At 34.5% G+C, this 60,948-nt stretch overlaps 3 protein-coding genes and 1 pseudogene across 3 annotated transcripts in view; all 4 read left to right on the top strand.

Moving 5' to 3' along the window:
* The first annotated feature begins 4,564 nt into the window (after positions 1 to 4,564).
* LOC104898680 (uncharacterized) lies at positions 4,565 to 14,427 on the top strand. The gene is made up of 4 exons (XM_057390716.1): positions 4,565 to 4,701; positions 12,458 to 12,891; positions 13,784 to 14,124; positions 14,209 to 14,427. Exons 1-4 carry the CDS (start codon positions 4,565 to 4,567, stop codon positions 14,425 to 14,427), a joined length of 1,131 nt encoding a protein of 376 aa, XP_057246699.1.
* LOC104898681 (SPX domain-containing membrane protein At4g22990-like) lies at positions 12,443 to 22,820 on the top strand (annotated as a pseudogene).
* Positions 22,821 to 29,337: 6,517 nt separating this feature from the next.
* On the top strand, positions 29,338 to 34,053 carry LOC104898679 (proteasome subunit alpha type-1-A). Its single transcript, XM_010685784.3, has 2 exons — positions 29,338 to 29,828; positions 33,380 to 34,053. The coding sequence occupies exons 1-2, from the start codon at positions 29,478 to 29,480 to the stop codon at positions 33,851 to 33,853; spliced, it is 825 nt and encodes a 274-aa protein (XP_010684086.1). The 5' UTR covers positions 29,338 to 29,477; the 3' UTR covers positions 33,854 to 34,053.
* Positions 34,054 to 48,665: 14,612 nt separating this feature from the next.
* Positions 48,666 to 60,948, top strand: part of LOC104898746 (uncharacterized) — a 12,624-nt gene continuing 341 nt past the window's right edge. Inside the window, exons 1-6 of the mRNA XM_057390715.1 lie at positions 48,666 to 48,674; positions 52,761 to 53,272; positions 59,799 to 59,805; positions 60,248 to 60,406; positions 60,707 to 60,844; positions 60,939 to 60,948. The exon at positions 60,939 to 60,948 is cut by the window's right edge and continues 341 nt beyond it. Coding sequence (XP_057246698.1) covers positions 48,666 to 48,674; positions 52,761 to 53,272; positions 59,799 to 59,805; positions 60,248 to 60,406; positions 60,707 to 60,844; positions 60,939 to 60,948 — 835 coding nt within the window. The remainder of the gene's footprint in view (positions 48,675 to 52,760; positions 53,273 to 59,798; positions 59,806 to 60,247; positions 60,407 to 60,706; positions 60,845 to 60,938) is intronic.

Genomic DNA, 60,948 nt, shown 5'->3' with positions numbered 1-60,948 from the left:
CCATTTCCCCATTGACCAAGTATTTTTCAATGTTGACTCGTTAAAACCAAACATGTGGAGTGCACGTGAACTGCATCTTTTCTGTTTGAACCTTGTTTTTCTCCATTTTTCGACATTGACAAAGTATTTTCCGATGTTGACTTCATCAATATGTGAAGAGAAATCGAGTTGAAACATAAACGTTCTCTTTTGCCAAAATTTTAGATCTTTTGGCGCTGAGAATTCTTTTTTCTCAAGAGGCGAACATTTATAAGGTGCTCCTTGAACAATCCCAGCTACATCAACTTCTGGTGATGTTTAAAATAGAAAAGGTGGTTCATTTTGAGCGTAGAAATTTTGGTGCCTTGATGCACTTTCACCTTGTAGGTTTCTTTCATATCTTACGGTTAATTCTGCTAATTCGACAAAATCACCGAAGGCATAACCATCAAACCTTTTTCGAAACTGAATCAACATTCCTTCTTGAGCCATTTGTACAAACTCCCTTTCAGGATTACTAACATGGCACTTAATCTTAGCCATTTTGAACCTAGCTAGATAGTCTTCTATAAACTCTCCTAATTTCTGTTAGATTCTGGCTAAGTCGCTTAAGGTCACTCCAGGTTCTGTCCGTGCAAAGTGATTAGTAAATTGCACTTGCATATCCTGCCACGAGTGAATTAAATTAGGAGGTAAATTTGTATACCACCAAAAAGCAGTTTCAGTAAGGGACATAGAGAACATTCTGAGTTTTAAAAACTCATTATCAGCTGCTTCTCTACATTGACAATTAAACCAAACGATATGTTCTTCAGCTGATACTCTATCATTGCCTGAAAACAAGGTAAAGTCAGGTATTTTAAATGTCCCAGGAAATAGATTGGTTCTTTCAATGTATTCAGGATAAGGCTTTTGACCTATTTACCTATGACCTTTCCTAGAAGTTTCCCCTACTAGTCTTTGGACTATGGCCTCTACTTGTGTTGCTAGAGGATCTGGATTTCTTCCCGAATGTCCCATATTCCCATTGCCCATACTCCCCATTTGATCATACATAGGGGATGGACTAGGATTGAAAGGTTGGTTTTGATAACCGCCCATTGGGATATATCCTGGCAATGTACATATGCAAATAGGTCAAAAGCCTTATCGTGAATTATTCTGTACTTGTGTTGTTTGTGGCTGAAAGGCGTACCCATTATTATGCATACCCTGAGGATAACTTCCATTTGCATGAACAAATGGTGCCTGATTATGACCATAATTTGGAACAACCCCGTAATGCGACGCTCCAAGATTAGGTGTTTGAAAGGCCGTAAAGTTGGAAGAAGGAGGATTCCCAGCCATAGTCGTTGGCTGATGTATGGGTACAAATGCATTAGGTGAACTATTGTTATTAATAACAAAAGTACCATGTCTTTGTCCTCCATGTGATGGTCCAGGTTGGTTTTTTTTATCTCCAAACGGTTCCTCACCCATGGGAAAAGAAGGTTGATGACGTCCTGACGCCTAGTGCCAGCCTGGCTCCACGCCCGCTGCCATTTCGTCACTTCTCCTAAAATTCCCATGACAGTTTCCCCCAAGGTTCAAAGGACTTGCCCTTGTTTGGCGCCCTTAGGATGAAGTTTTTGGATCGTTTGAGACCAAAGTGTCTCTATTCTCAATGTGGGAAAAGTGTACTCTTGTTGGATAAGCCATTGGAAGATCTGGTGTTAACCCCCGATCTCCATGTGATCTATTCAGTGGGACTTCCTCTAAAGCCTTAAGTAGCCTCTCATTCAGTTGGTAGTGTTTTTCAACTAGCGGTTCTTAACGAGTCACTACTTCAGTAGCAAGAGATGTTGACATTGCCGTAAAGGTTGCACTCAGAGTATCATTTATGTCTACAAGTATACGGTCTATCTGCCTAGAGTTAATATCTCTATTCTCCTCACTTATCCTTTGAAGGATATATGTGAAGACCCTGGCTGACTCATGGGCTAAAGTCCTACAGTTGGAATCAAATTGCTGCCTTTGACTCTCTCTAGCCTCTAATAGTAATTGTTTCACTACTTCAGTGAACTTTCCATACAATTGGTACACGAATGCCCTGCCAGTACTACCTGGAGACGAACTGTCCCTTTGGGGAGTTTCTCCTTGTGAGTCTCCTGAGACATTATGAATTGGTTCATTTTCGTCCACAGGTATCCTAGACTCTAAATGTAGTGTATTAATATCTTCCATGGTTTGGGAGATTGGATTAATTCTAGGACCTTCTTTATTCCTCCGAGAACGTGTACTCGGCATTTAAGATCAAAAGACAAGTAAATAAAAACTATTATTTTTTATATATATATAAGCTACTTTTAAAATTTAACAAGGAAATTTTCACAATTGGATTATGAATCTTTTTCCTCCCACTATGGTCGCCAAAAAACCTGTTGGTGCAAATTCAGTTGGATGACTTTGCAAACAAGTCAATGCACACCCAATAGTTAGATACTGAATGTCACGGGAATCTTAGTCCCTGGGGGTTACCAGTTTAATTTGATAAAACCTTGCTAAAGAACTTTGTTATAGCTTAATATAATTAAACAATAGCGCCAAATAAATTCAAGCGACAAGTATTAAATAAGATAATAAATGCAATAATTAATCTATTAAGTAAAGCTGAATATTCCCACTTATATCACAAACTTCTAGAAAGATTCTATAACACACATAGGGATAAACCAGGCTGGACAATTAAAGGACAAACATGAAGATGAATACCTCCACGGATTTCGACTCGGATTGGAGATTGAACATACTTGGTAACTCAATACATGCTCTAATTCTAAACTAGAAGCTAACTATAACCCCGGTATGGGGTTGGCTAATCTAGGTAAAGCTACGCTGGAAGAAAGTAAATTGCACGTTTGTTGTGTATGTCTTTTATCTTCTGATGTTCCTTCTTGTATTCATACTGCGGAGGCATGTATAACTTCCTTGCTCCTTGGAGGAAAGTGATTTGAATCATTTATGATTCAAATCACAACTGCCAATTTCTGGCGCCATGATAGTCACGTTCAATTACCCACGTTCTTGCATGGCTTTGTCGTCAGACTAACTTCCATCCACATCATCATTTTTAACATTGCTCGACTTTCAGCAACTATCTCTTGATTTGTGCTAGCAGTTGGGCTTCTCTTTCTGGATCATTTATCTGTTGACTTTTTTTGACTATTTATTGCGGGCTTCTTGACATAATCGGGCCTTCATTTTACATGATCATTACACCCTGTGGACCTGATTCAATGAATCATAATAAATTTTAACTATGATGAAAAAATGGTAGTAACAAACTCGTAAATTCAACTTTTAATTTGGCATAACTATAACATAGATTTCGATAAATAAAATATGTACCCGTTAAAGATTTATACTAGAAGATAAAAATAGTGATATCAAATAATACCAAAACAATAATTAATAATACTGATTCACGTATAGTTTTCCCATAATTTTTTTGTATCTACAAACACCAATGATCTCAAAAAAAAAAAAAAAAAAAGATATAGAGGGAGTAGTGGTAGCTTAGTGGAGTACCACCTTGAATTTTAGGACATTGTCCAAGGTTCGAATGCTCATCCCAACAATATGTTGGGGGCATTCACTTATGGTGGTAATGGACCTTTAGACTTACTGTCTTTTGGACTGTTTAGCCTTGTACCAAACCTCTAAGTTGGTGTACTACCTTGCATGCTATTAGCCTAGCAGAGTGGGTCTTCAAATCAATTATCTTAAAAAAAAAATACTCAATAGCATCAAAACCATAGTCATTATATGTAGCCAAAGAACATTTAATGGTCATTACTGTTTAGATATTTTCTAAAATTACAAGGATTAATGAATATAGTATCTTTTAGGATTTCCATACTTAAATGCTTATTGACATTTTGCTTTTTGTTTATTGTATTATCCTTTTTCGGGAATTAATTTTTTTAAAGAATGACTCAGAAATTGAACTTTTAAATTAACATAACTATTACATAAATTTTGAAAAATAATATATGCAACCATTAAAGATTTATACTGAAAGATAAATTTAGAGATATTAAATAATACCAAAACATTAATTAATAACACTGATTCACGTATAGTTTTCACATAATTTTTTTATATCTACAAACACCAATGATCTCAAAAGAAAATAAAAGAGATGTAGAGGGAGTGGTGGTAGCTCAGTGGAGTACCACCTTGAATTTTAGGGCATTGCCCAAGGTTCGAATGCTCATCCCAACAATATGTTAGGGGAATCCACTTGCGGTGGCAATGGACCTTTAAACATGTTGTCTTTTGGGTTATTTAGCCTTGTACCCAATCTCTAAATTGATGTGCTCTGCAAACTAGTAACCTAGCAAAATTGGTCTTCAGACCAAATATATTCCCTAACAAGAGGAATTACTCAATAGCATTAAAAGCAAAGTCATTATATGTAGCCATAGAACATTAAATGGTCATTACGATTTAGATACTTTCATAAATTACAAGAATTTTTTCTATAAATACAATATCTTTTAGGATTTGCATACTTAAATGCTTATTGGCATTTTGCTTTGGAAAAATGGATGAGAATACCCCCAACTTTGATTCGTCCGCTTTTAATACCCCTAACTATGAGTTAATCTGGTATAATCTCAACTATTGGGGATCGGAGGTTTGCCACAAATGCACCCAGATGACTTGTAACCAGTTACCAAGGTAATTTTTTTAATTTTTTTTCTCTTTTATTTTTTATTTCCTGTTCCTCCCCCATTCCCACCCTTCCCCTGATTCCTCCTGCCAGCCCAACCCTCCTCCCCACTCCCACCACCCCCAGCACCCCCCAACTCCCCCACCCCGATTAACTATTACTGTAAAATTTATCATTTTCACTGCTACCTCTCTTCCACCCCCCCAGTTCCCTGTTTCTCTGCAACACCCATGTCCTTGTTCAACTCTATCATACCTTCGTTGTCCCACTTACTACCAAACTCTTGTAATTCTACTTTTACTTCCCGCTTCTACTTCAAATAGAACCCACTTTTTCTGTTTTTTTTATAAGATAGAACCCACTTTTTTCTTCTTGTATAATCTTCTGGTTTATGTGTTAGTTTTATTAGGGTTTTCGTCAATTCAGTGACCAATTTCATTGGTGAGTTTTTTGGGGATGCTTTCTAGCAGGAAAATGTTTAATTTGTTTCTTAGTGAGAATGTGAGAAAGATTCTTAAGCATAAGGATAGTGATGCTGGTGAAAAAAGTACAATTATTTTGGGTTCTTGTTTTCATGTTGTTGCTTCTGCCGCTGCTTGTTGAATTATTGGCATCTCATTCGATTGAGGTTCTTCTTAACATCGACTTGAATGCCGTCATCGCCATTGAAGGGGGGGAGAGAGAAATTATGAGTTTATGGTTTATAAGTTGTGAATGGTGATGAACTTCTTTTAGGAGAGAGAAAACTGAAGGTGGAAAAATGGTGATTGATGAGGAAGGAGCTCATTGCGATCAAATTCAATTGAGGTCAGAGGATAGAGAGAAGAGCGAGAGAGATGGTGGAGGGGGACTGGTGGTTGAGGAGGGGGAGGAAGGGGAGGAGTGGTAGTGGGATGGGAGTAGTAAAATGGTAAGGATGGGGTGATAAAAAATCAAAATAAAAAAAATAAGTAAAACCAATAAGAGCATGACACATGACATTTTAACCTGCTAAATCGGTTCTTTTAGGTTTGGGGTGCATTTCTGACGGACCTCCTTAATAGTATGGGGTTTTTAAAAATAACTCAAAGTTGGGGGTATTAAAAGCGGACGAGCCAAAGTTAGAGGTATTCTGATCAATTTTTCCTTTTTGCTTTTTGTTTTTTGTATTATCCTTTTTCAGGAATTTTTTTTTTAAGAATGACTCGTCAATTCAACTTTTAATTTGGCATAACTATAACGTAAATTTCGAAATTTAATATATGTAGCCATTAAAGATTTATACTAGAAGATAAAATTAGATATTTTAAATAAAACCAAAACATTAATTAATAATACTGATCCACGTATAGTTTTCACATTACTTTTTTTTATATCTACAAACACCAATGATCTCAAAAGAAAATAAAAGACATATAGAGGGAGTGGTGGTAGCTCAGTGAAGTACCACCGTGAGTTTTAGGGCATAGCCCAAGCTTCAAATGCTCATCCCAACAATAATATGTTGGCGGCATTAACTTGTGATGGCAATGGACCTTTAGACTTGTTGTCTTTTGGGTTGTTTAGCCTTGTATCCAACATCTAAGTTGGCGTAGGCTGCAAGTTAGTAGCCTAACAAGATTGGTCTTCAGACCAATTATCTTCCTAAAAAAGGCATTACTCAATAGCATGAAAACCAATGTCATTATAGGTTGCTATAAAAAATTTAATGGTTATTGCAGTTTAGATACTTTCTAAAATTACAAGGACTTTTTCTATGAATACGGTAGGCTTTCCATACTTAAAAGCATATTGGCGTTTTGCTTTTGTTTCTTGTATTAGCCTTTTTCAGGAATTAATTTTGTTTATGAATGACTCCTAAATTCAACTTTTTTTTTTGCATAACTAAAAAATAAATTTCAAAAAATAATATATGCACGCATAAAAAGATGTATACTAGAAGATAAAATTAGAAATATTAAATAATATGAATACATTAATTGATAACACTGATTAACATATATTTTTCACATTATTTTTTTTATAGCTACAAACACCAATGATCTCAAAAGAAATTAAAAGAGATATAAAGAAAGTGACAGTAGCTCAGTGGAGTATAACCTTGAATTTTAGGGTATTGCCCAAGGTTCGAATACTGATCCCAACAATATGTTGCGGGTTTTCATTTGTTGTGGCAATGAACCTCTGAACTTATTCTCTTTTGGGTTGTTTAACCTTATACCTAACCTCTAAGTTGATGTGCCTTGCAGGCTAGTAGCGTAGCAGGGTTGGTCTTCAAATCAATTATCTTCCCTAAAAAAAGATTTACTCAATAGCATCAAAATCAAAGTCATTATATGTAGCCATAGAACATTTAATGCACATTATGGTTTAGATACTTTCTAAAATTACAAGGAATTTTTCTATGAATACAGTATCGTTTAGGATTTTCATACTTAAATACTTATTGACATTTTGCTTTTTGTTTCTTGTATTAGCCTTTTTCAGGAATTAATTTGTTTAAGAATGACTCGTAAATTCAACTTTTTATTTAGCATAATTAAATAATAAATTTCAAAAAATAATATATGGACGCATTAAAGATATATAATAGAAGATAAATTAGATATATTAAATAATACAAAAACATTAATTGATAACCTTGATTAACGTATAGTTTCAACATTATTTTTTTTATAGCTACAAACACCAATGATCTCAAAAGAAATTAAAAGAGATATAGAGGGAGTGGTGGTAGCTCAGTGGAGTACTACATTGAATTTTAGGGAATTGCCCAATGCTTGAATGCTCATCCTAACAATATGTTGGGGCATTCATTTGTAGTGGCAATGGACCTTTGGACTTGTTGTCTTTTAGCTGTTTAACCTTGTACCCAACCTCTAAGTTGGTGTGCTCTGCATGCTAGTAACCTAGCAAGGTTGGTCTTCAAACCAATTATCTTTCCTAAAAAAAAAATTACTCAGTAGCATCAAAACCAAAGTCATTATATGTAGCCATAGAAAATTTAATGCTCATTATGGTTTAGGTACTTTCTAAAATTACAAGGAATTTTCATATGAATACAGTATCTTTTAGGATTTTCATACTTAAATGCTTATTGACATTTTGCTTTTTGTTTCTTGTATTATCCTTTTTCAAGAATTATTTTTTTAAAAGAATGACTCGTAAATTCAACATTTAATTTGACATAACTATAACATAAATTTCGAAAAATAATACATGCAGCCGTTAAAGATTTATACTAGAAGATAAAATTAGAGATATTCAATAATACCAAAACATTGATAATACTGATTCACGTATAATTTTCACATAAGTTTTTTTTATATCTACAAACACCAATGATGTAAAAAGAAAATAAAAAAGCACTAAAATGATGTCCCTTCTTTTGCCCCTCCTAGTATTTATAGTCCTCATCCCATAACCAGGATTTATACTTGAATGAGTCTTTTTCTTACCAGCTGAGACATACTATATGAGGTACACTTACTCTTCCTTAGAATTTCATCATTCTATTTTCATAAGTTTACACCATCTATTCACGACCAGTTATTTTTCTAGGCGATTTCCTAAGTAATTTAACAGTGTGGAGTTTGATGTATCAAATCAAACTCTTGATAGAAATGAAAAATGTGTTATAGACACTACATTATTTAGTAGATAAAGTCATACCCTGTATCACAAATTAGACTGGTAGCTAAGTGGTGAAATGAATTTCTTAAGTAATTAAATGCAAGAGAATACCTAAGTTCGAGTCTTAATCTTTGTACAGCGTGTCACAAAATAGAGTGGTATCTTAATGGTGAATTGAATTTTATAAGTAATTAAATGCAAGGTTATACCTAAGTTTGGTTATTTATCTAGACATTTTTATAATAGCTATAGCTCAACTTGGTAATTTATCAAGTCACCGCCTGCTTACCATGATGTCATTTGGTACAAAGAAGGTAACTGTTAGATATACTACCTCTGTTTTTATTTAGTTGCAACGTTTTGACTTTCACGCTTGCCAATGTACAATTTCAAATCGTTTTATCTCTAATTGTATGTAAGTAAAATTATAAAAATTTGATATTATGAAAGCTTACATCGAAACGAATCAAACAAGACCCCACAAGACTATATTTTGTTTTACCATATAAATCAATAAATGTGGTCAAATAAGAGGACATGAATAGTACAATTTGTCAAATGTTGCAACTAAAAAAGAACGGAGGTAATATATATATATATATATATATATATATATATATATATATATATATATATATATATATATATATGTGATATCTTTAGTATCTAATATATCTCTAACGGTAACACATGACGATCTACATTCTCGTATAGATTATGGGCTTGGCGAACGCTTTGCCTAGGGACCTCGGTAATACGACACCATTATAGCATCTTGGCCCGGGTGCGAATGTCAGTAATTGTATTATTGTATATTGCGTCATAATATCCTGAGTTCGTTTGGAGTTGAGCAAGCGCACCAATATTGCTGAATCAGTACTGATTGTAATGCTATTATAGTTCTGTTCAATAGCCCAAATATATTGATGTTGATCTTCTGTCTAAAAGCTACTTTAAAAAATTATCCCATTTTGTTATTATCATCATACTTAACATGGTAAAGCACCTTTATTTTAATTTGTAAAAATAAGTTGTTTAATCTCAGATTGAAACCTTTGACCTCTAGCACATACTGTTCAGAGTCAACTATTTTACATGGCAATACATATATAAACTATATAACCTTATTTTTTACGATTATTCACTCCATTTCATAAAATTCTTCCTATCCATTGTAACAACGAACTATATCAAGTCGAGGAGGAGAGAGATAATTAAAAGAGAAAATGATTTTAAAAGTAGGCTAACTTAAAGCGCAAATAAGTACATGCACCCAAGTGCATGTAGAGCATGGTGCACCCTCTTTCAAACCACGTCATTTTATCATTTTAGAGTCTATAATTTTAAAAAAATTGTTATTTGTTTTCTTAAATTTTGCAACTAAAGATTTCTTTTTCAAATTTAAATTTAAAAGTTATATGTTCTTTTACCTTAAGCGTATATGTTCATTTAGTATATGTTCATTTCATTATAACCTATGTTCTTTTATAAATATAGATTTACATGTTCTTTAATTTTAAGTCGTGTGTTCTTTTTAAAGTAGAAAAGTCGTTGAAAGTAGGCATATCTTTTGAAAATGATTTTAAATGAAAAGTAATAAGATCTTTAGGAATCAAAAGGGTTGTTATTGTTACTTTTAAAATTTGACTTGTAATTTTGTTCATATGGTTTCCTTGGTTACTTGCAGAAAAATGGCTATAAAAAGTGTACTGTACTTGGTGGCTTTTACTTAATCATGGAACGAGAAGTAACCAATGACCAGAAGTAGATGAAGAACGTGATTTGGACAAACGACATCAACTTTTGAGGAAGTTGAGTATCAAAATAATCAAGGTTAGCTAGTGTTCATGCCATGAACATTGAACAGGGCTCCAATTGCATATGTGTTGAGTTGACTTTTAGCATGTTTAAATTTTAGCATGACTGCATATGTGTTGAGTTGACTTTTAGCATGAAAAAACACATATGAACCGATTTTTCCCGGATTCGAAATATAAGTATAAGCCCAAAGCCCCATTATCCTTCCCAGCCCATATATAAACTCCCTTAAAAACCCTAAGTCTTTTTGATTTCTCTCATCTCTCTCCTCTCTCATTTCCTGGCCTCTTTCTTTGTTTCTCAGTTTTTTGATTTCTCCCTCTCATATCATTATATCTATTGTGCTGTCATCTCTGAAATTGGACTTTAATTCCCCCCGCACCTTTTCTTCGAAATGAGGCCTTAGGGCATCTGGTCTTCAACAGACTTTGTAGACCCACTCCTGTTCCACCTATCCTTTCACTCCCCAGGGATTCCGTACAGCTAGACAATCACGGTTCATCGCTCGGAGGGAGAGAATAGAAGCAAGCATTTCCCGCTGTCGTTTGGTTCGGTTCCAGATTTAGTACCAAAATCCAAACCGAATACCGAACTTTCACCCCTAACTGGCTAAAACCCTACTCGCTAAAAATGGTTTTGCAGTCCATTTGCTGCTCTTCTTTCGGATTGCCGAAGTTTCCCCATCCGCGCTCTGAAGAATTTGTAATTCTTTCGTTATTTCTTTCTTTGTCAAATTCTGTGTAACTTTGTTGAATTATGGAATTTTCCCCTTATATCCTATTTATAGTTTAATTTATGTCTCATAGGTTCGCACGAGACCATTATTGGGAATGACCGAAGGTTTCGGCTTGCGCCAAATGTAAGAATAATTTCACCACTCTTGCTTGAGCTATTACTTGCTAAATATCTACGCAATTATTTATCTAATATTATGGAACATTAGTTATTTGCATGTTTATACATGTTTTATCAAAAACATACATAGATTGTATAATATTATAGTGAGGAAGGAGGACAGGGGATGCGAAAAGTAGAAGGGAATGAGGGGTAGGCACAAAGTATAGATACAGGGCGACATTTATTGTCCGTTTGGTTTGATGGAAAATGTTTTTTCATGAAAGACTAGTTGTTGGTTCGGGATATCTCCTGAATTATTTGTCAATGTGAATGGGATTTCTTATATCAAACACTTGAGAGAAGTGGAAAGTAAAAGTTATAGGTATTGGATTGTGCTCGGATAATGATGTTCACGTTTCTTTTAGATTTTCTACATAGTAAATTATAATTAATATCAATATAACCCCTAGTTTCAAGAGAATATAGATTTATAAATATGTAATTACTTACAAAAAAAAATGACATACAATCTTGTTATTAAAATACAGGTTAATGTAATACAATCTTGTTTTCAAAATATAGTTGTTAAATGGTGTAATAGTGTTAATTATGGAGCCATGGAGGTTATAAAACTTTGAAGATCTTTTTTTTTTAATATATTGAACTGAAAGGTAGGATACTATATTATTTGCATTAGCTTAATGAGTATTAATATATACATTTGTATTTAATTATTCTAAAATAAAAATATTATCTTGTCCTTAAATAACATTTTACAACTATCAACATGAAATTGTAGAATACTCCCTCCGTTTCCTAAAGATCTTTCTTGTTACTGTTCCTATAGATACCAAGGAGAATCCATTTGTGTGGGGGTGTGGGGTGGGTAAAGTAGGAGAGAGAAAGGTGTTAAGACAAATAAACAAATAAAAAGGGGTTAAAGTAGGGAAGAGAAAGGGAGTAAAATTGAATTAATAATGTAATGGTGGACCATATGATAGGGACATGAGAGAGTAAAAAGGAAAAAACAAATTCCAAATAAGGAATAAAGTAAAAGAGGGAAGATCTTTTGGAAACGCACCTAAACGGAAAGAGTGAAGATTTTTAGGAAACATAGGGAGTAGTTGGTTAGTGCATTTTGTATCCCAAATGAGAGGTCATAGGTTGAAGTCTTAGAACACACATTGTTATTGTTAATATGTCTCATTTGATTGTGTGGGGGGAGGAAAACGGTTTACCTTCAAATTTTGGTGGAATGTCTACAAAGGGATGGAAAACTCTTTTATACCTTAGTTTCCCTTTTCAAATGCCTTATCCAATCGAACAATGGAAATGGGAAAAAATAGTTTTCCTTCAAAACAAACGGAGCCTTAGCAAATAGAGGGTGAGGAATAACAATACACTATGTTCTTCAATATGTGGATAGGGAGTTAGAGTAAACTTGGGCTGAAATTTTCTGCATTTTGTTACTTAGTTGCTTTTGTGTTCTAACTTTAGAATTGTTACTGCAGCATATACTCTACCGAGTTTAAATTGGGTAGTCAAGGTATCTTTGTTCCCAAAATCAAAGGAAGTTACCAAAGTTTATGCATCTTCTTCAGTTCCAGATGCTAAATTGGAAGTGTCTCCAAAGAATAATTCTGGTATTCCAGAGATACATTCTGATTCAAATGCGAAATTTCAACTTTCTTCAAAGGGTTTGAAATTTGCTGGTATTGAACCGTTTGGAGGTAAATCGGGCTCAGTTTCGTTTTATGGGATAACTCACCATGTGGTTGAAGAGAGCAAGGTTGTTTCATCCCCTTATAAGGACGATAGAGGTTCAATGCTCTGGGTTTTTGCTCCGCTTGTTCTGATATTATCTTTGATCATCCCTCCAATTTTCCTTTCTAATGTATTTGATAGTTTTCTCAAGAATGAGTATCTTGCAGGTAACTCTCGCTAATTATCTAAATTTTGTTATTATGTTAATATAATCTAAGTTTATGGCTTGATGATTTGCTCTCTTGGTTTTTATCTTCTTTTTCTTCTCCCTTAACTGTTTAAGTGGATGTTTGTTTTAAGTCATTTAATGGGAATGGCATGAAATCAAATAGATGGAGGGGTAACGATGATTGTTGTCTTTATTGAATGTTTGGTTTCACTATTGTTAAAAAATAAACATTTGGTCACCAATAATAACTAGGTGGAATAGTTACTGTCATGAAATGGAAACCGTTGCAGACATGTAACCAGAATGGTCTTGCATTTCTGTTTCCAACACTTTTAAAGAATGTTAATTTAAACATGCTCCAAGTGTTGAATTTTGGCATGCATTCATTTATAAGTGTGTGTGCGCTAGTGCGTGATGCACATATACATGCACACATCCAAAGCAAGATTTTGCATGACTTGACTATTGTAGAAATGTGCTAATTGCTATGGGCGTATTGTTTTAGCAATTTGATGGAGGTTTATGCATTCGGAATGCCATACTGTCATAAGCTACATTTTGTTTTAGTTGTATTGATTTGATAAGATGACTTTTATACTGTACTACAATATGCTTTGACAACTGCTTTGTGGTTATTGATGCTAATAGGTAATCTCAGTATAGATTTCATTGTAAGCTATGTACTCTTTTCTTCCCAATATTGTAAGCTTCATTTGGTTCACACCTGTCAAGATTTAGACAAAAATATTTTTGTATTGTATACTTTAGAAATTAATGGCCATGAGTTACAACTTTTGACCTCAAAAGTAGGATTGTTTTAGTCAGCAGCCCCTTCCCTAGTTCTTTACATACTTGGACCACTGATCCTGATCTTCTTTGCAACACTACAGAGATTGCTTGTAACCTTTCTTGTGAAGCTGTGCTCTACGCTGGTATTGCAGCCTTCCTTCTGATAACTGATCGCGTTCAAAGGCCATATCTTCATTTTAGTGCAAAACGTTGGGGCCTCATAACGGGTTTGAAGGGACACTTATCAAGTTCATTTTTTGCCATGGGCCTGAAGGTGATTCCTCCTTTACTGGTAACTTATGTCACGTGGCCATTGATAGGCATGAAAGCTCTTGTTGCAGTTAGTCCCTTGCTAGTTGGATACCTGGCTCAGTTTGCTCTTGAGGCTTTCATTGATAGACAAGGCTCGTCCTGTTGGCCTCTAGTTCCCATTATCTGCGAGGTATTTATGCTTTTGAGCTTTTCAATGACTCCTGATTATTTTTGTATACCAGTTTTTCAATTTGGCTATGCATTTTCTTGGCAGGTTTATAGATTCTACCAACTGACTAGAGCTGTAAGTTATTGTGAGGGTCTGATGTTTGCAATGAGAGGGGTTCAGGCTACCCCAGAAGTGATGGAGATAACTGGGGCTTTATCAGCAATTTCTGTGACCTTTTACATGGTTGCTCTGGTCTGCCTATGGTCGTTATTGACATTTTTTCTGAGACTGTTTCCTTCAAGACCTGTCTCAGAAAAGTACTGATATATATATCTTTCCTATTTTGTACTAGTTTTTAGTATAATATTATGGCTAGTTTTTCTGAATTTCTCAGAAGCAGATGTGAGATGTAGGAACTAGGAAACAAAAAGGAGAAAAGAAGTTGAAAAAACATTAGGCAAACTCACTGTAAATGAATGTGTATAGTGGTGTCAATTTGGTTAACCAGTTCAGGTTCAAACCAAACAGTTCATTTGACTCCAGTTCAGTCGATTTCAGTTCGTTTTTCCAAATTTAATTGATTGAGTTTATATTTTTTTTTGTTTCTGTTTCTGTTTCAATCCATATACTTAATTCAATTTTCAATTCACTTCATTTAAGTTTACATTTTTTCTTTGGTTTGACCCGTACAATTCAGTTAAACACAGTTGATTATTTACCCATTACTATCAGTTAAACAATTATTTTCATTTTGGATTCAGTTAATTTCGATTTTTGTAAGGAAAGTCGCATCAACTCAGGTGAAATTCAATGTCGGTTATGCCATATGCATCTTTTTGCTACGAGTCGCGCTTTGGATCAACAACTTATTTATTGAGAAGAATTTTAACTTGTTTGGACTTTTGCCATGTCGGTTAAACCGGTCGGAAATAACGATTATCATAAAGAGATGTGTCTATAATTGTTTACAAAATCGCATTTTGAAATTGCTATTTTTACTGTGAAATTATTTTACTAAAGGTTCAACATTTGGTTGATATTGAAAAATTAAATATCAAATTCTTTATTGTCGAATTTCTAATCATTGCTCATTTGTAGGTTAATTATAATTATGTTAACGATATTAAATGTAATTTTGTAATGATACTGGGTAACATAATTATTCTATACTGTTATATTGACTTGTAACAATTATTAATGATGAATTGATTATTGATTGTGATCAAAGATTAAAGGTGATGATAAATGATAATGACGAATAATTGGAGTCGATGATGATCAAAGTTGATAAACACACAATTATATGAGTACACCATGATCAAAGTCAATGTAAGTAATCACTATACTACTCTAAATTAGTGTATATATCAATGTATTTATGTTAGTAAATTTTAGATAATACTACATTGTATAATCTCAACAATTGATCTTGTAGATCACAACCTAATTATAATTTAAGATTAGGCAACGTCCCCAAGCTTAGTATTACGAAAAGAACGGATCACCTTTTTTTATAATATAATGTCTAGTTTTATTTATTTAATGACCAATTCAATCTGTTTAGTGATCCACACAATCCATTCAATAATTACATTATTTAATCCATTTAGTGACTAGTTTAATCCATTGTTTAATATTGTCCATTGTAGTTCAAGATTCAAATGAAAACAATCGAAAGAGAAGAGAAGGGACGACTAGCTTGGTTCAAGATGTCTAGGGATAATGTTGGTTTAGAGTCAGAACTTATTAGGAAAACTAAGGTTTGAGTTTGTCTAATCTTATTGACTAACTAAATGTGTCAATGATATTCAATAAGGTAATTCAATATAACAATACTCTGTCTAAGTTAATCGTATTTAAGTTCAATTGATTTGGAACTAAACACATCGAAGTGCATTGAAACAAGTTGTTGTAAGATGTGATTGATAGATGTATTAATGTAGGTCGAAAAACTAATTCAAGATAACAATACTCTATTAAACTTAGCAATCTTTAAGTTAAACTCATTTCATGACTAAAAACATATAACTAAATTGAAACAAGTTATTATGGGATGAGCTAAATGAATGTATCATTAATCAATGACTTGTGATAAGCTAATAGGAACTGACAATAGTATATTAAAGTTATAGTTTTTAAGTGAAATTCATTTCGGTCGGGCAATAAGGTATAATTTTACTTACTGGGTGAAGCTGCAAGCTTGCTTCTGTTGCATTTCATGGTGCCTCAACACATGCATATTGTTTCCTTTTGTTCTCTTGATTATTTTTTTCTGTTCATTGCTGGGTTCAAAGAGGTCACTTGCTTGATGCTACTATTTCTTTTCTGTAAACAGCTTGAGAAGATTGTCTTGTTCATTATAGAGCAACAAGGTTTACTTGCAAAGAGATTGTCTGATCTCAGGGAACAGCAGGACACTGCTTTTCAGCAGAGAAGCATTCTTGATGTGTCTCAAGTACGAGAAACATATCGCGCAGTGGGACGAGATCTTTTGAGGCTTCTCTATTTTGTTGAAATGAATGCTATAGGTCTGCGGAAGATCTTGAAAAAATTTGATAAACGCTTGGGCTATGGATTCACCAAGCATTATGTCAAAACTCGTGCTAATCATCCCTATTCACAGCTGCAACAAATATTCAAGCATGTGGTAATATCCCGAATCCTGCTAATATTATGACAAATCTCTTTTGTTGTCTTTTTGAAATTAAATTCATTTTTATTTGCATTTGTTTCGATATCATGAAGTGATGTAGATCAAAACATGTCCACAGGGTATCTATGTCTCTATTCGTTGTGGAACAAAGGTTTTGTGTCATTGCTAGAGACAACATTGAACAAACAAAAATTTAAGATGATCTGACATTTGTTTGCTCTCTTAGTCGGCTTCCCATCCCTGGCTCAACTCATTTCTTTTCTTTTCCTTCTGTTTTTTAAGGTAAAAACTTTTGGTGGAAAATTCATCTATGTTTCTCATATAAAGTTCTTAGGGGTACAAATCACTATAAAGAAACTCGTGTTATGGCTTATGGTTCCTTAACTTTGCAGTTGGAAGCATCTGGAGGGAGTACACAGGCATATTGATTTCCACTGATAAAATTAGTGACCTAGGTGACTTAATTATGATTAACTTTACCTTTCTAAGACACTGTAAGGTTGACCTTCAAATATTGAAAGCTTGAGCCCCTGAGCAATAATTATATATATAGTTATCTATGGGGAATTTGTGTCATTATGCAATGGAAATAACAGGATCTATTTCAAGTTGAGGGATTGCCATTGACTAGAGGGATTTTCATTATGTCTAGTTTCATGGGGGTTCATCTATTCATTTTTTCTTTGAAAAGTTGGTTATGTCATGCATACAAGCTATGCGTCTACTTAGTTCTTGCAAACTCCGTTACCTGATTTTTTGAATGGATTACTGTAGGCCATCAATAGAAAATTACGGAACTTTCTGGACTTGTTATCTGTCATTGCATTTTTAATTGCAAATGAGAGCTTTGAATTAATCTAGCCTGTAATCCTGGGAAATTGAGTATTCCCTCCCTGAGTCCCTGGTGAGCAGTACTGACTACTGAAACTATCGAGTATTGACCACCTATTTTGTTCAACAAGCAGGGTTTTGGAGCGGTTGTGAGGGCCATATCTCGCAATCTTGCAGATCTTCAGGACCACCAAGAAAGCTACGTATCGATATATGATCAACCGGTTCTTCATCTCCAGGTCTCACACGGACATCTAAACTTAAGTGTTGCCTCTTAATTGTTTCTTGTTTTTCAACATTCTTTGAACTATTAATTTCATGAATAATCTGTAATTATATAGAATTATCCTGATTGCCATGGTGTAAAAAATTTTCATTGTTAGCTTTGAAACATTTACCAGAACTCCTTTCATGCATATTTGCAAGCACTTATGTGCACCTGTCAAGTGAAAAATAGTTCCTGCATAAGATAGCGTGGTTTGTTACCAAACTAATGGGACCACTACTTCTTAAGTAGGCAAATAAGCTGTCACTTTCCAAAAAAATCCATAGTATGCTTCTCGTGTAGAGGATGGATTTGGGAAATAATTTGTTGCGCTATCTAATAGGAGGTTATAGTTACATTGAAACGTCAAGAATAGAAGATCTAGTATTGAAACTAATTGTTGAATTTGGATTCCGTCTGTTGCCCAAGGTCCCAAATTTCTTATATAGTTGAGACTTGTAATCATTCCACTTTCAACTATATATGTGGTGTTCCTATAGGATTTTCAAAACTCGTTATTGCTTCAACTAGAAAAGTTTGCAAATGGATAAGATCAGATAGGTTCATCTTGGATCTAAAATGTTATTAACACTTTTAACCTTTTTCATTCCAAGGAAAAAAATACTGCTAATAGACAGGAAGTGTCATTCCAGAATCACTGTGTGCATCTTATCAGTTTTTTGTACTTCTTCAATGAAACATTCGTTACAAGTTCAACCGTTTTACAGAGCTCTAAACACGGGTGCACCATTGCCTTCGTTGTTTTTGATAGATAATTGGTGAATATTTGTTGGTCTGCAGGATCCCGTTGTCACTTCTATCCGGACAGCTGTAGATAGACTGACACATTCAACAAATTTTCTTCATTTCATGGGGAAACATGCGTTGATATTGCAAGAAGATTTACCAAGTCCATCTCAGGATGATGTTGATGATCAGGGATTTGATTTGATGTCCCTTATGTTAAACTTGACTAACACATTCCTATACATGGTCAATACATATATTATTGTCCCCCACAGCCGATAGTTATTCTCTAAGCCTTGGTGCTGCAGCAACTGTTTGTGGAGCTGTGATTGGATCAATGGCTGTTGCCCAGATGTTCTCTTCAGTTTACTTTAGTGCATGGTCAAATAAATCATATCAGAAGCCCCTCATTTTTAGCAGCGTTGTTCTCCTAATTGGAAATGTCTTGTATGCACTGGCGTATGACTTTGACCTGATATCAGTACTTCTCATTGGCCGCATCTTCTGCAGGTAATACATAACAGTCCATTCTAATCATTTTGCATATTTACACAAAAATTATATTCATCTGTTTTTTAGCTTCCCAATAGAGGCCCCTGTTTCCTCTGAAATATTTATATGAACATTCTATCATGTCCAAGATAACCGTGATCTTTGACATTTTGTGATGGTTATTTAGAACAAAATACCTTGACTTGAACACTATGTGGATTCATGCGTCTTTAGGATGAGGACATAGAAGTCTTTGGAGACTGAGGGAATTTGAGATAGATTCACGAAAAAGACCAATATGAGTGATCTTAAAACAAACATGCCTCAGCTTTTCTCATTGGAACTTTTTTGAACTTACTTAAAGAGGCTAGTCTGCTAGGTAGTGACTGTAGATACTGAGTCTGGCTCTCTCTTAGACTATCTGACGTATTGATTCTAACCGAGATCTTGGACAGACAGATACTGCAGCATTTTATTAGGTTATTCACTAAAATTTAGTCCAAGGTTGAACTTAATTTAACCTCTTCCTCTTTATTATATATACGATTCTTCTTTTTTTTGCTACTGGTCTCATTCATGGTATCTGGATGTGATTTTTCAGGTTGGGTTCTGCTAGGGCCGTTAATAGGCGTTACATTAGTGATTGTGTGCCGCCAAAGATGCGGATGAAGGCATCTGCGGGTTTTGTTACTGCCAGTGCACTTGGAATGGCTTGTGGTCCTGCTCTTGCTTGTTTATTTCAAACCAAATTCAGATTGTACAAACTAACATTCAATGATGACACTTTACCTGGATGGTTTATGGCACTGGCATGGCTTTTTTACCTCTTGTGGCTTTGCATTTCATTTAAAGAGCCTCCTAAGTCTGAATGCAACATTATTCCTCAGGAATTGAACCGTGGTAAATAACAGATCCATAATCTATTGCTCCATGTTAATTCATCTAGTGACTCCTTTGATTTGTTTCTGTACGTATTATAAGAGAGATTACTTAAGGAACAAAAAAAGGACCATGGAGACCCTGACACTTGACAGGAAAATGTTGATGAAACTCACAAGTCATGTATAGGGCACTTTTTATTTCTTTTAGTTTAGCAAAGCTGATCAAGGCACAAGATTGCTTAACACGGATATAGGTCTTAGTCGTCTTACTATGAACAAGATTGCTTAACACAGATATTGGTCTTACTGTTTGGGCGTTCATTGTCTCTTTTTATCTCCATTTGTGCTGATACCTAGTATGACACTATAGGACAAAAGACACATAACATGGTGGACAATGATTTGGAGAAACCATTGATTGTGAGCTCAGAGAAAAAACAACAGGATGATGACGACGAAGATGATCAAGAGTTTGACGGAAACAATGAAGATTCTGAAGAAAATCATAAGCCTGCCACCTCAATTCTTGCTGCTTATAGACTGCTGACGCCATCTATCAAGGTATAGAGTTCAGTTCTCTTTCTTTTCACTTAATTTTGTAACTATGAGCGAAGAATTACTTACAAAATCATGTATTAGGCCACTTTGTGCACCCTACCAACAGTGTAAAACTATATCCATCAATGGGGCCTTAGTCCTTCCCATGATTTGCATCCCCAAGGATGGCTCCTAAGAGGGAATTAGACTTTAGACTCTTGACTTCGAAGTTTTGCAGTGTAGTTAGCTCTATGAAGTATGAACATCTCATAGCTGATAGCACTATGTTATGATACCAAGCATGATACTCTTAAGATCAGTATTGTCAGTAATATATAAATTTGGAGCTCTTTTTATGACACTTAAAGTGAAGTTCTCGGGCTGTATTACTTCTCCTTCTGTCCTCGATTCATCACTAATTCTTTGATTTAGTAACTATTTGAGGAAAATTTGATGGATGATTCTTGAAAAGTTTGAGTGGACATTAAATATGTTCAAATCTGAATGTTGCTCAATAGTAGAGCTCTTAGTTTATTCAAATTCAATAATATACTTTTTGCCTGTCATTAGGTACAATTACTGATATATTTCATGCTCAAGTATGCAATGGAGATTCTACTAGCAGAGTCAAGTGTCATTACAGGATACTACTTTCGGTGGTCTACCCGGTCTGTGGCGCTTTTTCTTGCATGTCTTGGGCTAACAGTTCTCCCGGTCAATGTATTAGTTGGAAACTACATCAACAACATGTTTGAGGAAAGGTAATCATAAAAAAACACCTACTATGTTAAAAGTCAATATGATGTTTTAGTTGAAGTTACACCACGTAACATGTCTTGCATCCAATTTAGAAATACTATATGATAGACTTAGTTGTTTTTCTTTCTTTGACTGAATAAAATGCAGATATTCCTATGCAATTTTACATTATTTACAAACTAGAAACAATCAACTGTTGATTCTGTGTTAATTTGTATTTTAACTCTGAAGCACCTTTTGTGGAAACTGAAATCCACCTCGAGGCACTTTTCAAATATAACCCTACTACTTTTCTATAGTGGTCTTAGTGAGCTCATTCACAATTCCTGAATATGTGGGTAAGAGACTGCACCTCGTGGCACTTGATAATCCATGACTCACAAAGAAGATTTTTTTACTGGTGATGAAAAAACTAATTCATGGTGGACGACTTGATGCAGGCAAGTGCTATTGACGTCTGAGGTTATTGTTTTGATAGGCATTGTCCTGAGCTTCCAGGTTGGAGTGTCATATTCAGTTCCGCAGTATGTCATTTCAGCACTCATCACATTTGTAGCTGCTGAAGTACTTGAAGGTGGTTCTTTTTTGTTTTCTCAGAACTATGAAATAGTTTTCTGAGCACTTCTACAATTTTATTCTTTTATCTTTTTTTTCTCTGTTTCCTCCCTTTTGACTAGTGTCTTGCTGCAACATTAGATCTGGAAGAAGTCTCTAGTTTTAGCTCAACTGATCTAGTTTAAGTTTACAAACAGAATAATTAGCTACCTATTCTATATACAATACTGGTAGGAGATTAATCTGGCATAGTTGACTGTTTTTGCTTCCTTACAAACGATTACTTGTTAAATGCAGGTGTTAATCTATTGCTTTTATCTCGAGTCATGTCATCTAGGCTTTCCCGTGGGACCTACAATGGCGGACTGCTTTCTACAGAAGCAGGGACCCTGGCTCGAGTAGTTGCTGATGGTACGATAACTCTGGCTGGGTTATGGGGTGAAAGCACGCTTTTAAATACTACTCTGCTTCCTTCACTTCTGATTTGTATCACCTCAATAGTAGGCACTTGCTTCACTTATAATTCCATGTACTGATTTTCTCAAGAAATAAGTTCAACATCCGCATATATGTGCTAGGAAATTGTACAGCATATGCATATAGGAACACTAAGAGTTCATAATCATGTTCGATCAGATGGTCAAAGCTTGTGCCGAGCTTCAAAATTGTGATTATGGTTCTCTTAAACAAGAGGGAAGCTGTAAAGAATGCTGCGTATGGTAGTGGTCTGCTGTATATGTCTGCTGTATATGGTAGTGGTCTGCAGTACACCTGCTAGGTGTTTTGTTTTAATGCTAGGTGTGGGATCCTAAGAGGATCACCTTTTTGTTTGTTGTCATGTACAGCTATTATGTATTTTGTTTTCTTATACTCTAGGTATTTAGTAGCTCCAGTATATATATAGAGATGATGTATAATTTGTAGGTTGTAACAAACACAGAGAGTGAGTTACAAGAAATAGAAAACTGAGAATCAAGAGAGAAATATTGAGTGTTAAGTTTCTTCATGGTATCAGAGCAAGGTTGCTCAATCTGACTGAGAAACTTAAAGATTCAAGAAAAGAAGAAGATTTTAAAAAATCAGCAAGATGACTGATAAATCGAAAGAAAAAAAGAGTGAGAGTAGTGAAGCCCACCTTTTGAATCCTTACAAGGATCCATTGTTTGTTGGAGTTAATGAAAGTTCTACAACGACACTGGGTACCATCATATTCACAGGGAGTAACTTTGCAAACTGGAGCAGAAATGTTCAAACTGCTCTAGGAGCAAAGAATAAACTGGGCTTGCTGGATGGAAGATGTGAAAAACCAAATCCTAGTTCTGATGATCTTCACAGATAGGTGAGAGCTGATTATATGGTGAGAAGCTGGATCCTAGCCACCATGAAACCTGAAATTGTAGAAAGCTTGGTTTTTGTTGAATCAGCAAAGGAGCTGTGGGAAGAGATAATAGAGAGGTATGGGCAGACAAATGCTCCACAACTGTTTCAACTCAAGAAGGAGCTTTATGAGTTGCAACAACATGACTTGCCAGTAGGAGATTACTATTGCAAACTGAAGGCATTGTGGGATCAGATTTCCAATCTTGAAGCCATACCAACATGTAGTTGTGGAGTAATGGAAACCTGCAAATGCAATGTTTTGAAGAAAATCATGGAAATGGAGGCATCAAACAAGCTGCTGAAATTTCTGATGGGTTTGAACAATGGATATAATCAGATGAAGACAAATCTACTTTCCATGGATCCTCTGTTACCAGTTAATAAGGCATACAACTTGGTTTTGCAAGTTGAAAGGCAGAAGGAGATATCGGGAGAACTGAATGTTGGAAATGAAGTAAGTGCCATGGCTTCATTTAGGCAAGAGAAGAGTTTAGGACCTCTAAAATATTTTAGACAGAAGGATTACAAGGAGAGAAAGTTGGAAAAGGCTTTGAAGAAGTGTGACCATTGTGGAAAGAGGGGTCATGTGAGGGATGAGTGTTTCAAGATCAAAGGAGCTCCTGAATGGTATGAGAATCTGCAAAAAGAAAAATACAAGCAAGCAGCTAATGTTGGAAGAGAACAAGCAAGCTGTGAGGAAAACACACCACTGGATGGAGAAGTGGACAAAGGAGAAGGAAGTGGAAGCAAGGTGGACAGTGCTATGGTATCTGCTTTAGTCCAAGAAGTAATGAAGGCAATGGGGGAAAAGCAAAGTTTCAGCAACTTTGCAGGTAAAGTTCTTGCTTCAAATGCTACTGTTTACTTTGAAAATGATAAGAATGCATGGATTATAGATTCAGGAGCCAGTGATCATATGACTGGTAATAGAAACTTACTTATTAACCTGAGATTGTTAAAGAAACAAGTGAAACTCAGGCTCCCTGATGGTACAGTGAAGATAGTGAAAGAAATAGGAGATGTGAGACTGAAGAGTGAGGTTTGGTTGCAAAATGTGTTATATGTGCCTGATTTTAGGAATAACTTGCTGTCTGTGAGCAAGTTGTTGCAAGGAAGCAAGATGAATTTTGTTTTTGATGAACATGGGTGTTATTTACAGGACCCTATCACTAAAAGAGAGATGATACATGGCATGAATGAGCAAGATCTTTATAAACTAAGTGAAGCAGTGAAGAATGAAGTATCTGGGGAGAAGAAAGAGAAAAGAAATGAAGATTTTTGTAATGTTGCTAGTGCTGAGAAGAAGAAAGAAAAAGAGAATGTGAAGCTAGAGCTCTTTCATGCTAGGCTAGGACATATATCTCTTTCTAAAATGCAGCACATTAAATTCTGCAACTGTAAACACTTAAAACATTATTTTTGTGACATTTGTGCTCTTGCCAAGCACCACAGATTGCCATTTATGCCTAGTAAATCAATTGCTGAGAATATTTTTGATATAATACATGTTGACTTGTGGGGGCCTTACAAGACTAAGGCCATAACAGGATCCACTTATTTTCTAACCATTGTTGATGACAACAGTAGAGTCACTTGGACTCATTTATTGTGCAACAAAGAGCAGGTGAAGGAAATCATGAGAAATTTCCTAATACATGTTGAAAACCATTTTCACACCACAGTCAAAACTGTGAGAAGTGATAATGGAACAGAGATTTTACAGACTGAATGTGGTAAGGTGTTCACAGAGAAGGGAATATTACACCAAAGAAGCTTGCCAGGTGTGCCACAACAGAATGGAAGAGTAGAGAGGAAACATAGGTTCCTCTTAGAAACTGCTAGAGCAATGAAGTTACATGCTAATCTGCCTGATTACCTTTGGGGGGAGTGTATTTTAGCAGCAACCCATCTCATTAATCTACTTCCTACTGCTGTACTGCAGTGGAAGACACCTTATGAACAACTTATGAAGAAAGAGCCCAAGTATGAGCACTTGCGAGTCATTGGGAGCCTTTGTTATGCTAGTGGAAGCAAAAAACCAAAGGATAAGTTTGCACCAAGAGGGATAAGAAGTGTGTTGATTGGATATCCCTATTGTCAAAAGGGATATAAATTGATGGATTTAGAGACAAAGAAATTTTTTGTCAGCAGAGATGTAGTCTTTCATGAGACTATTCTCCCATCTATGCTGGACAAGGATAAGAATAGTCTTGAAATGACTTTGAGAGAGGCAGATCACAAAGTGATCACTGATTTTGGGAGAGATGATGTTGAAGATATTTATACAAGACATGAAACTGGGGAAGAGGACACAGAAAATGAAGCATTAGGACAGGTGACTGATCTAAGGAATGATGAAGATGACAGAGACAGTGAACATCATGTTGATGATGTTGGAGTCAGAAAGTCTACAAGAATAAGGACGCAACCACAAAAACTTCAAGACTTTGTGGTAGCAATTCCTAAGAAGGGCAGTAAAGAAGGAGATAATTCATCTGTTGCTTTCATGAGAACAGATCTTGAAAATCACAGTTTGTATAGCAAGGAATATGTGTGCTCTTTAAACAGTGTGATGCAGGTGAGAGAACCCATCACATATAAAGAAGCTTCAAGAGACAAGGGGTGGCAGACAGCTATGGAGAAAGAACTAAAGGCCTTAGAAGAAAATGAAACATGGGATCTAGTGGATCTTCCTGAAGGGCACAAAGCCATTGACTCAAAGTGGGTTTATAAAGTGAAATTTAGGCCAGATGGTGAGGTAGAAAGACTCAAAGCCAGATTGGTGGCAAGAGGAGACAAGCAGGTAAAAGGGAAAGATTATAAACATACTTTCTCACCTGTTGCAAAATTCACAACTGTGAGAAGTTTGATAGCTCTAGCAACTATTAAAGGGTGGAAATTGCATCATGTAGACATTAATAATGCCTTTCTACATGGGTACCTAGATGAGGAAGTGTACATGAAGATACCACAGGGGTACAAGGCTGTAGATGGAAAAGTGTGCAAGCTGAAGAAGAGTTTGTATGGATTAAAACAGGCATCTAGGCAGTGGAATGTTGAATTAACCAAAAGTCTCATTGCTTTTGGTTTTCAACAATGTAAAAGGGACTATTCTCTCTTCTCTAAGATTCACAAAGGGAAGGACATGAAGGTTCTAGTTTATGTTGATGATCTTCTGATCACTGGAGATGATGAAGAAGGGATAAAGTGCCTCATTAGTACCCTAGACAAGCAGTTCACTATGAAGAATCTTGGTGAGATTCGATATTTTCTTGGAATAGAGGTGTCCAGAAATGCAGATGGCACTCTAATGAATCAAAGAAAATTCATCACAGATATCATACAAGACACTAGCATGACAGGTTGCATCCCAACCAAATTTCCTTTTCCAAAAGGCACACAAAATTATCCACTGATCAAGGTGAGCTATTGGAAGATCCAGAAGTGTTCAGAAGACTGGTTGGTAGGTTGTTGTACCTAAACCTTACAAGACCTGACATATCATACTCAGTGCAGCAACTGAGCCAGTATATGTCTTGCCCCAGGAAGCCTCACTTACAAGCAGGACTTCATGTGGTTAGATATTTATCAGGAAGTTTAGACTGGGGACTTTACTATCCAGCTAATTCAGAACTAAAAATCACAGGTTACTGTGATTCAGACTGGGGCAGTTGTGCTTTTAGCAGAAGATCACTCACAGGTTATTGTGTGTTCTTAGGAGATTGTCTCATTTCTTGGAAAACCAAGAAGCAAAAGACAGTATCAAAATCTTCATGTGAGGCTGAATATCGATGCATGTCACAAACCACTAGTGAATTGGTTTGGATACATGAGATTTTTGATGAATTAAAGATTGAGATACCTACTCCCATAGATCTGTTTTGTGATAACAAAGCAGCTCACTACTTGGCTCAAAACCCAGTTTTTCATGAGAGAACCAAACACTTACTATTGACTGTCACTATGTAAGGGACAATGTTGAAGCTGGCTTCATCACCACTCTTCACATTTCCTCCTATCTTCAGTTAGCAGACCTTATGACCAAATCCCTCAGTGAAGGGCAGCACAATCTTCTATCTGCCAAGTTAGGTCTACTCTCAGCAGCTCCAACTTGAAGGGGGGGTGTAAAGAATGCTGCGTATGGTAGTGGTCTGTTGTATATGTCTGCTGTATATGGTAGTGGTCTGCAGTACACCTGCTAGGTGTTTTGTTTTAATGCTAGGTGTGGGATCCTAAGAGGATCACCTTTTTGTTTGTTGTCATGTACAGCTGTTATGTATTTTGTCTTTCTTATACTCTAGGTATTTAGTAGCTCCAGTATATATATAGAGATGATGTATAATTTGTAGGTTGTAACAAACACAGAGAGTGAGTTACAAGAAATAGAAAACTGAGAATCAAGAGAGAAATATTGAGTGTTAAGTTTCTTCAGGAAGCAACCTTCTACAGTCTACTATACAATTACTTTTGCTGTTGCTTAGTGATGACAGTAAGACCGCGCTCACGATCAACCAGTGAAATCCTACAGCAGTATAGTTTCAGTGTTCAGTATAGTTTTATGTTTCTCAGTCATCTTTATGTACGCTCTAGAGCGTTTTTATGCTCTAAGAGTCTAAGTGTTACATGCTAGACGAGCAAACAACGCAGTGGGGATAAAAGTATTAACAAGGAGAAGATAATACAAGTTTGGTTGGTGAAAACATTATGTTCTTCCACTTCTATCTACCAGTTGTCTACTATAAGCCTCCTATGATGCTGAGAAAGTTGCTAGCAGAAACATCATAGGCGTAGCTAATTTTCCGTATTTGTTAGTTTACCTGTAGATGACATTACTTCCATGTCTTAGCATGTCCATCCATACTAGGTGTAGTACAATCTTACTGTTGATAAGGGAATTGTTCCATATTACTCTACTTCGTTTTAAGACTTAAAAACTCATGTATAACAGTATAAGGTATAATGGAATGAAAAGTAATCTCCAAGTTTGCTGCATACTAAAATTACTTCAATTTTATAATTTACAACCTTAAACTTATAAGATGTGAATTGTTGTTTGTCCCAGCTGGCCTCAAATTGTGAATTGTTGTCCAAACGAGAAACAAATGGTTGCCAACACCAACCTTCTTTGCTGCATGCTGCCACATAGCTTTGACTTGCATAGTTGCATGCATCCGGGATGGGAGTTTGACATCATATATTAACGCATCATATTTTAACATCATACTCCCTCCGTCTCATAATATAGTGCTTGTTTCTTTTTTACACGGTCTTTAAGATGAATTTTTGACTTTCAATATTTTTCAGTTCCTTATTAATAAAAAATATAAAAAGTTGATATTATGAAACTACAAATTGAGGTGAATCTAACAAGATTCCACATGAGTATGTTTTCTTGTACGTATATATTAATGAGAATATTTAGTCAAAGATTTTAAAGTTTGAACCACCTAAAATGAAATAAACACTATATTATGGAACGAAGGAAGTAGTACATTTTATCATACCCATCATATTTTAAAGGGAAATAATACTTCATTTTTCGTTGCTAAGCTAAAATGATAAATGAAGAATTCTTCCTAATAAAGATTATGATCCCTCTAACCTATTTCAATACTCTAAACTTTCTAACAAATACTCTTATAATCTTGTCACCCCAAAAAATTATACAATTACATGATTGGACTTGAGATAAAAGCGATATTGAATTTATTCTCTTGCATACGATTTCCTATATTTAGGATGATTAATGTCAAAATTGTCGTAATTGGAAGTTTTAGGGTTGAATATTCACTATTAAGGTTTTAAAGTGGGGATCTTTGGGGCTCACAATTGAATTATGTGTTTTATGTTTGAAATTGGGAATGAGAGGTGCAAATTGGGTTTCGATGTTTTAGAAATGTACTTTATGTATTTTATTTGCTTAACAATTACTTACTTTTTACCAGATTTATTATTAGGTGGGGCTTTCAGATAGTGAAAGGACTAAGGAGGGTCTACAACCAACTAAGCCAACCTTGATTCTTAAATCTCTATTCCAAATAAGCCAACCTTTTTGCAATATTGGAAAACACGTGGAAATGAACACTTTTGTCCCCACTTTAAATTAGTTTAGCCTTAGGAGTCTGATAGTATAATCTTTTCACTTTGGTTTTCCTTGCCCAAAAAGAAACCCCCTTCCCTCAGTTCCCTATATCTTCCTCTTCAAAAACCCCCTCGGCTAAATTACTAAGAGTCTGAGTTGATTATTCTGAATCAAAGTTGTGCGTGGAAGAAGATGTTCAGAAACCAGTACGATACGGACGTAACAACATGGAGTCCCGCTGGACGTCTGTTTCAGGTAGAATACGCCATGGAAGCAGTGAAGCAAGGTTCTGCTGCAATTGGCCTTCGATCTAAGACCCATGTGGTATTGGGTTGTGTTAACAAAGCCCAATCTGAACTTTCCTCTCATCAACGTAAGATCTTCAAGGTTGATGACCATATTGGTGTGGCTATTGCTGGTCTTACTGCTGATGGTCGTGTTCTCTCAAGATATATGAGATCCGAATGCATCAACTATTCCTTCACTTACGAGTCTTCTCTCCCTGTTGGACGCCTTGTTGTTCAACTTGCTGATAAGGCCCAGGTCTCCCTTCTTCTCACTTTTCTTTCTTTTCTAATCCTATTATGTGTTTAGGGTTTCCATTGAGGAATTACTTTGTGTTTAGCTTAGAAATGTCCGCTTTTTGTGTCCAATGATTTCAGCTTTTGTAAAATTACATTCTAAATCATTACTCTAGCCTTGGATGAGTTTGTTGTTTCTCTTGAGTTGGGCGATTCATGTGGGAACGGACTTCTTATAAAGCCAAAAGGTCAGTGGGATGAGGCCTTTCCTGATTGCTGATTCACTAAAATGCTATGATACCATCCTTCCTTAGCCCAAACTTACACCCTAGCTCAGCATAAAGAAGAATCCTGACCTCGTGAGCTCTATATATGGCTCAACAAAAACATAACTTTCATGTCTATGCGTTTGTGATTATGTGTGTTCAATAACCTTTGTTTCTAGAATCCCTTACAAGGACTTCTGGAGTCTATTGTTTTTCCACCTGATTTCCTCTGTATTCTTTGTGTTAATGTTCATCTAGCTATTAGAATAAGAAATGTGTAGCATCAATGTATTCACCTATGACTAGTGTAAAGTCTAATCAATGTTGGTCCGAAGGCATGATTTTTCACCTCTGACTAGTGTAAAGTGAAATCAATGTTGGTTTGAAGGCATGCTTTTTCACCTCTGACTAGTGTAAAGTGAAATCAATGTTGGTTCGAAGGCATGCTTTTTCACCTCTGACTAGTGTAAAGTGAAATCAATGTTGGTTTGAAGGCATGATTTTTCACCTCTGACTAGTGTAAAGTGAAATTGATGTTGGTTTGAAGGCATGGTTTTTCCTTATCTCCTCTCTGATTTTCATTTTAATGATGTGCAAAGGCTTTATCTTGATAGAGAGATGAATAATTTAGTTTGAGATCTAGCTTTGGGAAGATTCATCCGAGCTGTTGAAGGTTTCAAGGGCTAAGACATCCATCATGTTGTAGGAGGGGAATGTCATTACACCTTATATTGGCAACCCCACTTTCTGAACCCGTGTCCTCTCTTTCTAAAGATAAAACTAATGATGATTGCAATCTTTTAGGTAAGTCGTTGGGAAGATCTCATTCATGATAGATATTAATATTGGTGGGGCTGCAGCTGGTTAACTAAGAGATTTCTACCCATCCCAACTATCCCCCTTTCCTTGTATATTTGAATGAGGGTAGAACTGTAGCATTGTACACTGTACTTAACTCTTGAACAAAAAAAAAAAAGTAAAAGAAGAAAATGTAGATTGATTTACTTTGATGGATAGAAGTTTCAAGCTGATCATCATCTGAATTTCGTAACATAACCAGTACTGATACTCATAATTCAGATTAAAGAGAGGATATGGAGATTTATCACAAAAGTAATCTACTACTCTACCACCATAGTTTAAAGGCTTTTGACTCTTTCAAGGTAGTGAGAGATACAAACGACACGGAGAGATAAATTGGATATATGTGTCAACATAAGCACATTGATCAAATTGTCAAAAGGGCTATGTGAAGTACGTTTAAGAGGGGGGGGGGGGGGAGGTGGGAGGCTATTGTATCATGCTTGTAGGTTTACACTTCACTGCCTGTCAAAATCTCCATGATTATATGATTCATAGTAATGATTTTGACCACTAAATATAAATATAAGGTTTTTGCTGCTTCATCTGGAAAGTTATTCTGAACGCGTGGTTCCAGGTGAGTCTCTTCTATGTACTTACCATTTATCATACATTTTAAACCAAACTTAGAAAATTTTGTGTTCTTCAACAACTTCCTCTTTGCCGCCATCCCCCCAGCAATAGAGATGGGAGATGATCAATTGCAAAATACTTCACTTTAGAGGGCCTGATGGGTATCCATGTGTATATTCTTTTCAAATATGCCACTGATTTAGTGACAGTTTGAGGCTGGAGAATAAATGATATTATCCCTGGTTCCAAGATTGCCGATCACCTGGTTTTTGTCAATGCAAGTCCTTGCTTGGATCTGGGCTTTTGATACTCGTAGTAGCAGAACTGGAAGATCAGGAAAGGATTGTTCACTGCATAGGATAACATCTTTTAACATTTGCAGTGTTTATCTAAAGGTTTAATTAATGGTGTCGAAGTCCCAAGTCATAAAACTGAGTTAATAGTCCTGCTAGGAGGACATTATGAAGTCATTGATCCAGTCTCATGGTACCCCAGTTACCTTTTTGTTTGACATTATAGAGAGTGTGTTGTGGTTGTGAAGGGACAGGAGGCAGCTACTTCTTTTTTGCTGTGCCTTTGTAGTGATCTTTCTAATATTGGAATGAACCATGTCTCCCAAGTTGCGTAAGCACAAAATATTCGTGATATCATTATTTAATAAATTTATCTATTGATTCGATGTAGGCAGAGTTCTATATATATATATATATATAATATATATATATATATATATATATATATATATATGGTGTTGGACTGCTAGGTCCCCATCTAATGAGGGTCTTTCCATGTTGAGCATTTTCCCTCTTGTCATTTGGAGAGCTTCTATCTGGTCTTGTATGTTGTCATGTGGATGCTGTACCATGCAGTATCAAGTTCAATACTTTATCTACATACCCTCATGATACTTGGAATGTTGATAAATGTTTCTAGAGACTTTATCAAGTTCAATACTTTAGCACGCCCTTGAAGGGCATGTAGCTTTATTTTGGCATGACTTAATAAATTCGAACATGGAACTCAGGAGATATATGTTTTTCTCCAAGATTTTTTTTGGTTAGCGTCTATGGAGGGAAGGGGAGGTGAGGAGAGGGAAGGAGTCTACTTCCATCTTCCTATCAAGTCATTCTTAAGGTGGAAGGATTTAGTTCATTAGAAGGGGAAGGTAAAATTCTCTTCCCTTTCCTTGTTCCATATCCAAATAAGAGAGAATAAAGTCTTCATTCCTCCTCCCCTTCCCTCTAAATGATCTCATCCAAAACACGCTATATGTCTTATCCATGTGATAAAGGGCTGAAATAACATGATTAGCATGCTTTTATAATACTGTTGTATTGTATGATAGCAAGAGCTTTTGAAGTACTAGTCCCTGCCTAGGACGGGCGTAAATACTGATATCATATGGAGTTAACTGAAATAATACCAGTTAGCCTAACTTGTCTATGTTATTAGAGCTCTCGTATTTTTTTTATAATGATGCATCCTTTGCTGCATTGGACACAGTGCCTATTCCTTTCTTTACCGTAACTATGTCAACAATTGCATGTTGTTGGGAACATTTCATTTCTCTTGCTCTTGAAATTGGTTGCTTTCTTCCAGGCTATGGAAGTTCTTTATTTTTTGTTGTTTGGGAGTTAAAATAAATCTTTTGGCTTGCACGGAGGCTTGCTTAATTTTCTTATGTACTCTCTTTTCGAGGATATGATAATCAACTTTGGGCCTCTGATGTAATTGTAGTTCAGCGCCAAATAATAGTGGGTTTTCATAAATCTCAAATTTCTGCCCATATTGCTGTAGCAGGGGGCTTCATACCTTTGAGATAGTCTTTTTCAGTGTCTTCAATTATGCAATTGACCTTCATGTATCTTTTCAGGTCTGCACACAACGTTCGTGGAAGCGGCCATATGGTGTTGGTCTGTTAGTAGGTGGTTTGGATGAATCTGGAGCTCATCTGTACTACAACTGCCCAAGTGGAAATTACTTTGAGTATCAGGCTTTTGCTATTGGGTCACGCTCACAGGCTGCTAAAACATACTTGGAACGCAAATTTGAGACGTTTGATGGTGCTTCACGGGACGAACTGATTAAACATGCACTCTTTGCTATAAAGGAAACCTTGCAGGGAGAGAAGCTCAAGAGCTCCATATGCACAGTTGCCGTGGTAGGAGTTGGGGAACCATTCCAAGTTTTGGATCAGCAGACGGTCCAGGATTTGATCAACTCATTCGAGATAGTCGAGGAAGAGGGCCCTGCCACTGACGAAGCAGGTGCTGCACCAGAGCAGGAAGCTGCTCCTGCTGCCGACCAGGGTGGATCAGAACAAGGTGCTGCCCCTATGGAAGAATGAAGATTGTATAGATCATCTCTAGGGTTTGCACGAGCCTTTCTGGCGATGGACTGCTGAGAGGACTGGTAGGATGCTGAATGTGATTGGATGTTCTATCTTCATTTCTTTTCATTTCTATCATTGACTAGTAGGATGTTGGAAGTATGATGTGTTTTGAGATGTCAATGGTTGGATTTATGTGGATTCACCACTTTTTCTTACTGGTTTGGTTTTATCATATAGTTAATTCGGTAGGTAAAGTTATAATCTTATAGCTACACTTGACTTCTAACCATCCTCTTTTGGTTATACGTTTTTAAAATGCACTATCACTATTTGGTGGTGCTATGTTTAGGTGGTGCTATGTTTAGGGGTGTTAATCGAGTTGAGTAGCTCGCAAACAATTCGAACTCGACTCGACTTGAAATCTTAATGAGCATGAGTTGAGCAAGACCCTTGACTCAATAAGTTCGCAAGCAACTCGATAATTTTTTCATATTTTTTTTTTCTAAGAATTGATTTATATAATATAGAAAAGGAAAAATTGTCAAGAATAAATCAACCTTTGCGTTGACCGCTTTTGACAAGTCAACCTTCATTTATTCCAGTAGCAAGTAAAGCTTGTACATGAATTAGCTTTTAACGATTTTTTTTTTTTTTACTTATGACCTGAACAACCCCTACAATTTTGTTCAGTTTTAAGTTTCTCACGGAACTTTTATAAAATTCAAGCAGTGCAAATATGTTCTAGAGAACAATTTAATGAGTTCTAGAATACACACTTGTTAAAACTGAACAAAATTGAGCTTTGTCATTAGCTCGGTTGGCTCCGAATACTTGAGCTTCCTGAGCTCGGCAAGCTATTCAAGCCAATCGAGCTGGAATCAAGTCGAGCTAGAACATATTTAACGATTACAAGTCGAGTAGGGGTTTGACGAGCTTAATGAGCAACGAGCACGAATCGAGCAGTTTTCGAGTCGAGTAGCATATCAAAATGGGTTGTGTAATTGTTGACCCTTTGGATCAAAGGAGAATTAATCGGTGATTTTTCTTAAAACAATAACTCGGTAAAATTTGGTTCAACTATAAGAACTGACATGAAATTGATAAACTAGTATAAACATCTCAAAGTTGACAACTTCATACAATAATTAGCACAAACCACACAATTTTGCAATATTCTACCATAAGATTTCCCAATGTGCTGCTAATAGAAAAAAAAAAAATTCTATTTTGCTATGGTCACTTAGTTACGAGCATCTTGTTCATTACCGACTATTTACAGACAAATCTCTATTTGAAGTAGCAATTTTATTCTTTGTAAAACTACTACGCGAGGTAGCGAATTTAAGATAATCAAAACGATTTGTTGATATTCACTTGTGAAATTTGAACTCAAAGTAGAGCAACAAGAAGTTCATAGACTCATCGTCTCTTCACCAAGACGAATTAATTCTTCATAATATTGTAAAGATTTACTATAAGTTTAAGTGAATCATGTTGTGCGAGGCTTATATTAAATAATTTCAAATGGTGCCTTAGAAATTGGTGCAGTATCAGGAACTGAGTCTATGGTGAACTCAAAGACTCTCTTATGCGACATACTCGGTATCTCGCTTGGAAACATATCCATAAACTCATTTAAAATTGGTACGTCCACAATCTTCAATTCAACCTCTTTGCTCATATCTTGCACACAATAGAAGAATAACTCGCACCGCTTCTTTACCAACTTCTTCACTTGCATAAATGACCCCAAAATTCTTAGGCTTCCCAAATCGTCGGTATGAAGTTAACTTCCCTAAAGGGCTTTTCAGGACTACCTTCTGAGCTTCACAATCTATCTTGGCCTTATAGAAACCTAACAAGTTCATCCCCAAAACAACTTCTAGGTTTCTCAGATTGAACTCCCAGATTGAACTATATCAGATTAGAAGGAAAAACACATTCCGCTATCTTCGAAGGTAAGTCTCTATACATCTTAGTACACCATATAAGTTCTCCAATAGGTATACTTATGGGTAAGTCAATTACTTCAAAGTCTACTATCCCAAACTTTTTATAATGGACGAAGAAATAAGCGACTTGGTCGCTCGAGAATTAAATAACGCTTTAACTAAAACGGAGTTAATAGAAAAAGTATCATAAACTATGTCGGCAGACTTTTCAGCTTCATTGCGACTCATCACGAATAGTTTCCTCGGAGCTTTGCTCTGGTTATTGTTGTTGTTCTCATTAGCAGGCTCACCGTAGCTTATTTGACCGTTTTGCGATCCTATATGCTTCGACCCTTGGTTGTTTGATTGGTTGAACCCAGACCTTCCTTGACTATCACTCCCATTACTGTTCTTTTCTTTCTTCTGCTTGGTGAAGCACTCAAATTCTCTATGCCCTTTCTTCTGGTAGTAATGACAGGTCACTAGTTCCCCTTTTCTGTCTCTACTAAGGTGATTCTTGTTAGACCTCTTGCAGTTATAACTTCTCCCAGACTGGCCTTTACCATTAAAACCTTGACCATTCCTTTCTTGGAAATTTCCATTCTCATTCCTATTATTCTTAAAATTTTCCTGATTTCCACCAGCATTGAAATGCTTCCTTTTCTCACCTACCACAATATTCTTTTTATCACCCCTTGACTGAAGACCATAAATATGGGCAGCTCTCCCATAAACAGCATCTAGGGATGCAAAGGTCTCACCACGTAATCTCAATTGAATCTCTTCAGTCAGCGCTTGCTCAAACCTTTGAGCTTTCAACTCTTCGATTGTTACAACTTTAGGTGCAAATCTAGATAATGCTATAAACTTAACTTGCTATAGTACTCCAAAATGATCATACTCCACATCCTAAGGTTTACGAACTCCTGATCCTTTTGCTTCCTCATAAAAGCAGGGTAAAATTTTCCTCTTAAAGCAGGAGTAAAGGAATCCAAATTAAAACCTTCCACATCACTAATTCTATTTCCGTTTTCCTTCCACATAAATCAGCCTCATCCTTCAAATACAACACAGCCTGACCTATTTTCATTCACTCAGAATAGTTCATAACCCAAAATTACTTATCGAACTCCCTAACCCACCTATCTAAGAACGTAGGGTCAGCCTGTCCCTTAAATAACGACGACTTAATCTTAGCTAACCTCTCAAAGATATGCCCCGTACGAACAGAACGCTCAGTTCTTTCTTGAGTTAGTTTATCAGCCAAAAGGCTAGTAATAGAGGCTAAAGTGGTATCGTTGTTCGTCATTCTACTTCACGACCTTGAAATTTAACATAGGTCTACTTTAGGTTTTGATTTACAACTACTTGCCATTTACTATGAAGGCATTAATTCGATTTAATCATACAAGATCACACCAAAATAAAATTCTATGGAATTATAATAGCGCTAAGTTCAATCACTATAAATCATAAACAATCATATACTCGTTCATGAATAAATATTCACATCAATGATCATATAAGGATCAATAAAACCAATCACAATAATTAAATAAAATATTTCCCCTTTCGCGTACCAAAATAAATTCTTACTCAACTCTAATAACTAAATAATTACTTTTATTCCTCAAAAAGATATTATAATGTTTTTATAATCCAAAATAACTAACTTATTCCTCAACAAGATAAAGATGCTAAAAAAAGAAATTTAAACTATTGTAGCTTAGCTACTTATTCAACTACTAATCTTAGAGCATGAATAAATATTCTATGAGTAACATTATCATTCCTATCCTTATTTTAGTTGTACTTCTCTGGAGTAAACTTTTCATCTTCAAAGTCTTCAATGTCCTCACTATCATAATAATAATAATAACCTGGATTCCTATTTCTAGTATATCTTCGAATCCTTTAGGTTGCTGTACATTCTCGTTTGACTCTGAATCACTCTCACTACTTAGATAAGATCTCCAAGTAGCACTGTAAATGTCCTTTCGGGTCTGCCCTCTAGCACGATTGAACTCCTGAATTATCTCATCGTCGCTAGCAAAGATGCTTACTTTCAAAATACGACGCATAACAATATCTAGGCTGGTGTAGCTCTCACTATAAGACTCCACGTCATACTCATCATCACTAAGCACAATAGGGTTGCGGTAACTTCCTATTCGGGCATCTTCACTGTCAGTCATGCCTAGAGGTCCGTTTACAGTTAAACACGACATCTACAATAAATAATGCTCTCACTTAGAGAATATCCCCAACAATAAATAATAAGCAGTAATAAATAAGTAATTCAAAACTAGGAATAACATCAAACAGTTAAGCAGGGAAGAAAAATACTAGAACATTTGAACAAACCATTTAAATACTGACATATAATATTTCTATCTTATATGCCCTTCATATTATACCCACATCTCACAAAATTAATAAAAGCTAAGAGTACCAGAAATAAACAACTAAAATAGATAATTTTCGAAAAATAGGAAAAACAAGGAAAAATAAAAGAAATTTTTGAAAAAAAAATTTCGGTCCCTTTTGAAATATGTTTTGAATTTATCAAAAGTGATTGAAGCACAATGAATAATTAGGAGCTTGTTTTCTTTGAAATCGTTTTTAAACAATTAGGCGCCTGAAAAAACTTGATTGGGACGGAAGCCTGATACCACTTTGTAAGACCTCGACGATTATGTATTTTCCAAAATACCTTTTTCATATAAAACTTAGAGAATTACCAAAGTATTATCAACCGTGTGATAGCGTATCGGCTTATTTAGAATTTTGCAGCGAACATAATAAACAACTTTGAAAACATAAACTTAGGTAACCATAAAGTCAACTCCAAAATCAAATCAAACCAACTTTAAAGTCAAACTATTAAAACCATAACGAAATCAAAATTTATGAAAGTATTAAAAAAACTAAAACCCAAGCTCTCCAACAAAATCCTGAACTCAAAGATCCATTATCTTCAGACTTGGAATAGCCGATGCTTTATTGATCTTGAAAGACTGTGCACCAAATGGGTCATCACAAGATCAACAAGGCACAACCATGATTGACATACAGAAAAAGCACGTAAATCAACAAAACTAAGTAATACATAATAATTAAAATATAAAACCTAACATGATACTAATAAACATGAACTCAAGGATATATAATAATATAATGAAATAACAAATTGACTATACTGAACTTGACTTCACAACCAATAGGTTAATCATAATTAGATTGAATAGGCAATTAATATATTTGTCCAAACCAAACCACTCTTCAATTTAGAAGATGTAGTACGGGTGCGACTTCGTACTCCGACGACCAACAATACTGAGGTACTACTTAAATAAAATAGGACACAGTGATCAGTTCGGTCCCAAGAAAAGCCATTGGGCTACCATCATGTACTCCATCTCATACTAGTCCAACACTTCAAACGTGTATAAGTCTCAATCTTATCACTCTTCACTCTCCACTTTAAGTTATTAATAAATTATTTACTTGTTGAGAATACAAAGTAAGACAACAACCATAAATATCATGGATACACAAATTTCCCATTTTTATCTTAGAATTAAGTAAAGTGATCAACAACACAAATATCATGGATACACAAAATTCTTATTTTTATCTTAGGATTAAATAAGGTGATCAACAACTCAAATAATCCCATTACTCAGTTTAATAACCAAGCAATATTTATTTGTTATGTTAAATCTACAATCAACCAACCTGTCAATATGTGAATATCCAACTTTACCAAACGAGGTCCACAATCCTTATAAAGTAATATAATAATAATTCAAGGGAACAACATGATCCAATTCATGATCCAATAACAACATAATTATTAATCCCTCATGTGAATTAATATAATAAAAGTTCCCAATCCAACATGCTTGCCTCAATCATTCAAACAAACATATAAACTAGTAGAATAATTGCTTATTGCTAAGGTGGAATTATTGCGATTTTACCTATACGCAGTAATAAACCTTGTCAAAAGAAAGGTAAAATATAAAATTGACCTATTGCTGTAGTTTCCAGCCAAAACCGCAGCAATAAGTCTCACCGGGATTATTTTTTTTGAAAATTTGTTGACTGGTTGACCATCTCTATTGCTGCTGTTCCTAGCCTGAACCGCAACAATAGAGTTGACCTATATCTGAAAAAAAAACCCGTGGGGTTCTCTCACTTATCTCACACTCACACTCTTTCTCTCACGACTCTCTCACCCTCTCTCTCTCTTTCTTAACTCTAGCACTATCTCACATAAGGCTTCATATTCCGGCGACAAGATTTCGATTTTCGGTCAAATAGTGTTGGTTTCCGGTAACAAGGCTTCGAATTCCAACGAAAAGGGTTCGGTTCACCACGGTATTTATCCCGTCTCCTCCTTCTTGGTCGATTTTCACTCTTCTTATCCGTTCATCGCCTTTCACCGCCGGCGCCACCTTCCCCTTGTCATAGGAGGTTACTTTTTTTATAATTTCTTATTAATTTTAATTTTGCTTATTTAATAGTGCTTTAATCGAAAATTTGGCTTAAATAGTAGTTTAAAATGAGCAATATAATGTATATATACGATTAATTATAAGTTTTGAGGATTAAAAACTAATTTATGATTATTTTGCCTAAATTTTTGTATGCCCTAGAATATTATACGATATTATTTTTGCATAAGTTCTCTATTTGAAGTGATATGTACAATGAGTTTATTTTTGCCTTCATATTGATAGACTCACTAATGGGAGGGGAAGGGAAATCTAATGAATGGTTAGATATTTTTTGTTTGGTGATGGATTGGAATCACTTGAATCTATGTACATCATTATGCCTAGATACCTGTTCAAGACTTACTCATTAGGAGTAAGTCTTGAATAGACCCCATTTTGGGACTGTTCTTAAACGTCAAATCTCACCTAGGACGTGAATGTTTGTTGATTATTTGATTCTAAGTAAAGTACAGTTAGTCATTTCCTTGGTTTGTTCTCCGGGTACAAATAAGATAAGTAATTATCTTTATCGTGTACTTGGAGAACTGAAGGGAGATGCTGCCAAATTTTACTTAGAATCAAAGATGATACATGCATTCACTAGTGAGACTGGACATTTAAGGATGGGTTAGATTCGAGTTATAAGGACCCAATGTAAGCATGCATTGAACATTAGCTTGTTGTGTTATATTTACGTGAATTTTTGAACTGATAATAATTTTTTATGTATGTGTGTGTGTGTGTGTGTGTGTGTGTGTGTGTGTGTGTGTGTGTGTGTGTGTGTGTGTGTGTGTGTGTGTGTGTGTGTGTGTGTGTGTGTGTGTGTGTGTGTGTGTGTGTGTGTGTGTGTGTGTGTGTGTGTGTGTGTGTGTGTGTGTGTGTGTGTGTGTGTGTGTGTGATGTATGTATGTATGTATGTATGTGTGTATGTATGTATGTGTGTATGTATGTATGTGTGTATGTATGTATGTATGTATGTATGTATGTATGTATGTATGTATGTATGTATGTATGTATGTATGTATGTATGTATGTATGTATGTATGTATGTACGTACGTATGTACGTATGTATGTATGTATGTATGTATGTATGTATGTATGTATGTATGTATGTATGTATGTATGTATGTATGTATGTATGTATGTATGTATGTATGTATATGTGGAGACTTTTAGAAATGGGTCGAAGTTAGATCTATGAAAAGAGGAATACGTTGGAGTTCATACAAGGTGTGAATGAGTTTTGTAAACGTGTTATAGAGCATCAACAACTTGCGATGATGAGATTTATTGTCCATGTGTTGATTGCTACAATGTAAATACAATTTTTGATATTAGGACTATGAGGGATCCTATTGTTCATCGTGGATTTAAGGCTGAGTATTATATTTGGTTATGATATGGTGCAGGGACAATATACTCAGGATAGGGTTAATTTTGATAATGTTGGCACTAGTAAAACATTGGAGATTGATATGTCGAATGTTGGGGTTGATGATGAAGTTGTGATTGGAGATCATTTTAGGATTGAAGGTGATGATGTAGTAGGTGATGATGGAAATAACTACGGAGATAATAGTGACATCGAGGATGAAGAGTTTGGTTATGATCGATTTGGTGAGATGTTGGAAGGGGCCTTTGACCATTTCAATGAGCGGCCACAAGTGTTTGACACTTTCTCTGAAGCTGCTGGGAAACACCTTTATCCAGGATGTAAAAAATACACTCAATTGATTGGGGTTTTAACCCTTTTCAACATAAAAGTGAAACATAATTTGACTAATGTAGGCTTCACAAAACTATTAGAAGCTTTACAAGATATGCTTTCTGAGGGTAATTTACTACCAAATCCACCTACTATGCGAAAAAATTAATGTGTCCTTTGGGTTTAGAATTTGAGCGGATTGATGCATGTCCGAATGATTTCTTGTTGTGTCGAAATGAGTATGCGGACCTTTATGAATGCCCGAGGTATGTAAATCCCGCTACAAATTGCCAGATGGAGTTGAGCTTGGGTCGGACAATACACATCCTTCTGTGAGAGTGTTGTGGTATCTTCCAATTGTATGAAGGTTCAAGAGGCTCTTGTCTATTAAAGAAGATGGAAAGAACCTAGATGGCATGCCAATCGGAAAAAGAAAGATGGGATGCTTAGGCATCCAACAGATTCCCCTCAATGGAAGGCTATAGATTCCAAATACAGTGGATTGGGTCGGAAAGCTAGGAAATTGAGACTTGCATTGTGTACGGACGGAATGAACCCTTACGGTACTTTGAGCAGCCAACATAGTACTCGGCCTGTTCTTTTAGTGATTTAAAATCTTTCTCTGTGGTTGTGCATGAAGCGGACTGTATTATGTTGTCTCTCTTAATTTCAGGGTCTAAGGAGACGGAAAATGATATAGACATCTATCTTGCACTTCTTATCGAAGATCTCAAAAAGATGTGGGACAAAGGTGTTTGATGCGTATTCTAATGAAGATTTCAGGCTTTGTGATATGCTCTTCTGTACTATAAATGATTATCTTGCTTAAGGTAATTTGTCGGGATATAAGGTGAAAGGAGAAAAGACATGTCGTATTTGTGAGAATGGTATGGAGGCTACACATTTGCCACATTATGGGAAACATGTTAATATCATCGATAGACAATTCCTACATAGTTCTCATCCATGTCAAAAGAAAAAAGCACCACTAAACGGGTTAGCTTAAAATGCTCCAACTCCTAGACTATTGACCGAAAAATAAACAAGTTTATAATCGTGTTATGGGGATGATCACAATATTTGGTAAAGGAGTTAATCCTTCAAAAGACGATGGTGACATTTGGAAAAAAGAGTCTATATTATGAAGACTTCGTTATTAGAAAGACTTAACAGTTAAAAATTGTCTCGACGTAATGCATATTGAAAAAAATGTTTGTGATGCAATTATCGGCACTCTGTTGAATATGCTGGGGAAGATTGAGGATGGTCCGAAGGTTCATAGAGATATGGAGAAATTGAAGATTCGGCTTAATTTGTGGCTAAAGGTTAAGGAAAAAGCTAAGAAAGGAAAGGGAACAACAACATATTTGCCTCAAGCTTGTTATACATTGTCTAGGCAAGAGAAGCGATTGTTCTATGAGTGTTTATATGGTGTTAAGGTTCCCACTCGATACTCATCTAACATGAGAAAACCTGTTTCTATGACTGATCGATCTGAAATTAATTAGTTGAAGTCCCATGACTGTCATGTGATGATGCAAGTGTTTTTGCCAATTGCAATACACGAGATTCTTCCGAAACATGTCAGGCTTGCCATCACGAGGTTGTGTTCATTTTTTAATATCATATATATGCAATAAGGTACTTTACCCTGATAAGTTGGATAGTTTACAAAATGAGATGGTGATCACACTTTATCAATTTGAGATGTATTTTGCACCTTTTTTTGACATTATGGTTCACTTAGTCCGTCATTTGGTAAGGGTGATTAAACTTTGTGGTCTTGTGTTTTTAAGACGGGAATACCCTTTTCGGAGACATATGGGTTCTTTGAAAAAGAAAGTGAAGAATCCCACAAGACCAGAGGCGAGTATCATTCAATGAATAATTGTCGAAGAGGTTGGAGGATATTGTGCTTTGCATTTTGCTAAGGATGTGACGATAGGTCATCCAAAGTTCAGACACGAGGGTTGTTGGAAGGCAATGGTGGGGTTGGAATGCGAAATATTTCGCCTTCAAATCACCATATCATGCAACAATCAACATCAAACAATTAAGATAGAATGTTACTTTTGAAAGATTGGCGCGAAGATGATACTTACACTATCAAGGAAGGATCAAGTCAAGCACACTGAATGTAAGTCGTTACATTCTCCAATGCATTCACATCCGCAGTACTCTCTGGTCGTATCCAACAAACACGAACAACATCTTCGAATGCTATCAAGTTAGTTTGCGATGCCTTATAAAAAGTAACAAATGTAAAATTTATGTGCAAAATACAACTATCATACAGTTAAATATAAAAAAAATCAGAACTTTGATTCTTGATTACCTCATGTACAATTGGATAATAGAAATATTAAGCATCTCTCCTTTCAAGAACTGCACAATATCCTCCTTGGTTAGAAAAGCAGTGGAATCTGCTGGATAGTAGAACAAGGAGCTTGGCAAGGTAACACCAATTGTATCATCTTCTATAATGGCAACGACAAGTGTATCTACTAACTCCCCACAATCTTCAGTCAGGGATTCCAAGAACTAGGCATCATCGATAACTGGACTATAACGAGTAACTGAACCGGCTAAAAGCTGCTGGCTAGGACATCTAACAGCCTCCCCTGATACCCTTTTGTTTTTTAGTTGTCGGTGTAACCTAATAATTATTTTTGAGAACTCGCATAAGATTATGTAATTTTTAAATTTAATGCTATTGTTTTTACTAAAATGGATAACATTTTAACAATTACCTCATCATCTAACATTTGCACTAAACTTGTTGGCCATTGCACCCATGTACCCAAAGCACTAGCTAGATTGAAGATTTGATATGTGGGGACGGGGGTAGGTACTGGCAAATGACCATACTTCTCTACATAACGATGAACTTTCACTCGAAGGAGATCCTTCATCATTTTGGACCCATGAACTGAAGTGGTCTCATCAAAAGCATAAGAATGTACATCTGCCACGAGACAAGTGTCTCCACTAGTTGGTTTTATCAAATACAATCGACATGGAGTCTCGTCCTAATAGTAAAGTAAAGTTCTAATTATGTAAGATAATTATTTGTATGATGCACATAAAAATATGATAGATATATGTACCTTCAACCCATGAGACTAAGTGTCGAAAAAAGGCAGATGGTCGAGCAGATGGCTCAGTAGATGGCTCAGCAGATGGTGAATCAGTTGCTGCAACAAATGGTGAAGCAAATGATGGAACAATGGTGGAGTAGGTAATTGAGTGGGCTGTGAAAGAGTCACATTCTGCATATACGAAGCAATGTCATTCTCCACATTTCAGACATTTTCCATAGGAATGTTGCCTCTTGTTCCGATGTTGGCAAAAATATCTGCCTCGACTCCTAGGAGGTGGAACGCCAAAAGCCTCCCTATAGCCAACATTCATGCCTCCAAAACTGTAAAAACTCCCCAAATGATCTGGCTTCTCTCCAAGAGCCATAAAAGGACATATTTCTTACGTACCGGAGTGAACTCACCCTTAGCATGCTTCTCGTTGTACTGCAACTTTCCAAAAAGCAAATAACAACTAATAAATGTTAGGAATTAAAAAAGAAAAAAAAACATATTCATGTATCAAAATAAAGGTTGTGTATACATACATATTTGTCAGCAGCAATCTTTGTTTCCTCAAGTGGAATAAATCGCTGGTCAGTGACAGGATCTTTCTTATGCATCGCGCACCACCAGTCATCACTCCGGTTAATATGAGAGGACACCGAGGAGGATGGTGTACTAGATGACGATCCAGAATCAAAACTAGGTGGATAGAAGTTCTTATGCTTCCACAACTCTCTAGCATCCCCGTAGTTCCTTTTACCTAAAAGGTGATGACGTGTGTTATTTTTTGCACTCTCAACCGCCTTTTCTTCCTTTTTCAGCAAAAAAGAAAACACATTAAGTTAGTAACATATAATTTAAATTACTAATACCAAGTTAATTAAATTATATAAACTTACTATAGCCTCTTCTGACATCATAGATTCTTTAAAGGTAAGCCAATCCTCCATTTTGATGTGCTTGTATACATCTAGTGTAGTATCACCTTGCTTCTCTTGCTTTGATCTAACTCTGGTCATTTGATCCAACTAGATACCGATGTGCCCTTAAAATCCCTTTAACTATTGTTCACAACAGACAAGTACGTAGTTTTTCTTTAATCTTACCTTTTCCAGAATGTGAAACATATTCTGTTTTCCATCATAAACAAATAAATAAGCGCGTTAGGTTATCATTAGTAAAATAAAACGGCAAAATTGTAAATGACATAAGTACAAAAATCATTAGAAAGACCATAGTGTCTGCCCACATCAAATCCAACAAGGCAAGAGAAATGTTTCTCCATTTGCAATTGATGTTAAGCTTGCGTATAGAAAGACCGATCCAAATACCATACTTTGATCGTCACAGACCTGATAGAACAAACAATTAGAAATTCAAAACGTTAAATTGTAAGCATGATAAATTGTAACTATCTTACAATCAAATATCTGTTGGTCTCCCCGACTCATCAAACTCTAAGTACATATATACACTAGTAGAATAATTGTTTATTGTTGCGGTGATATTGCTGCGGTTGTATCCATACGCAGCAATATATTACGTAAAAAGAAAAGGAAAAATATAAGATAACCATATTGCTGCAGTTTCGGCCGAAAACTGCAGCAATATGGTTTCAACGAATTTATTTTGAAATTTTTTGACTATTTGACCAAACATATTGCTGCAGTTTCCTGACAAGAACCGTAACAATATATTAAAATAATATTAAAAAATTATTATATGAACCTATCATTACGGTTCCTACAAAAAACCGCAGCAATAGGTTTTAAAATTAATAATAAAATAAAATAGTCCATTTAGGGTTTCACACACTCCTCATCAGTTTCACGCTCTCCTCCTCTCATCAATTTCACGCACCCTCTCACTCTCTCTCCTTCTCTCTTCCTCTAACCCTCTCATCCTATCGCATAGCTCTTTGCTGGTCGCCAATCGCTCGCCAGATTCAACTTTTGTTCGTCGCAACGTCGCTCGCCAGATTCACTCATCGCAGCGTTTGAATTCGTTCATCGCATCGTTGTTGCTGAAGATGTTTTCCAGATTCAACAGCGTTGCTCGCCAGATGCTTTCTAGAAGACGAATTTTCCGTCGTTCTTGAAGATGCTTTCCAGAAACAACGGCGTCGCTCGTCATTGGCCTTAGGTCTCTCGTCATCGTCGGCGTTTAATTTGAATTCGTTGTATTTTTCAGATGTAATGATGGTTATTTTCCAGATCTAGTGATGTTGTATTCTTTATGGATTTTTTTTTATTTTTTAGAATGAATATAATGTTAGTTTTTTTTTTTTTTTTTTTGGTCTCTTTTTGTATAATTTTTTCTTTATATATCTTTCTTTTATATAATCTTTGTAAGAGCACATCTAAAAGTTCTTTATCATTACTTTGAATTTTGAATTTGTTGTGTTTTATTTTTTTCGGCATTTTTTTTTTCAAATTTGATGGCAAAATGCAATTTTTTTTTTTACCTGTACTGGTACTTGTTGCTGCGGTTTTGACTAGGACCCGCAGCAATAGGTGTAACATATTGCTGCGATTTAGGCTAGGACTTGCAGCAGTATGTTGGCACATTGTTGCGGTAAAAAATCGCAACAATATGTTAATTACCCATTGTTGCGTCCTTAATTGCTGTGCGATCAAAACCGCCGCCAATAGGCCACTTAATGACCGCAACAATAAGCAATTATTCTATTAGTGATAGCTGATGTGTGAACCATAATATGTAGTTGTCTAACGACGATCTAAGAAACAAAATAGGAAAACTAAATTAAAGAATGAAAAAATAAATTACTTATTCAATATTCACAATAATCAAATAAGCGCGAACCTAAGAGGGGCGCTGACGTGGATCAGATGTCACCTCAATGCCAAGCACTAGGGAAAAAAAAGGAAGGGCTGCGCTGGAAGGGCTTCGTTTTCTTCAAAACGCATCCCTTCTTTATTGAAGGGCTGTGGTTTTGAAGAAAACCGCAGTCCTTTGCAAAAAGGGCTGCGCTTGTCTAAAAAACGCAGCCCTTCTTAGTGTAAGAAGCGCTGCGTTTTTTAGACAAGCGCAACCCTTTATGGGCTTTTTATTTTATTTTATTTGAAAAGAAGCGCGCATTGGGCTTAAAATGTTAAGCGGGCTAGGGTTTATTATCCCTCCCTCCCTCATTCTCTCTCCTCTCTCACAAACGCTGCCTCTCTCTCCTCTCTCACAAATGCTGCCTCTCTCCCCTCCCTTCACTCATTCTCTCTCTCTCACCAAAGCCCAGCTCCTAAATCTCAATTCTCAACATCCCTCCCTCACGCCATCAGCAACTCCTCGATCCACGAATCAACGGTATTGATTGCAGTTCCAGTATTTTCTTCTTCCAAAGATGTTGAAACGTCTTTGAAGATATCAAATCCAAATCCATCTTCTTCTCCAAGTGGAATATTCTCGAATATATGTTCCCAGTCGATTTCATTCAACTCCATTCGAATTCAAACCCTAATTTCGAAATCAATTTTAAAAAAAGGAAAAGAAAAGTCTAAAAGATTATCGATGACCATGCATGTCCTTTTTGTTGAATGTTGAAGCAGGGGAGAGAGAAAGTAGGAATTTTACTAATCTATATTGCAGAAATAATGACGATTGTATAGTTTATATATATTTACGGGGATGTTAATGTTTCTAGTTTCCTTCGTCGCAACACTCGAGCGACGGAACAAATCCACCGACGGCTTCCTCCCTCGTTCGTTCGTTCAGATCTCCATCAACACTCGTTCGTTCTTCGTCGCCATTAACAATCGTATGTTCCTTTTTTCTTCGATTCCCTCGTTTTCTTCTTCGGTTGGCGAGGATGACTCGTTTTCTTCGGTTGGCGAGGATGACTCGTTCAGATCTGGTGGTTGATGCAAAGGGACTGACAACCGGAGATTATTTGTTACTGTTTTTCGTTTTTTTTAGTTTCTGTTTTTCGTTTTTTTTTTAGTTTTTGTTTTTCTTTTTTTTGTTTTTTAGTTTTCGTTTTTTTAGTTTCTGTTCGTTCGGTTCTTCCTTTTTTTAGTTTTTACTAATTATTTGTTACTTATAATATTTACTGTTTACAATATATTCATCTGTTTTTGCGATAATATATATTTGGTTGGATATATGTAGTTTTTGTTATTATATATAAATGTCAGTTTGTGATTTTGTTATAATTTTATCAGTTTGGAATTGATTTTGTGTCAATTTGACATAAAAAATGCAAAAAAATAATTTTTATTTTTTTATTTTTTTGGGGTTCAAAAGGGCTGCAATTTTGAGCTAAAACCGCAGCCCTTCTAAGTTAAAGGGCTGCGTTTTTATTCCAAAAACGTAGCCCTTCTAGCTACGAAGGGCTGCGTTTGTTGTTAAAACCGCGGCCCTTCCTTGTGAAATGCTGCGATTGAAAACCGCTGCCCTTCCTTTACAGTGAAGGGCTGCTATGGAAAGGTTTGTTGTCAAAATACGCAGCCCTTCCTTGTGAAGGGCTGCGATTGAAAACTGCAGCCCTTCCTTTACAGTGAAGGGCTGCTATGGAAAGGGTTGTTGTCAAAATACGCAGCCCTAAGCCCTAAGGGCATTTTTAACCGCAACCCTTTCTTGTTTTTCCACTAGTGAAGTAAAGCATTCCTATCAGTCTTTTGTTCCCAAGTTTCCCACCAAGCATCTAAACGTCTGTGGCATGGTCTTCAGCATGGTCACTATCCTGCCCTAGTCAGCCTCGTTTTCTGGGTTAAATGGTGCATCAGAATCCGATAAGTGATCGCTCGAATGTAGCATATATATAGAAATAACCAAAAGTGTTGACAAATTTAAAACAATATATATAAACATGTCTCAACATATTATTGTTAACAAATGAATTGAATTTAGCGTCACAATCAACATGAGTTAAATACTCAATCTTCATCTTATTCTTTTTACGGCCCCAACACAACAACCACCATACAACCACCACTGCCCTACCCCTTGACCGATACCGGAGCGCATCACCTGCGCTGCCACAGTACCACCCAGTTATACTTCCACCCAGCTATTTCTCTGGCTCTCACCTTTTTGTCTCCCCTCTTCACGGCTCCTACACCACAACACCACCACTTTGTTCACTGCACTGCTTCCCGTTGAGAAACCATCATCCCTCGTCGACTTTACTCCGCAGTGCAACAACCCCAATTCTCTTCAAATGTGTTTATGAAATGAGTACACTATGAGATAGTACATGTTTATCCAAATGATTATTCTTGAGTTGCGGGATGATTATTATGATATATTAATTCATAAATATTTTTTATGTGTTTTATGAACTAATGAACTCTCATGAGCTATTGCTATGAAAACATGATATGAAATGATTTTTCTACCTTAATTATTGTGGTAGATCTAAGATGAATTATTGATGATTGTCAACCTATGAATGTTAAAAGTTACAAAACATGATGAAGTAGTAAACACTTGAGGAAAAAAAGCAGAGGGTACGCAGAAAGGGTTGCGGTTATCTGGAAAACGCAGCCCTTAATGTTAACGGTTGCGGTTACCCGAAAAATCGCAGTCCTTGATGATAAAGGGTTGCGGTTTTTAGGCTAACCGCAACCCTTTGTGATTTTTTTTAAAATTATTTTCGCATCTTTAATTCCCTCAGTAACACTTTCCACTGAACATTCTAACCCTCGCTCTCTCTCTCCTTCTCGCACTCCAAACCCTAATCCTTTCAAAATTTTCACCGGTTCTTCTACACTTGCCCTAATTCTTTCAAAACTTTCGACAATGATTGGCCTTGGGATTTGGATTCACTAGTACATAATTAATGATTTGCGTCGGACCTAGGACAACAACAAAAACCCGATGTTTAGCAGGCAACATTAATACAAGGTGGTTATTCCACCTAAAAAAAATACTTGAATTAGCAATTTCATTTAAAACAAGATTTTTTTTGTTGAACTAACACAATAAACACACAAATTACCGTAGGAAGCGAGAGAACATCAATATCGTCATCAACACAATATTTCTCATTCATTGCATTTAAACAACTCTATAATTATTCTTCTTTAAGATACCCAAATAACCAGTTTTGTGTAGTGACAAAAGCCTCTACATTCTTAAGCGATAAAGATGACCTATATTTGGTAAAAACCCGCCCATCCATGGTGAATGAAGATTTAGAAGCAACATAAGTGATTGGAATAGCCAAACTATCCTTTGTCATTCTAGAAATAACAGGAAATGCAAAACATTGAGACTGTCAATACTTGAGCAAATCAAAATCAGAACTACGTAGAATAAGGGGATAATTAAGATAAGCATCAACATTAGATTGTACTCCTCCCACAGATAAATTACTGGTCTTAAGTTACTGGCTAGAGGTGGGCCTGGGTCAGGGGTGGTGGCTAGGCAATGGGCCTAGAGTTGAGTCAGGTGGTGGGCATGGGCTTGTGTCAAGGGTGGGTCTGGGCCTGGGTCAGTGGGTGGGCCTAGCATGGGGGTGAATTGAATTCGGGTAAGGGTGGGTGTTGGATCTGGTAAGTTTCCTAGGGTTTCTAAGGTTACGGTTTTGAAATAACTTTTTTATAACAATAATTAGAGCCAAGTAATTCCATTAAATCACAAACTTCTATAATAACTTTTTATAACACACATGAGGATAATCTAGGCTAGACAATTAAAGGGAAAACACAAAGATGGTTACCTTCATGATTAAAACAAGCAAACAAACTTAAAGAAGCTTTAAGAGTTCTTACAATACATAAAAAACAAAACCAATAAAAAACAATAAAGAATCGTATATGACGGAGGGCATCGCTAGTCAAAGCTAGTGATAGTGGAGCGAAAACTTGGATCGCTGATGAAGGTGGTGAGAGAAACGATTGTCGTTCATGATTCGGACAACGAACGACCAATGGCGAGCGTCGTACCTCGCCGCATGAGCAATCCCAACAAACTGCTATTGCTTGGGATTCTGGGCTCATGATCTTGATAAAGAGTCTATCAATACATACAAAGACACCCAAAAAGTTAAATAATCTAATAAATCCCGCATAACTATGTTTTTTCTTATACATAAAAAGTGAACAAGGTTAAAGTGGAATTAATAAATAAAGTCAGAAGTTCAAGTGGTACCACTAAAAAAATGGAGGAAGCATTAATTTAGAAATTTATGACAAAATTACTTGTCGATCAATGTTATTAATGATTGGTTATTATTGATATTTTCATTTTTAACTTCTCATATATAATCCTTAATTTTGCATAATACTCTGTCCATCCCCTAATATAAATTCAAATTCTGTTTTTACACGGGAATTAAGATAAGTGGAATCTTATTTTGTTTGGATAAATAGATTCATTTTTATTGCAACACACTTACATTGTTGTTTTAACTTTAACAAAAAATAAAAACTAAACATTTAATATTGCACAGTCTAATACGTAGAGAAGTTTAATGGGGTAAAAGATCCCATTTTATCATTAATAATGGTGCATTAGGAGCTGAAATTATGAGAACGTTTGGAAATAAAATTATTTTCATAAGGGAATTTCAGACATAATTATCGATTGAAAATAGAAATAGGACTTATATGTCGAGACATCTTATAAGGAAACATGACTTATATATGAAACTATCATCTTCGTATTAAAAGTCATATATATATATAACGATGCAAAATGTAATGTTAATGGATACAACTTCTGACAAATTTTGGATTGTTTTCTAGACTAAATATGGAGGCATATATGATTGTGTGGACTTCTACAAACAACCTGCTTTTGATCATCCACTAATGAAAAATCATACCTTTCATCCTCAGGTCAGGTTCCTGATAGTCTATCTCTTCCATATTTGCTTCTATCATAAATCTGATCGTCCTTTGTGTTTTAGTTTCAATTCAAAATGTTATTCCAATTTTTTTTTTTTTTTTTTTTTTTTTTGCTTGCTTCTTGTTGAAGTTCAGATGAGACCTAGTTATAGTCAAGAACGTATAAAAGCATCATCATCCAATGAAAAAACTATCAAATGTCGTTTCCGAAAGCTACAAGGTGGTGGATGTCCAACTGGAACGGTGCCTATCAAAAGAGTTAACAAGGATGATCGGAATCAAATAAAGAGTTCCACAAAAGATTATTTATGGAGGAGGAATCCAAACTCTATACAACCCGAACATGGACATCATGTAAATTTTTTTGTTATTAGAATTAAAAGTGTTGATTTTTCGTTTTGGAATTTATGGTAGGTTATTAGTAATTTAGTTGACCTATTCAAATTCAATTAACTTCTTACTTATAGTTATAGTGCGTTGTAAAAATTTCCTAATTAGACAAGTTTAAAAGTTATTAAAATAGACCCTAATTCTCTTTTTAATATTGAGCTTAACAATTGCCTAATTTTAATTTAAAAGTAGGCAGTCTCTCTTACAAGACAAACTAATTACGAATGAGTATCATTTTACAAATAATTTTCGGCCACAAAATATTGACATGTCACGTGGACACCAGATTTGAGAGTCTTTACTTTGTGAAGCTCTAGAATTAATTGCTTGGTAAACATGAACTTGCCACGTAGGATTTATGATTTTGCTTTAGATAATAATATAGATAGATGATGATAGTTAGCTGTTCTTGAATAACCTTTATAACATTTAAATCCTCGTGGTAAGTATAAATTTGGCTTGTTCTTTTTTTTTTTTGTCAACTTATCTAAAATTATTTTAACTTTTCCGAACTTAATTGATTGAACTTATCTAAATTTAACCTTATTTTAACTTATTAAATCTTATTTTTTATGTATATCAAATCTTATTTTTGTTAACCTATAGTTATTAGATCTTATATGTTTTTTGGTGTTCATCTGCATTTCACGTCAAATATAAAGGTATTAATTTTCAATCATTTAATTTTACCCCTTAAATAAATCTCCCTAAATACTGGTTATATGAAAAACAGGTTGACAACATTAAATGCAATTATTTTCATAATTGATTGATCGACTTTTAGACTAATTTTTCTTGGTATTGCGATTGTTAAAGAAAGCTAGTGTGAAACCCACAACTAATACTCAGTTACATAATCAAATTATTCCTAAGAATAATTAGGGAATCAATTTCAATAGTATATAGGTGATCAATCAATCATGAAAATAAATCAATTTGTTATCTAAGCAAATACATATTATAATTGAATTCAATTTTACCTATTATAGGTAAAACATATTTTGTTGCGCCTTTAAAAGATTTCATATCACTTTCTAAAATCTTAATCAACTAAACAATGATAACCTTGTGGAAAAAGATATTGCAAAACGACCTAAAATAATCAAGAAATTTCTTACCTAATATATCGATAAAACAATCTAATTAATGAATAATTGTTTTTATAAAAAATAATTAAGGCAATCATATTATAACATAATGCTTACCTATTAATTTCTCACATAATAATAAGCTAAGAAGTAACTATAGAAAAAGTGGACAAATTTTTAAATCAGTTATCTTATGTGAAAGCAATTTTTTCTTATTAATAGTGAGATCTTTTAATTTATTATACTGTCATATTGTACAAATCAAATTTAAAACTTATCTAAATTAGAATGATAATTGTATAATTGAACGTTAGTTTTTTTTAATCATATGGTGTATAACCATTTCTTTTTATGTTTTCTAAACATCATCATAATTATATTTATGAATCAATATAATTATTTTTATCATTAGCTCATCATCATTATTTAAATTGAAATATCAATATCAACTAACATATTTTACATATATATGAGTTTTATCACTAATCATAGATGTAATTATAAATTCTATAATTATATGCATTTATATTTATAAGTATCAGATGCTCCCTCCCTTTCTTTTTAACGTTTACATACACTTTGAGTTTTTGATACCATTCACAAATTTATGTTTGATTTTTATTTGTGATTAATGGGTAAGAAAAAATATAGTCATGTGGGATATTGTTTGATTTATCTCGATATATAATAAGTACTTTTAGAATGTCAACTTTTTAAAATTTTTGCAAATGAAAAATTATAGATACTATTAATGTTCAAATATTTACCTTGGTAAGCGTGAAAAGATAAGAGCCTAACTACTAAAAAGAAACTGAGAGAGTATATAACTCAATAAACAAAAGCCTATTACATTTAGAAATAATCCCTAATCATGATAATATACTATAAAAATTCTAAATAACACAATAGAATCATTTTCATAAACAATGATAAAGATAGCTTGAATTTCAATAAATTTAAAAAATTTAATAAGATAATAAAATTATCATATTAAATCCACAACACAAATGATTATAAGCAACGATAATCATAAAAAATATCACAAATTAATCTTTGTCCCTTTTCCATTTAGGGTAGATTATTATTCTATTGTAAATAAAAAGATCCATGATAAGCGACACTAACATTAAACTTTGGAAAAATATAAGTTGAATGAGAAATTAAACTTACCATATTTGACTTGTAATATAATTCGAAAGTTAGATGGGGCTGATTGATTTCGGCCATGCTTATATGGATCATGATATTAGTTGCAGGGATTAATTTAAACTATAATTAACATTATTAATGTTTTTTTCTTTAAACATTACAATTTAGAAAATCACATATAATATTGATTGATTGACATTTACTATTAACGGAGGCAATAATTAAGATTGATTGATAATTTAAATTAATTGTCATGTTTAGTTGGTCATTAGTACAATTTTCGAACATAACCAATATGGCAATTAAAAATTTCGGCCAAAAGTATATCAATTTTAGATTTTAATTACGTAATCGTAACATAATTTACGTCAATTATATTAATATATAAATGGGATATGCTCGATTTTCGGAAATCTCATATGATATCGTAATATTAATTGTCTAACTTAAAAAATCAATCAACATAAATCACAATTTCTTTTGTATTTTTCATATAATTTTCGACCATAATATTGTGAATTGCCACGTGGACACCCGATTTGATAGTTTTAGTTTGTGAAGCTCTAGAATTGCTCGGTGATTGTAAGCTTGACACATATGATTTAGGATTTTACTTTAGATAATAGTATAGATAGATAATCCTTTAATATAGTCTTTCTATTTAGAATATTTTAATTTTTAAGAGACAAAAGAAGTTAGATGGAATAATTGCAATGTTTGAAATATAAAAAGGAATAATTAAGAATGGAGATTTGTTGGTAAGATTTGAGAAATGTAGCTTATTATTCACAAACTCGTATATTCTCAAACAAACTTAGCTAAATTAGGAGCTACATATGTATATTATGCTTCTTTTTTCCAATTATCTACTCGTATTGCTTTAAGGGGAATATTAAACAGTGTGTGAATAAGGAAGGATCGCAAGAAAAATATGCAAATTGAGAAGTTTCTTTAACAATTAATCATAACTTGCATGGTTGTATTTCGTATGTACATAATTTTTCACAATTGTAGAATTACTGTAGAGATAGGTATCATGTGATTTGGCTTCGTAGTGGCTAAAGAAATTTCGTGGAAGTTGAACCCTTTTATATTTATTTATTCTTGAAATTTAATTATTCAACTTAGAGAAAAGTTTGACTTGCAACCAACAACTGAAATATTTTCAGTAACACACCAAATTGAGAAAGAATAAGTCAACCTTGGTCAGCTACATTTGTAATAGTAGTACGATTGTTTCAGTCATGCCACTTCTAGAAAAAAAAATAGTTCAGTCATGAAAATCTCCATTTTTAATTATATATAGTGAATTTTGTAAGTGAAAAGCAATAGTGGGGAACACAACAAACGATCATTATCAACATAGCATGTTAACTTTATGTTTTTATGCTTACTTTAATTTGTTTAATAATTCTATAATTAATTATCAACATAGCACCTAAATTTTTTAAAAATAAAGTAAATCAACTTATTTATAAAATTATAAATGAATATACATTATAAATTGATAGTGATATGTGAGAATAAAAATAAGTACATAGATAAAGGGCATAAATAAGTAGATCAATCTTATTACATTATTTGATTTTATTAAAAATTAAATATGAAAAAAATAAATTAAAAAGGATCTAGATAAAAAAAATGGTAATGACAACTACATTATTCGAATGTAATTATAGTAAAAAAATGGAATAATCAAAAAATATATGAGTAATCAAACCGTTAATTACACCTCATATATTGCGCAAAAAATATAAATTAAAACGAATCTGGATTTAAAAAATGGTAACGACAACTACATTATCGAATGTAAATATAGTAAAAAAATAAATATAATGACTTTAATTACTACGTTTTAATCAATTGATAGATAATCAACCAATACTTTGTTGTTAACACTACAACATTTCGTATTATTTAAATCAATATCTTCAAAATACTCATCATCAATTTTGTAAGCTCTTGATGAAATGCATTGTAGATTATATAACATCATGTTCGAAAAATTAAAATATGGACGAAAACCATGTATTGTTATCTTAACGTCTTCAACATAAGCCCAAACCTCATTACTTCTATTAAAATAATATGTGAACATACTGGACACATTGTGCAAATAAAGATGGCTTCTACGAAAAAGTGTTAAAACCATAGATTCAACATCTAGGAAATTCGAATATTCAACTTTAAGGTGCCATTTTTTGGTTGGATTTTGTGTTTCTCTTATTTTTTTGTGGAGAACATAATATTGACTTAGAGATGGGGGGGGGGGGGGGGGGAAGTTGACATCAATATGAAAATTGAATAAACGAAAACGAGTTGTGATGTTCGATGAGAAAACTTCACTATTTATACTAAAAAATGTTATGTTTATTTTTCATATATATGTTAATTAGCTAATTAGTACCCAAAATCATGGTTGATTGACAATTAGGATAAATATTGATTGATTGATAACTTAATTTTATTAATAAGTGTTTAAGAATTTTGGGTAGTATCAATTTAAATTAACTGATTGATTGACAATTGCCATTAACAGAGACAATAATTAAGATTGATTGATAATTTAAATTACTTCCTATATTTAGTTGGTTTGTAAAATTTTCGGACATAACCAATATGGCAATTAAAAATTTCGGCCAAACTAATATTAATTTGAGATTTGAATTACGTACTTGTAACCATAATTAACATCAATCACATTAATATGATATCATGAAATTACTTGCCTAACTTAAAAAATCAATCAACTTAAATTTCGATTGCCTTTGCATTTTTAATAAAATTTTCGGCCGTTATATTCCAAAACGCCACGTGGACACTCTATTTGAGAGTTTTAGTTTGTGAAGCTCTAAAATTGCTCGGTGATTGTGAGCTTGACACGTAGGATTTAGAATTTTACTTTAGATAATAGTATATATTTGATGAAGAGTGTGTGTGGCTTTAGTGGAACATCTCGTTGGCAGCATTGGGTTTTCTTCCTCCAATTTGTTGGGAGAGTCTTCCATTGTGCTATATTTTCGCAGGTCAGATGCAAACCCAAAGAATAGTTAGCTTCTTTTATTTGGGCTTTCTTCATCCAATTAGTTTCCCTTTAATGATGGTTGTCAATGCTTCTTTTTTTTTCTTTCTTCTTCTAATTTTCCTACAAAACAAATACAAAGTAATAACTAAATAGGTTTTAAAGCAAAATATTTACATAGTAAAAATATACTACTATTATAAATATTAAATAAACTAACTTAGTAAGTATAAGTATTACTAGCTAGAATCAAGCAAGTAAGTTATCGAGCATATTTTTTCATATTTGGAAACAACTTTAAATACAAAGTAATAACTAAAAAGGTTTTAAAGCAAAATATTTACATAGTAAAAATATACTACTATTATAAATATTAAATAAACTAACTTAGTAAGTATAAGTATTACTAGCTAGAATCAAGCAAGTAAGTTATTGAGCATATTTTTTCATATTTGGAAACAACTTTATTACTTAAGTAACTTAACTGTTAAAACATAAGAAGAAAACCTATTATAAGTCTCATAACTTATATCAAAAAGTAATATAATGGTCGAAAATCATGTATAAAATAGAAACTTATTAGTAGTGGCTTGGTTGGTTGCCTTGAACACGTAGCCCTGATTTTCTTTCCCATGGAGCGAGATACTAGGGTTATTTTGAAGTGGAGTATTGATAATATTAGGATTCTATTCTTTCAAAACTTTTTGAGTATAAGGTTAATTAGGAGTTTTAGCTTTGGTAGGATTTAGGGGTGCTAATCGAGTTAAGCAGCTCGCGAGTAGCTCGTGATCGACTCTATCAATACTCGGTCAACGCTCGACTCGAATTTGCTTGACTCGAGTTCGTGATCGACTTGAATTTGCTCGGTTCATTAATGTAAACTAGCAAATTATACACGCAACGTATGCCTAGTTTTTTTATTTGTATTTCTTCAAACATAAGTTCTAGCCTCTTTTGGGTATAAACAGGGGCAAGAATTTCAACATTAGACATTCTTTTAGGCTAAATTTTGTAGACTAAGCCTTTATCACTTAACCCTTCTTTTATATATTTTTTAATTATTCTTATTTTAGGTTTATAAAATTAAACTTGATGAAGAGTAAAATAATGTTAAGTTAATTTATCTAGGATTTCTTAAGTTGTATTAACATTTTATTTTGTGTTAAATAAATTATTTTACTTTTTTAATTGATTAAATTTTCCATTTTGATATAATACTTTATTGTGTTTGCGAATTGATTGATAAGATATGTGATTGATGCAATATTCCTTTTTACTTTTTTGCAGCATAAATGTACTAAATCTTATAGTCAGTGTTTCTTTTATTGGTGGCTCAATTATAACTTGATTAATTACCTTCCAAATTTTAATCTTTTAATGCTATATTTGAGTTTAAATTTTATTTTCCCCTTTTTTGGTAGTAGTTGATTTACTAATGGACAGTTAAGAAAATTTATAGGGGCCATATTTCCCCCTCCCTTTTTTTAATAGTGAAAACCAAATATACATATTTTGGTTTTTGATGGAATTCATAAATACAAATATATATATATATATATATATATATATATATATATTATATATATATAAATAATATATATATATATATATATATATATATATATATATATATATAATATATATATATATATATATATATATATATATAGTAGTGTTCTAGTTTGCAAGTTGTTTATGTTTGTTTCTCTGAAGTAATTTGGGCTTTATTTTACCAGTTTGCCATTGTTCAAACTAATTCTGATCCGAGTACTACAAAATGTTATGGGGCAACCGGCATATTCAATGACTATCGTTTATCTATTAGAGCATCTCAGTACTCTTCTGGAGAAATGATATTTCAGAATGGAAATGACATGATAAAAGTTGGTTGGACAGTAAGTTATCAATCAAATAATACGTCATGCAATTGATATGATTAAACCGACATAATTGACTTAACTTAATTTCTTTGAAAATATCTTTCCTCTTATGTAATTGGAGGTTAATCCGACACTAAACAAGGACGATCGCATACACCTTTTCCAATATTTAAGGGTAAGCTTACAATATATTCCTTTGTTCTTTGGAGGCTACAATTTTCGATTATAATTTGTATGTAATCTAGAAATTCAATACTCAATACATATTCTAGTTTCATATAAATAAGACTAACATGCTTTATGTGTCCTATGTAGGCTGGCCAGTATAATTGTTTCAATACATTATGTCCTGGTTTTGTCAGCACTAATAAAGATATACCAATTGATAGTGAACTTGTTCCTAGCTCAAAAAGAGGAGGGATTCAAAGAAGCATAAGTTTATTCGTTTATCAGGTATAAAGCATATCTAAAATTCTAGAAATTGAAGTGTCATCTTTTTTTTTAGCTAAATGATCACCAGCCAATGTTCATGATATGAAATGGGAAGGATGTTGAGA

This window comes from Beta vulgaris, chromosome 7, assembly GCF_026745355.1.
Source record: "Beta vulgaris subsp. vulgaris cultivar EL10 chromosome 7, EL10.2, whole genome shotgun sequence".
NCBI lineage: Eukaryota > Viridiplantae > Streptophyta > Magnoliopsida > Caryophyllales > Amaranthaceae > Beta > Beta vulgaris.
The sequence above is the reverse complement of the archived record's forward strand: the minus strand, read 5'-3'. Positions and strand labels throughout refer to the sequence as shown.

Excerpts from the sequence above, each read along its gene's own strand:
- LOC104898679 (XM_010685784.3), top strand. The coding sequence starts at position 29,478 with ATGTTCAGAAACCAGTACGATACGGACGTAACAACATGGAGTCCCGCT. Across the intron at positions 29,829-33,379 it reads AACTTGCTGATAAGGCCCAG|GTCTGCACACAACGTTCGTG; the intron begins GTCTCCCTTCTT and ends GTATCTTTTCAG.
- LOC104898680 (XM_057390716.1), top strand. The coding sequence starts at position 4,565 with ATGGATGAGAATACCCCCAACTTTGATTCGTCCGCTTTTAATACCCCT. Across the intron at positions 4,702-12,457 it reads ACTTGTAACCAGTTACCAAG|AATTGTTACTGCAGCATATA; the intron begins GTAATTTTTTTA and ends TTCTAACTTTAG. Across the intron at positions 14,125-14,208 it reads TAGTTCCCATTATCTGCGAG|GTTTATAGATTCTACCAACT; the intron begins GTATTTATGCTT and ends TTTTCTTGGCAG.